This window comes from Cinclus cinclus, chromosome 5 (genome assembly GCF_963662255.1).
Source record: "Cinclus cinclus chromosome 5, bCinCin1.1, whole genome shotgun sequence".
Classification (NCBI taxonomy): domain Eukaryota; kingdom Metazoa; phylum Chordata; class Aves; order Passeriformes; family Cinclidae; genus Cinclus; species Cinclus cinclus.
The window spans coordinates 70671584-70738079 of NC_085050.1; the positions used below are offsets into that span (position 1 = coordinate 70671584).

The following is a 66496-nucleotide window of genomic DNA, read 5'->3' on the forward strand; positions in this document are numbered from 1 at the left end:
AGACATATGTTTGTCTTTTCATCCAGCAATAAAAGCAAAGCTTTCATTTCACCTACACTTTCCAGTGTCCTAGGTCTGTGGATTCTTTAAAAATGCGAACATTTCCACCCATTCCTTAGTAATGAGGAAGAGACAGAGGGAAAGGGGATATCATGATCTCTAATTTATGGGCAGCATTTTACTGCTGTACGTACCCAGATGGTCTGACTTCCTCCTTTTTCTGCATTTCATTTTCTTTTCATATCTGATGTTTTTTTCCATGTTAAAATGAACATAAGCTAGTTCCCCAATAATACCTATTTTAACAGCTTTCTAGATTTAAATGTATCATCTATGAACAATTAACTGCCCAATTTATTGTAGAATGTGATTTTAGCCAAGCAGGAGAGTCAATCAGCAGTGGGGGGGAAAAAGGAAAAAAAACAACAAAACCAGTGCTTATTTGTTTGGTGGATTCTTGGTGATTTGTTTGGCTTTGTGGAGCTTTTTTGTTTGTTTATTTTTGTTTTGTTTTGTTAATTATTTGGAGAAAATCACTCGTAAATGTACAGCTGGCTTTATGACACAAATTATAAAATCACAGCCATGCCACTGAAGAAATCGTGACATACAGTCTCTTTCAAATGAAGGGAAGATGACCTCTTCCAATATATCCCTTTAAATGATTTTTTTAAAGTGGCTTCTGCAAACTGGGAAATGTCAAGCACCTCAGCATACGTGATTTTCCAAAACATTGCCTAATAACATGCCTTGTTTCATAGTCCTCCAATTCAGTAGTTACATAAGGCAAAAACAAAATTTGAAGGCAGATCTAAACATCATTTCCCACAAACTTTACAGAAGTAGAAAAATACATTTCTGCTTAATTGCTACCCTTAAGGTTTTTTTCTCCTGACTTAAGAAGCAACAAGGAACAAAGACACATGGAAAGGATTTCATTTTCAAAAGAGGTATAAAATGACAATGTGAATTAAATATATCGATGGAAGGTCCAAATGCATGGCTCCAGCTAACATCCATTAAAGCTGATTCTCTTCATCTTTTCCCAGCAAAATTCTCTTGTCCTACAAGACAAATTAATAAAATCCAGATGTTTTGATTGCATGAGGAATCTTGGAGTGCACTGCCAGATAAGAGGATTTGCTCACTGGAAGTACAGACATTGAGTGGCAAAACCAGTAAGAAGTTCTTAGTGAAAACAAATTAAATACACAGGTCATAGATAATTCTTAGCTACCTATAAGGCTACACAGGAAAACTCTGCTCACACTCATAGGAGGCATGAACAGTTCCTCACCAGTAAAGGCAAAAGATTTTAATTTTAATCCTTAATGTGGAATATGAGGCAAGGTACTGTATGATGGGCTGGAATTTTAGAACTAATCCTGCTTTCTTGTTTTTGTTCCCCAGTTTCAAGACTGGCAAATGAAGTGTAGTGGAAGAAGCAGAGAAATGTACAGGAGGGTATTTCTCAGCATTTAGGTTACTGGGTGTCATCCTAGATTAGGAGTTTTGTATCTATTGTGAGGAAAACACAAAAAAGACAAACTGGCAAAAGAAGCCAGTTTCCTCCAAAACACAGGAGCAGTGTTTTTAGCATTGTGCATTGCTGAATTATACCAGAATAAACAGAAATTTGTGTAGAGAATGTAACTACAATCCAACACGTTAGAAGACAGATTAATGGGCAGCTCTCAAAGCATGTATGTATCACAGGCCCTCTGCAGCCAAGGACCTGCACCATTAAATGCAAGACATAAAAATGTATGGATAACTCAAAGAGGCAAGAATTTGAGGAAGAGCCCTCTCGTGTTTCTTTGGAGTTTGTCTTACCTGTTCCTACCACAATCAGTCTCGGATAATCAGGAAATACTTTCCTAAACTGGCTAAAGAGAAGTAAACATTTTTTTTTTCCCCTGGACTTCCTGAACAAAAGTCTTATGAGAAACTTTTCCTTTATGGAAGACAAGGACTTCAGGTTGTGTCCAAAAATTAGTACACAAAATATCCCCAAGAGTTTGTTGTGAGAAAAACCCATTCACTGCAAGGTTTGTGAAAATGGAAAAAAAAAAATATTGCTACACTGGAATTACTGTTTCATGTTAATCTAGAAGTAGGGTTTGGGGCTAGAATTCATGGATCCAGGTGTCATTCCACTGCTGGTTTTACTTATCCCCGTGTTTTAGCAAGCAAGAGCTAATTTACTCTTGGGACTTGGAAAGACTCTAAGGTGCCTATTTCCTTTTCATTTTTATTCCCGGGAGATGGGATGACTACAGTTTTGGCTTCAGCAGTTGGAAAAATTCTGATAAAAGCCTCTAAAGTAAAAAAGAAAACTAATTATGTGTCATTTTCTTACTGGTTTTGGCAGGGAGATGTTGCATCACACTCTTCCTAACAGACCTATGGGAATCAAAATTTATCCTCTTTGCCAAAGCTTGGAAGAGCCTTGAATGGAACATGCATGTAAGTAATGCAAGCAGACATTCCACTTTCCTCACCTCTGCCCTAGTGCTTCACCCTGCTCTTTGAATTGTCATTTAAAGGTGGCAGTTAAGTAACACAGCACCTTTTGTCCATCTGTTCATCTAAAACAGTTGGATTTTATGATATCCCCTCTTCCTATTGAATGAACATCTCCTGCCAGCTTGGGCAAAACTCTCCTCTGATGTACAACAGTGAAATTAATCAAGAGTAACCACATCATATTCAGTTATAAAACATATTTTAATCATAGCTAAGATATGGAGTAGGCACAAGTAATTTGCTAAATTTTGAAATTATGGTTTAATGTGAAATTTAGGATTGAACACAAAGATTTAAAATTAGTCTGATGAATACTCACCTTCATCAGATTTCATCTTTTAAATTTTGTTACCTGTTAGCAAGTGTAGAAGTGTTTAACTCCCGTTGACTGGTTGCTTTGAAAGAGCTCCATTACATGCATGGCTGCAGTCCAGCATAAAAATCAACTGTTTTTGCATTTCAGTTTAAAGCAGGTATTGTTTGTTACTTGGAAGGCTTCTAAGAATGAATTTTTCCATAGTGAAAACAAGAGGAGGAAAAGCAGAGAAAAATTCAGTTATAAGGCAGTATATGGGTCTTGGGAAGTTTGGGTTCTGTTTTCACATTTGAAACCTCTCACTTTTTGGCCTGGAAAATAGGAAAAAGAGCTGCTAGATGTACAGTGAAACCTTTAGAAATGTGGAAACTTCTGAAATTCTCTGCTCGTAGTTTGAAAGTTGAGTCCTACTGGAGTATCCTTTCCTTCCCTCTCTCCTCTGTATTACAAAATGAGCTGTGAGGTTTGTGAAGCAGTTTCTAACACAACTGCAGTGAAGCGTTTTGCTCAGTGTCTGCCCCAGTGGATCTGATGTTGGTGGTTCCAGCTACAGCATCTGGCTTAAGGACAGGGCACAAGAAGTTGCCTTGGCATCAGGTGCTGCCTGCAAGAGGCAGACAGCATTGCTCCCTCTGTCTCTCCATGGTTCTGGTTAGGCTTTACCAGAGAAGCAGAGGTGACACAACCAGGACCTCTCCGCATGAAATCTTACCCCCCATCCAAAAAACTGCACTAGATTAAAAAGCAATCCAGCTATCTTCATTCCAGGCAATAGGAACAAGAATTCCAACTCTTTGATAACTAATTCCTTTCCAAGTGGAGCAGATTCTATTGGAAAAATCTGCCCTTCAAAAGCACCTTGATGTTTAACCCCTGCTGATCCTGCAGCCTTGCCTGTTGCACAGCATCATCTTGCCAGGAATCAGTTTCCAGATTTCTCAGCTCCTTCTGCCTCTGGCACAGGCCTCTGCTTTTGGTGCTCATGTACTCTGGATCTGTCTGTTTTCCAGACAACTGCCCATGTCTGCAAATGCTGAACAAGTGGTTTATGTGCCTCCGCAATGCAAATTGACCACGCGTGCTGTGACACCAAGCGTGGTGTAGAATTCTCCTCCTGCCCTTAATTTTAATGCCAGATGTATCTCCTATCCCTCTTTTGCTCCTATGGTGTAAAAATATCATGATGGATTTTTTAAAAAAAATTAATTCTGATTTTTTTTTTTTTTATTGATTATGGGGAAGGCATAGATTGCTTTGTACTAAAGGTATCCCAATAGCATGAACCCAGTATTTTGAAAAATACTTTGTAATCAAGACAGATATTTTTACAAAAAACAGAGATTCTTTCCTGTCATGTAAATTTTTCCAAGCTGGTAGATTTTTTACTTTGACATGAATGCTAGTGTAAAGCAGAAGCACAGTCAGAGTAAGAACACATATAGAAATATTTGCATCTTAAGTAACTCAATTAAATCACCAGTTTGTTATGAAGAACTCACTCAGCTACTCTTTTGTATTGCTAAAAAGTTTGAGTACTGCTCTATAGCAAGATTCCACTAGCACATCAGACATTTTAAACACAAGCAGGAAACATAAAATGAAAGCCAATGTAAATAAAGCTGCTTCAGATGCTTTTGAACATACAAGTGAAATATATCAATGTTTGAGAAATTCCATACATTCAGCAAGCAGACACAGAAGGGATGGCTTAATTTTCTGCTGTTCTTTCAGACTGGTGTCTTAATGTTTATTCACAGTGCTTTATAAGTAATACATTATTAATCAGATTATACTAAGACCTCATCTTTGTTTCTATGTTACAGTTCATTATGTAGCAATTACAGCAGGATAATCAAGTCTTGGGGGGGCCTTTTTGTTAAGAACAGGTAGTGCAATCTTCCACTGTCATGCATCTTAGACAGTAGTAAATTAATTTAAAAAATCATCGGAATTCCCCAACTGAAACATCACAGCAGTTTTCTCAGAACACCACATCTATCTCCTGTAAGTGTTCCAGATCGAGTTGCCAGAATGTTGATTTCATTAGAAAACCAAAATAGCTACAGTCAGTGAGAGTAAGAAGAGGAGTCTCACAGTTTGCAGATATTGGGAAATCCAGAGGCTTGACCTAGCCAGAAAGCATTTTTGGGAGAAAGCAGCTACAGTCATTTTTCTAAAGCACATTTGCTTTTGTAATGTGTGGCTTGCAAAGAACTTACCACATGTGGACCATAAAGCGTTTTATAAAAATTTCTGTTTTACTGAGTTTCAGGGAAAGAAAGTAGTTTTAGCTAAGAGGGACCAACTTCACCAGAGATCAGGACCTTAGCTTTAAGGCAAGTGCCCCTTTCTCAAGAGCCAGAGTCTCTCCTAAGCAAGTAATAGCATTAAGTACTCTTTCACTTGCATATCGTTTTTCATGCCTGAATAGAATTCTTTGCTTTGCAGATATGCAAGCAAACTCTACCAAGAGCCTCTGAGGTAGGCAGTGAGTGCCCTCTGTGGTGGTTGATTTCTGTCCTCTGGGGGAGTTAGGGAGCTTGGAGACACCAGGGGCTGTCACTGTGGACTTTCCAGTTTCCAGTGATGTTTAAGAGGGTTGGGGCAGGGAAGGAGTGAAGCATTCCCAGTCCAGTCCTCCCATCTTCTGCAGGGTATAACAAAATGCAGCCATTTCTAGGATGAAACACTGCAGCTGTTCTAAAGTTTACCAGCGACCAACAAAACATCCCAGTTCACAGCAGGGAACAGAATATATAATCAGTCTAAATGAATTTGCAGAAGAATTCAGACAAACAGTGAGAATGCAAGTTTGTGAATTGGAATTGGATTTACATTTCTTCTCATCTGAAAATAGTTTGGAAACTTTAATGAGCACGGGGTGCCAGGATGTCTTTATGCTGGAAGCAGCCCGAGGGGTAGCACAGCTTTACCACTGGTGTGGAGCAGGAGGTCAGCACTCAGCAGAAGGAAAAAGGGAGATGCACTGGCATGATCCACGTGCTCAGCAATCCCTAATGGCCTCCCAGTGGCCTCCTCGACTGGCCAGGACCCTCTGTGGCTCTGGGTGTTTTGATCCACAATCTGAGTTTCCTTAGTGGGAAAAAAAAACAAAAAAACAACAAACCAGCAAGGAATTAATTCTTCCTTTCTTGTGGCCCCATGCCTGAGCTGAAATGAGACAGTCTATCCTGTAGGAAGTATCTATTAACATGGGGTACTTAAAATACACAGCAATGAGTGTATGTCCAGGATTTGAACGTTGCTGTTTTGCTTTCCCTGAATAACAACACCTACATCAGTCTGGTATTGTGAAAACCCTTGGCTGTTTTCATTTTCATTTCCTACAGGGCAGTGTTTAAAGGTGCACTCCAGTAATATTTTCTAATTGCCTTTGAGACTGTTTAATCAAAATGTCAGTATTCACTTCTGCTGTACCCTTTCAGGTTTCTATGTGCTTAGCTTTCTATATCAGAAATGTGGCTGAGCCACAGCACTGATGTGTTTCTTCTTACAGTAGTGTTCTGATTCCTGAAATATTACATCTTTTCTGTTTCTTCATATAGCATTTTCTGATCTGACACACTTTTTTGTTTGAGAACTTAATTCCTTCAGTTTGATATCTTTTTCTACCAAAGTCACTGCATTCATTTTAATCAAATAATATTATTTAATATAATTTCCATTTTTCTTGTAAAGCACTTTACACTAAGCTGTAAGCTGTTTTTCATAGACCTTGAGTATAAGGGTGGCAAAGCATTAAAGAAGATTTTAGTGAATATGTGTAAGCAAGACAGGAAAACAAAGTAATCTTTTTTAGTTGTAAATAGCTCTTAGGACCCTTCTGATGTGCAAAAGCAAACCTGTAGCTTTGTCTGAAAGACATACAAATGAAATAAAAGAAAAACAGTTTCAACAAAAAGAAGCACCTTTTAAAATGTATAATCCTTGGGGTTTCATGAACTATTCCTTGTGATTAAATAGTCTTTTCTTTAAAGAACATGCCAAATATTGCCCACATCTTCCCCTAGAGAAAGGTTTGTTGTCATTCTTCTGGGCCCCTTGTAGCAAGACTGTATTGTAAGGACATCCAGGAACTGAAAAGCTTAGGATGGGATTTAGGTTTCCTGGAATCACACACATGTTATCTTAATGGGATGTGCTATGAGATGGAGACAGGAGGTCCACAAGGTTTGTTCAGTGGGGGCTTTTATAGACCTGCAGTAGTAATTTCTGGGAACAGTCCAATCTCAAATTATTTGAAAAATGTTAATAACTAAAAAAAAATATTTAATAATGGTTGCTGAAAGATTTCAGCTAGCCTTCTCTAGAGTCTGTATACTACTCCAAATTAGGTCTGAAATGTATGAAATCACATTCATTTTCAGCAGCATTGCATACCTACAACTACAGGATACATTTTGCCAACTTAATTGATTCTGTTAAGAAATGTAATTTAACCTGCAAGGTCATCATTGCTGATAACAATTGAGAACAAACCAGTCTGATTCTCAGATTTTACGGTACAGTTTAATTAAGATGATTTTATAAAATTACTTATAATAGTTTAACAATCCTGCATTCTTATTTTTGTGAAATTACTTTCCAGACCAATAAACACGCTTTAATCTTTAATGATGTTTCCACGTGTCTGAAATTGAAAACCTTAAATTACTTTTAATGTTCTAGGTGAAAACGGTAGATAAATCCTACTTGTAGCTTCCAAACATCCAGACTGTGACATGCTGCATGCCTTTTGTCTCAGCGTGCCAGGCTAAAGGACAACACGAGCATCCTCGAAAAATAGAGGCATCTTGATCCATTTCCAGAGTGGGCCAGAATTAAGGGAAGAACTGCCAATGCCATGGCTTCTCCTTGCTATCTTTTGCTGATCTCATGTGTTGGTTTCACTGGAGCTGATTTCAGGGAGGAGAAATCTGATAGTAAGTATTCAGTGGCCAAGTAAGTGCACGGTTCCTCGGTGCTGAGTTATCCACAGCTGCTTGCTGTTAATAGCTCAGAGCGAGATACAGCAGGACTTATGGGACAGTGGATGCCTGACTCCCTGGCAAAACAGGGAATGTCCAAACTTAAACCTGTTATTTTCCTCAGTGGCATGATATTTCAGAAGAGTTTTGCATAACTTTAGTGTGTCTGTACAACCAGGAAAAGAGATAGGGATGGGGGGTGAAAGTATAGCACAGCAATGATGACAGGCATTGGTTTGCATCCTGCTTATGAAAGAGTCAACGATACCCTGCAGCCAGAACCACATCCAGTTTAACCGATGCTTGTCACCTCGGGGACGACATTTTCCATTCTGATTAGACAATCGGGAGAGATTTGAAAGGTTTTAGAGTTTCCCTGACATATCCATCAGTATTGGCTCCGATAACATGGAGAAAACCAGCTGGTATTACTTAGTGGTGAACCCAGCTCTGGTTAGCAAGAATAAGACAGGCCAAGTCTTGTTCTTGCCTACTTTGCTTGTTGAGGTTTCTGGTGAGCCTGTCATGTAAAGGATGCCACTGCGTATCTTCTTTTTGACATCTGTTTTGAAGGCACTGGAGGTTTTTTTCAGAATTCTTTTGTACAGTAATGAATGCTTTGGACAGTTTGTTTTGAGGTCACAGCCATTACTGAGCTATAGCTCTAGGTGAAAGAGTTGAGTACACTCAAAAGGCTTATGAAGGTTATAGAACAAGGATAAGAAAGTCTCTGGAGCCTGAATTCCAGGTGCACGTGAGTTACACATCTTGTTGCAGTGTGATTCTTGGGGCTGTCCTGCGCAGGACCAGGAGCTGGATTTTGATCTTCCTTGTGGGTCCCTTCCAATTCAGGATATTCTGTGATTCTGCGATTGAGTGATTGGGTTTTTTAATCTGCCAGTTTCCTTCTTTTTACTTTAACACAATTAATGTTTATTTGTGATTGGAAAGAAAAGTACCTTTACAAATACATCTTCCTCATGTTACTTCCAATCTCTCTCATGTTACTCCCATGTTTCTACTTCGTTAATTAGGAAAATATTACCTATCCTGTAACCAAGGCAGCATTTTTAAATGCACTTGAACAGTAATTAAAACCGGAGTAAGCAAACAGGTAAAGTACCAGCATTATATTTCATTGTCAATATTCAGGTGGCGTAATTTTACATACAGATACGCAAGATAAATACGTGTAAAATGTAGTTGTAAATATGCATATACACATCGTGGACCAGGCAGCGGGTGACAGGATGAGAGAACAGAGTCTCAAGCTGCTCCAGGGTAGGTTTAGGTTGGACACTAGGAAGAATTTCTCATAGAATGGATAATTAGACATTGGAATGGGCCGGCCGGGGAGGCGGGGGAGTCACGATCCCTGGAGGCGTTTCAGGACAGCCCGGACGTGGCACCGAGGGACTTTGTTTAGTTGACGTGGTGGCGCTCGGTCACAGGTGGGACCCGACCACCTCAGAGGTCTTTCCCAGCCCAATTCATCCCGCGATTCTGTTTATCGAGCATATAACGAGGCGTAAAAAGTATCCCTTTTGTACGGCAGCTCCGCGCTCGGAGCGGGACGCGTTCCCCGGCGCCACAGGGAGCGCGGTCCCGGCCCGAGCGGCCCGGGCCGCCCTTCGCCCCCGCCCGGCAGGGCACGGCCCGGCCGCGGGCGCGGCCTCGCCGCCCGCACTGCGCAGGCGCGGTCCGCGCGGGGCCGCCTCAGACGTGGCACTCGGACGCGTGAGGCGGCGGGCGCGCGGCCGCAGGTAACGGTCCCGGCGGGCGCCCCCGGCTGAGAGCACGGCTCGGCTCGGCTCGGCTCGGCTCGGCTCGGCTCGGCTCGGCTCGGCTGGGCTCGGCACGGCTCGGCTGGGCACGGCACGGCTCGGCGCGGGGCTCCGACCGCCCTCAGCAGCGCCGAGCCCGGGCACCATCGGGTACCGCCGCGGGGCGGGCGGCGGCTCCGAGCGCGGGGCCGGACCTGCTGAGAGCTTACGGCGGCTTAAAACTCGTAGGCGATGGGGATGGAAAAGTTAAGAGGCGCATAAAAAAGCGTAGGAAAGCTTTGCAGGCTTGGCGGTGGATGGGGGGAAATGTAGGTTTGGCTTTCGTAGCGTAGTCGACAGTGTTGGAAGAAGCAGCCTTTGGTACGTGCGTGGTGTATCGCATTCGGTGTGTGCGTGCAGCGGTGCTCCGCTCCGTGTGTCCGCGGAGGTGTCGCGCACCCCCGAGGTTGGTGGCCAGATGGACACGGCGGCGAGCCCGGGGGAGGCACAGCACCTCTGCCTCGGTGACGTGTCGGGGAGCGCGGCGTCTCCGGAGAAATACAAAGTTAGTGCTTCTCCTTCAGGGAGCCAAGGACTCGAGCCCGATTCTGTTTCTGTTGTCCTGCTTCTGAGCACGTAGCTAACTTTTGCATCTTCACAGAGACGGCAGAGCCTTGCATAGGTGCAGCGATTCCCTGAAAAAAGGTGACAGTTTATTCTGTAATAGGGGTCAGTTAAATTCTGCAGCTGTTCCTCGGTACTGGTGGTGTTCCCCAGGTTAGGGGTTCTAAGGTAAATTGGTGCTGAGACAGGGAGATAAAAGTTTTCGTGACCTTGTGTGTGAACTCTTCATGGTGTGGTGGTGCATCCACACCCTCCCCCACGGTGTCATTTCTGAAATGCTTGTATTTCTTCAGGCAGCCTTAATACACTAACTTGTGATAGTTGGTATATATACACCTATCCTGAGAAGAGATTAAATTTCCTTGGTGCTAAATAGAATTTGGAACTGTGTTCGAAAAACTTGTATTATTTTGTATGTGGTTGGAGCTCCTCTCTCACTTCAGCACAACCTCTGTGTGTTTGTACTGTCTGTGGCAAGTTTGACGTGGCAAGATTTTTTTATTTTTTTTTTTTTGTGTGAGTAAGCTGTGGAGGAAGTAATTTCCTCTGAATGCTCTTGCATCTTAAGGTGTTTGTTGTTGCAGCTGCCTCTAAGTGAAAATCTCTCCCTTTGTATAAATATTATATATATATATATATATGTCTGTGCTGGTATGTAGGTGATTTAGTGCTAATTTAGTGTCTTTTGGAGCAACTAAAGCTCTCAGTGCCACGTCTTTTCTGATGGAGGGGGGAAGAGGGAAGAAGGTACAGCTGGCAGCACCAAGCCTCTGATTAAACATTTTTCTTTCTTCTCCCTGTGTTTACCTTGTTAACTAAAAAATAGGTGGAAACTCCATAGGATTAACCCCTGGAAGCAGTTAACTACTGCAGCTGAGAAATCTTGTGCTACATTGAAGAGTGTGGGGAGGGCCAGGCCCTGTACACAGATCAGAGTGATTTCTTGTCTCATATGGATCATGTTGAGTTTTTTTTCTTCAGAGGTATCTTTTTAATTTGGGGAACCTAGGAATGGGCTTTCTGGTAGGGGTGACTTTTCTCTACTGACATGAGCCAGTGCAGCATAAATTTATGTATGTGTTCTCAGAGTTGTAATTTCAAGGTGCCTTTGTGTGTGCTTCTGGAGCACAATTTGTGTTTGATTTTTATCCTGTTTCCATGTATAAAGATGACTCCACAGCTTGATCTTAGGAATGTGAAGTACAGGTGGCTGGCAAAGCTATTTCAAATGAACATTTAATACCTGAAATGCTAATTTATGTTGTGTAATTCTTTGGAGATGCCTGGCTTATGTGCTTTGGATTCTAGGGGAGTAGTAAATGCTTGTTCAGGGTTTGGGTCCTCAGCATTTCTCATAACAGTTTAATTTGGGCCTCAATAGAGTGAAATTCTGTTACTGTTAAATTCAATCTGCTATCAAAATAGAAGTTGTCACGTGGAAAAGAGGAAGGTTGTTATCAAGGCTGCAGAGTGTAGAACTTTGGTAACTTTTCAGATCCCTTGGTGGCAGTGGCACTATATCTGACAACTAGTCTGGTGAAATACCATCATATGGTTTGGCAGTGCAAGATTCTTCAGATTTTCTTCTTCTAAAAATGATGGCAGTTACCAGGACACTCTTTCCTGAAAGTTTTCTAAAATGCTATTCCATCCTGTTAAATAAAATCTGACTACGAGAAAGAAACTCCATATCTTGTGAATGCTCCCATCATTAGAAAACTCTTTCTGAATTGCTTTCTATCAGATTCTGGGGTTTGCTTGTTTCATTTATTTAACAACAACAGGATCAGGATGTGAAACTTAGGGGAGAAGATGCCTGATAAGAGCAAGGGCAACAGAGTGCTGTTGGGGCCATGCTGCCTCAGCTCTCCCTTATGGAATATCTTGTGCTCAATTTTGGCACACTGTGGAGTTTGGGAGTAAAAAGACCTCTCAGGCCTGTGCCAGTAATACAGAAGACAACCAGAATTAGGAACTCTCTCTATCCTGTTCTTCATTCTCTGTTTCACCATCATGAAAAGCAAGCAATCTTCCATCACTTGCTTGGAGTGGGGTTGATGCAGAAGGTTTGGTGGAAAACTGGTGATGTATTCCACACCTCCTCTAAAATAAGGTGTGCTAGCACAGGAGAAGGATTTGCTAGGGGGAGTTTTCTGTTCTGGTCAGTCTGCTTTTCCTGATTTTTCAGTGTGTTTTGTGTTCTTTAAGGATGGCTGGTGTTTGGGGAAGCAGGATTCACAGCGGACTTTCCACATGTACTTGAAGTCAAGGCTCACCCAGTAAAAATAATAGTTTGGGACTTTCTTTTCAGAGTTTTTTCCATCTACACGTCCATTGCTTGCAGTTCTCTCTGTGGGCTTGGGAGAGGTGGATCCCATTTAAATGCAGTGTGTGGTAATGCTGAGGAAACTAAACTATCAAGAAAAAACAATGTTCGCCCCTGACTTTCAGGGCATTTTTTGCCTTCAAATGTGTCTTTTGTCTTTTTTTGGGAGGGAGTACAATTCACGCCCTTTTGAGTGACAAAGAGTAGCAGGTGTCATTTTCCTTTCTTCAGATTCCTGAAGAGGAAGCAATACTTGGAATGAGAAAATTGCCATCATGAGTCAACAAGGTTATGTTGCAGCTCCTCCATATTCTCAGTCACAGCCAGGAATAGGAGGTTTTGGACCACCCAGTTCTTCAGTTCATTATGGGCATTATGGGGACCCTAACTCCTCATATTCAGCACCTCAACCAGGTATTATTTTGTCTTAAAATTTATTTTCAGAGTCTGCTTTTCTGTAGTGGTGTTTTATGTCTCTTTCTACCTTTTGTGAGTTTTACACTGATACTGTGACAGGAAATAGAAAAAAGTTTTACCCAGTTTCTCTAAAACTTGTTGAAGACAGCAGGAGTTGTGTTACTCTAATCAAATGCTGAATATAGTCAGAATTCTGCTAGAAGTGCTTCTGGTAATTGACTTGCTAGAATACTTGGGGAAAACACTGGTTTCCATACCAGATAATTTTTTTATGTTAGAGTACTGTAAAGAGAAAATAGTTCAAGAAATACAGTTTGAAATGCTGTTCATTCAGTGTAAATCACAGTTTCTTCATGGTCACGATAGTAGATCTGAATCATGAACCATTTCCAGTACAGGAGAGTGGGTTCTACATATGGAAGCTCTTTTTGCTTATATTTTAAAAAGTAATTTTAAGTTTTCATTCTTACCTTGGTCTCTGAAATCAAAGGGACCTCTTGTTTCTGCCTTGAAATATAGCTGGGTGATAGGGAATTATCACTGCCCCAAACTGGAAATTGCAATGTCTGTTTGTTCATTGCTTTTTCTTACTGTCCCTCTTGGGTTCTTTGCTGGAAAGTTATGAACTGTTATTTGTTTCCTTTTTGTTCTCTCTTAGTTTTTCATATCTGCTCTTATAACTGACCAGAAATGCGTGCTTTCCAGCAGAATCACCGAGATTGGAAGGGACCTGTGGTCCAGCACCTCTGCTTAAGCAGGGTGACTCAGAGCTGTTACTCTTAATGCTAGAGCAGAGCTGCACACCTGCTGTTCTTGTCCATCTTGTTCTTTCTTACAGGGTTTTACACTGAAGTGCTTAATCCTTTGCAGGTGTGTCAAAATCAAGTGTGCCTTTTGGATCTCCAGCTCCTGTCGGGCCTCCACCACCTGGTGCACAGCAATTCAGCCAGAGCAGTTTCCAGAATGGGTCTGGTACACCAGGACAGCAACCACACAGGTGACTGGAAAGGTTTAATACCTGACATCTGAGCTGTTTGACTTCTGTTACCTCTCTGTGGAGGAGACAGGAATTGGAAGGGGAGAAAACAGGGACAGGTGAAAGCTATAGAAAGAAGTCTTTGAAAAAAGATTGTGTGAGGGGATAGCCAAGCTTTTATTACACAGTATTTGTGTTGCAGGTGAAGTGAGTCAATAATCAGCTCTTTTATTTAATTCTGTTAAATTGTAGTTATTTTCCACACCTCCCAGGAGTGGCAAAATTAGTTTGTGTACCCATAGCTTCTTCAGTTTTAGTGAACCTGACACCAGTTAGCAACATTCTTCTGTGGTTGCATGTAATCTTAATCTGCTTCTGTGCTCCTTAGTTTTTGTGTAGTTATTTCATGTCAAAATAGAGAAGCTTTTACTGTGGGAAGGAGGACCCAAAAAGAGTGGTCATTAATTGTTCAAGATGATTTACTCACGGGTAGTGAGAAGTGGTGGTTGTCCTGAAGATGAAAAAACAAAGTGAATAGAGTCGGGTAGACATGACCTAGCAAAATATGGATTCTCTTCCATGGCTTCCAATAACTTCCCTGAGAGCTGCACATCTCCTGTTCTTCACCTGGTCTTGATTTTTTTTTTTTTTCCCTCCAAATTTGATCAGGGCTGTTGTTCTAGGCCAGGAAGTATCCAGATGAACATTTCAATTAAAGTGAATTCTACTTCTCCTGAAATAGCTGAGCCCATCCTCAGTTTTACAAGATGTCACAGGAGAATTGGTATTGATTGTCTCTGGGACATAGCCTGAGATCTTATTTTACCAGAGTGAGATAGCTGAGTAGAAAATACCTTTGTAAGCCATGTGTGTGTTACTGCTTTCTTTTCTTTAGCTATTTTTCTTGTATTCATGTTTTCCATATCTGATAATCATGAAGTTTTTCTCTACCTGCATCTTCTTTTATCCTGAACTACAGAGAACTCCTCAACAGTGTCTCACTTCCTTTTCTTCTCTTCACAGATTTTTCTCATATTCTTCACCCATCCCTGGTAGGGAATCTTCCTTTATAAGCTTGGAAAGGGGATGGAGTGCTGTGAAATATTCAGAAGCTTATGTTTCTTAATCTCCAGGCTTACAGTTCTTGCTGCTCTCACTTTGCCATGGCACTCTGCTTCATTTCTAACAAGTGTGCAAACAAACACGGACTGCCTGTTTTTATGAAATGGGTGTGAAAACTCTGTCCTTTGTGTATTTTAATACGAGTATACATTTTCTGAGCAGAATGTGGGCATACTCCATTAGGGTTTTGTCCTAATTAATTGTTTCAGCATCACCTTGAGGAGGTATGAGATCTTTGAGAGTTATGGTTGGTTGATGTAGTTTTTTTGCATAACTCCACTGTTTTGTTTTTTTTTCCTTTAGGTTTCAAGGCCCTCCACCTCCAGGTAACACAGGACCTTCCTATCCTCCCTACAGTCATCAGTCCCAAGCAGCTTTCCCAAATACTGCACCTGCTTCCTCTACAGCACAACTTGCTGACCAGCTCAACAGCATGCAGATAAATAGCTATGGTAATGGGGTTTATCAGAGTATATTATTGACTTTTTCTCTGTTAAAGCATCAGGGTTATGATAATTAGAAACTTAGTGAACTTCAGTATAAACAGAAAATGAGACCTTTGACTGCCATCATTGGCTTAAGTTCTTCAGAGTTTTTTCTCATGCAGTTCCTTAAATCAGTAGTGTTGGGTTAATGCTGAATTGATGTTTGACAAACCTTCCATAAAATTTGGATATCCCATCAGTCATTTGTCAAATTACTTGGTGAATGTGTCAGTAATAGCCAAGGCATGACCAATAATACGGAGACAGGGATTAATTTTTCTCAGCTTTTTACCATTTCCCTTGTAACAAGTCTGTTTTCTTTTTTTTTGTTTAAACATTTTTGGGTTTTAATCTTAATTCATCTGTGTTTATTTTGTTGTTACACCGTCTCAAACCTAAGCCATAAAAATGCGATTGTGTGATGCTTCCATATAAATTACTTCTAGCCACAAAAGCTGATACATATTTTAATTATGCAAAATATATTATATAAAGGATTTTAAGACAGGTATGTAAAATAAAATGTTCTCATTCAGTGCTGGGAGCCTTGTGTTTTGCATGTAAAGACTTCTTTCACTTAACATATGTGACAGAAAATGTATTTCAGTGTTTGTATACGAACACATTGCTTCTTTAGCTTCAAACCTAATATTGGTTGTTCTTGTAGCTCTCTTTAAAAGTACTTTGTCTTTGGGGGAAAATCTGACAAATATAAGTTTTGTAAAGCAACAAGTGTTTACAGATTTTAAGTCTCAAAAAACCTCTGTTCTCAGGGTCCTCTTAATTCGAATTGGAATCTGGATCTTATAAACAACAAACAGTTCTTTGCCAGTGTGTACAAAATAATTCCCACATTTCATCTTCTAGTATCAAGTGGATTTATTTTCCATCAAACCTGTAATGGTGAAATACAGATAGCAGATGAACAAAAACATGCTACATAAGAGAAATTGATTCTTGAGCAAAAAGCATGTTGCTTCACATTCTGAAATGAAGTAGTATTTTGAAAGCAGGGTGATGTACATGTGTTCTAGTGAAGTACTGTCAAACTCTGGCTCCTCTCACTCTTTGCTCATCTACCCCAGCTGCAGGGTTTTCTTGAAAATAGAGCCAAAAGAAATAAACTGACTGAATCAACTGAGACTTAAACACTATTTGTCATATGAACAGACACATGGAGTCCCATAAGGCAGCACTGTCAGTATGGGATCCAGTGTTGCCTCTATGTTATAGACATGTCTTGAGCAGAACCAGAGCACCTTTGACACAGGTTTGGTAGGTTATCATTTCTCACTCACCTGACATGGTTTCTTGCTCAGGTCCTGGCACTGCTCCGAGCTCCTGCGTGCCTCCCGGGCATCCGGCAGCTTTCCAGGGCCCACGACTGCTGCCCCCAACCCAGCAGCAGATGGGTTTGCCTCCTGCACCACAGCTGCCTCCTCCACCAGCAAATAATGCTAATGGCCTTTGTGCTCAGCCTGCATTGCCTCCTATGGCCAGGCAGGGTGGAATCCCTGGACCTGCCTCTCCAAATCCTAACTTGCAACACCTTCCGGGACAGCCTCCGGGGCCTGGATATCCTCCTCAGCAAGGTAGGGAAGGATGTTTGTTACGTGATTGGAAAGAAAGTGTGCAGGCACTGTGGAACTGTGTCCGTTCTTTGCTGAATCTTCAGCTGGCTGGGGAAAGTAAAATGTTAATTCCCTTTCCGTAGGAGGGAAAGATGTGCACTGTCAGTCAGTACACTTGAGACAGGCTCTGCTTTTGCTCACAAGTTTAGCACTCTGTTGAGACTGTAGCAAGAAAAATGGAGATTAATTTGGATCAGAAACAGAAGTAATGGTTAGTAATTGGTCAAGGCACAACATATGGGAAAGAGTTTTTCTTACACTCTGTAAAAGTATAGGCTGCTTTCTGTCATGTAGTACTGTCATAAGCAGCTTTAAAAAATGTCTTTCTGTAGCAATAATGGATTGCAACTGGATACAAAAATCCAGCTAATGGTATCAGTTTGCACTGACTGATGTTAGTGGAGAGATTCTCACTGAGGTAATGGCCTGGCATGAGCAGCTGTGGTAATCTCTACTAACTGTCCTACTTGATATAAACCTGAAAACTTTGGAGCCAAAGTTGTCACATCTGGTGTTCTTAGTTTTTAAAAACACAAACCAAAGCCAAACTGAACGACAGAAACCCATTTCTTTTAGTTGCTGAAAACAGAGGGGAAGGAGGAGTTGTGCTTAGCCAAGTAAAAATTAATTGCGTGGCAGAAGTGGATGCTAAGCATTGATACTGGAACTTAAATACTTTAAATGAGCTGTCATTTGTAACTCTGCAGCAAACTATGGTCCTCAGATGGCAGCATCCCAACTGTCGTATCCTGGTGCTTTGCCTGGTGGCCCAGCACAGCTCTCAGGCCCACCACAGAAGAAGCTTGATCCTGACTCTATTCCAAGCCCAGTAAGTAATGTGGCTCTAATTTTTTATGAACATAACTTCCTGCTGCATTTGAGATAAAGGAATGACAGTGCTAACATTGTGTTCGTTTTAGCTGGCGAGGTTTTTCATAACATCCATGGGCACTTAGATGGTTTGGCTTTCAACATATGTTCTAGTTCTTGCAGTTTCTAATTAATGCAGTTTTGGACTCCGTGCTGTCAGTTTTGGATCAATTAGTGTATGAAATTAGTTTGATTACTGAAGATCAATTAACTTATGAAATTAGTTTGATTACTGAAGATGCTTTATAACTCTGTGTAACATGGGACGCTCATACTTGAGTGTGTCCCAAGTACTTTATAGGAAATACTTCACTAGCAATTCTCAGCAGGATTCTTAATGAGATAGTGACCAGTACAGAAGAACTACTTGTGTTCACTGCAGCTTATCACATTTCCTTTTCACCTGGAAAGTTTGAAGCTTGAACTTAGTAACAGATAACCAGAAGTAGGATTTGCACACAATACAGGTACATGAACTCTGAAGTGCAGTCCTAGCAACTCTTAGAAGTCACAGAGAACTCAGAAGCCACTTCACATTTTGATTTCAAGAGTTTCTCAGGCAACCAGAATTATTTCCTTGAGCCATCCTTCCAGTTGCTGCAGCCTTGTAAAGATTTCAGTAGCCTGGAATATACCTGATGCTTAAGCTTCATGCTGGCTGAAGAGGCTCAGCTGTTGAACGTGCACTGGTGGGAAAGTGTCTCTTCCTTGGATGGTGCTAGAGAAAACAAGGTTTGAAAACTACTTTCTGGTCAGGGCTGGTCAGGCACAGGCAGCATTTAGCTTCTTTACTGGAAACAGCTGGAAATAAAAAGCAATAGTGTGCTAAACTCATGGAGAAGTTGTTCTGGTGCCCACACTTAGAGTGGTTTTGGTAATCATCTGGACAGACCAGAAGGTCCTCAGAGAGACAGAATTCTTGAAGCAGCTTCAACCTAGAACTTTGTACTTTAAAAAAAATGTTTTCACCACCACACAGCAGGCTAGTCTGGGTGAAGGAATCTTACGCTTCTTGCTGAGGCAGGTTTGCTGTACAGGAAAAACTTTTGCAAAAGTCTCACACTGTCTTCTTTAAATTAGGGTATTCTTGTGTCCTTCTAGGAAAGATTTTTTTTTTTACCCAGTGACAAATTTGATACACCCCCCCCAAACTTTGGAAATACACTTGTTGATAATCCCTTAGGGGTTAATGTAACAACTGCAATTGCCTCGTTAAAGGCAATTTTTAACTGAAAAGCATTGTGTAAAAAAACCTCCCGAATCAAGTGTCTGTATAAATAACAGATGCCCTTAAGTCAGTCATTCCTAGTGTTTCAGTGCAGTGCTTTTTACATTAGAGGGATAAAATGATCTTGTATAATTTTAAAAAAAAGGGCAGGGTGAGAAGAAGGTCTGGCATGGAAACATGGGCTGATGTCTTGTTTCAATTATGCACACAGCATAAACAGCCTTGACTACAACAGCCATGTTAAAATAGGTTAAAAGGTTTGTTTAAGCCTTACAGAGAGGATCAGAATGAATGTGGAAAGGAACATGATCTGGGTCAATGTCTGTAGAGGACAAAAAGCTAATTCAGAATGAGGAATAAGTATGACCATGTGTGTTGCTGTTGTTATATTTACCTTATATAATTATAGTAGTGTTGCCAGATAAATTGATTTCTTATCTGTAGCCATTGCTGATTTATATTTCTCTTACATATGTTAGAGGTTGATACGTACTCTGACAACATCTATGAAAACGCATCTGGATTTTGTCAACAATTATTCTCAAGAAAAATGATAAATTTAAGTCAGTCAGCTGCGGAGTCCTGTAGCACATTGACCCTTTGCAGAGCTAAGTCTCAGAGTGGTTTGCTTTCTTCAGCCAATGAACCTTTTAAACCCTTTTCCTTCTAATGCAGGAGTTAGCTGCAGGTATACAAGCCAAGGAGGCAGGGAAAAGTAATCAAGCAGAAGATCTAACAAGCTCTCTGAAGGATGTCTTGTGTATTTAAATTGCAGTACAAAAAGTTATAGGCCCCAGACTGTTTTCAGTGTATTATGAAATACCACTTGGACATTGATCAGTAAACTCTATGCAAGTAATTTAGTTTTTCTTCTGTTTGCTTTCCAACAGAGGCTTCTGAAGTTCCCTAGCAATTATTAGAAGTTGATGTGCAATGTAAAGGCACAATTCCATGAGCTATCAGCAGCAGTGGCAAAGCCAGTTTCAGAAATTCCCTGTCTGGTTCCTCTTGCTTCCCACAACTGTTTGGCCACACTCTAAACCAGATTGCTGAGGGAACAGGAGGAATGATGGTATCAGTGATTCAAGTTCTGGTGTGGAACAAAATACAGCTTTATCGAGCTTTGGTTTTATCCTGAAAAGTGCCAGACTTAAACCAGTATGAGTGATTGTGCAGAAGTAACGGGGAGCAGTGTATGGGAAAGGAATCTGGATAGCAAAGTCAGCTGCATGAACATTTCATGACATTATATTGTAAATTGCTATAAATTAGGCTTCATCAGAGTTTTATTTAGTGTAGGTCTTAGCCTGTTCATGAGTGTAGCTGAATGCTTGACTTACCTTCCTCATACTGTTCTTGCTTCTTATTCATTAGATTCAAGTAATTGAAAATGATAAAGCTGCCAGGGGAGGCCAAGTCTATGCCACAAACACAAGAGGACAGGTTCCTCCCCTTGTCACCACCAACTGTGTGATCCAGGACCAAGGTAACTGTCCTTGTCACTGCTTTGGGAGTCTTTCAAGGGAAAATCTAATATCATTACATAAAACAGAGACTCAATTGTCAAATTTCTCATCTGAAAATGATGGTATTTGTTCTAAATTGGACGTGAAATTGCAAACTTCTTGGAACAGGACAAAAAGGGGGGAGGAGGGAAGTGGAAGTTTAGTTCTTACACCTTGGCTTAACACCTTCTCTACTCTTCCTGGCCTTTCAAAGAATATGGGTAGTTGAGACAACTTTGCTTTTTCACTGGAAATTCTTGAAGGTGTTACATTTCAAGTTGAAAATCCTTTTTGGATTACTCTGGAAATTTAAAAGGTGGACAGTAGAAGAGGCAGTAAGACTAGACTAGCACTGTTAGCATTTAAGATAGGAATTTCTATTCAAGAGATAGGGGCAGTGTGCAAGCTGTCTAGTTGATGTACGCTGGCCAAAGGAAAAATTTAGCTGCCTTTGCTTCTGCCTGGAGCTTGGAAGTACAATCTTACACATGCTGCTCTTGACAACAGGCTCAGTATTTTAGTACAGGTTAAACTGATGGTGTTATTCAGCCCAACAGTAATTTATCAGTGCTGAGATAAACTGTATAAAATGTACAGACACACCAAGATTTTTTGGCATTATCTAAGAATGGGATAAATCTGTTCTGGTGATCCAGTCAATTCCTTTCAAGAAACTGAGCAGAGCTGCAGTTTGTTGGTTACCAAGGGAGCATCAGGAAGCTGATTCCTGAACTCCTTTCAGTGCTCTTGTCTGCAACACACAGCAATTTCTGTTTGAGGGAATTGAGCTGGGTGTCCTCTTGGTGGTGACTTCTACACCCTGTATTTTGCAGTATAGGTTTTCAAAATCAGAGGTAGCTCATTAGAGCGGTCTTAAAGTAGATGCCAGTCTGCTTCATTCCTTTTCATACAGTGTTGACATGTCCACTGGGATATCATCCATATTTTCTTCTAAGATCCTAGATATGGGATGTTTGAAAGTAATCTCTACTGAGCTTCTTCTTGCAAGTAATTGTTGGTTTATTCTTATTGTGTTTAAATCTCTGCTTTATACTCAGAAAGCAAAGATGTAACCAGAGGGAGGGGCAGTGGGCTGGGTTATAAAGAGGAAAGACGGGCAGAAGCCTGCATGGGAGGAGAAGGAAGCGTGTATTAAATGTGGCACGTGCACTTGTTGCTTTGTGGTGTTGTGATTTTTCTGCTCTGTGCTGGGTGGGCAGGTTCCATCTGGCAGCCTTTGACTGTGCTCTGTTGCTTCGCAGGCCACGCCAGCCCCCGCTACATCCGCTGCACGACCTACTGCTTCCCAGTGACTTCCGACATGGCCAAGCAGGCCCGCGTGCCCCTGGCAGCTGTCATCCAGCCCTTTGCTGCTGTGCCACCTGACGAGGTAGGGCACACTGAGTATCAGTGCTCTGCCTCCAAGTTATTGCAGACTGCTTCTTCTGTGATCAGCTTGGTGGGGAGGGTGCTTCAGCTCAGACCCTGAATTGGTACGACTGTGAAGAAGAGGCAGAAGCCCACTGAGGTGGGCTTGGGTCATGGTGTAACTTCAGAGGACGCAAGTTTTCATTTGGAAAAGGTACAGGAGTGATGACTCCTTTGGATTCCTGGTGTTTCCCAACTGCCTCTAGTTCATGCCAGCTTTGTCAGTTGCTTTCTCTGCTGGAACTGTGTAGTTTTAGGCAAAGGTATTAAAATAGGATGACCACAAACTGTATGAAGATAATTTTAAGATGTGGGGAGTTAGATTTGAAGAGGGACATTTTTCCATTGGGGTCTTTACAATATAATTTAATTTCACAACAGACCAAGAAGATAATTGGGTTTTCTACATGCATGAGCTGAGCCATAGAAAGAAAAGAAACTTAACCAACCATTTTTAGCACTCATTTGAAGGCACTAGCCTTTTGTCACATAGCCATCTCTAATGACTCTCCGTACTCACAACATATCCTTAGTTCTTTTGCATATTTTTTCTGCAGTATTCTCTGGTCTTAAAACAATTACCCAGGTTTTCCAGAACTCTCAGAGGATTCTGTCAGTGGCAGGGATAAATCCATTTTTCAAGCTATATCATCTTTGGGATTATCTTGCTTGGTCTTCATCTTCATTGCTCCAGAATCCTTCAGCTTCTAAATCCTGCGAGATCTGCAGAATGCGTTTCCTTTTCATATCCTACGTTGATTTACTCCAGAGTGCTGTGTCACGGGAAAAAAACCAGGGATTTCATGAAAGTTGTAGTATGTGATTGTGTCTTCAAAAACTCCTCATAAACTGCCTGCACAGGAAAGCCTAATTAAAATTGCCAAGACATTCAGTGCTTGGTTGTGCAGTCTGATTTTTCTTTCACTTTGTTTTATTGCTTATAAATTCTTGGTAGTTTTTTTTTTTTTTAATATATGGTGGAAAAAAGCAGATGTTGCTCTTTATCAGGATGGATAACTTCCAATCCAGCAGACCTCTGTAGTTTGAATTGAGAATATTATTTTAGCAGGGTAGATTGTAGTTATCTTCTCTGTGGTCCACAGGGAGATGGGATGTATTACTGATGGCTCTGTAGATACAAGGTCTCGCTATTTGTCTGCTAGACAGCAACTTCGGGTTTCATTCCAGTTCTTGAGGGAAATGCGCACACTTGGCTTGTTGCCTCCCCCTGTATTTTCTCCTTGATGAATCTCTTGTTTTGCTTCTCCACCCCTTAACTTTATCAGCCAACCTTTGCTCTTTACCACCCTTGATCCCAGTTTCTGTGCCCAGGTGCCACTTAGATGTTGGCTGTTCATTTGTGCATCTTGCACCCAGATTCTGCCTCTAGTCCTTTATGTTTCCCACACGTGGCTTCCCTGTCTCCTGCATTGTGTTTGGACAGGTTGAACAATGAGTTGCTAAAATCTAAATCTCTTCTGCTTACATAAATTTGCACTATGTCCAAACATTTGTGCTTGGCCAAGTTCAGGGGGGTTTTCCTGGGGCTGGCAAGAAGATGTGCTCGATGACCCACTCGTTGTGAAGTGTTGGTACTCTCGAGCTGTTGCAAAGGTCAGTGGGGCACATTAATCTATAAAGAGCAGTGTGTTTTTCCCTAACCTCTCTTTTGGAGGAGCCTGAAAAATGTCTCTCAAAGTTGGCAAAAGCCCAGTGTGGAAAATTTTAGTCAGAACAATTACAGCTTGGTAAAATTGTAAGAACTAAGGAGATAGTGTTAGAGTGGGAAGAGCTGGGCAGTTTTGCTGAGGCAGTTTTTCCATGTCTTGCCTGTGCCCTTTGTCTTCACTGCTGCAGCCAAAAATAAGATCTTACTCTTAAGATATCCTAATAAAAATGGTCTTCCATATGGGATTTATAACTACTTTAATTTTGAAAAGCCGCTTAATTTGAAAGAACTGGGCTTTTTATAGAGATAAAATACATTCAGGGGCTTATTCGTGTTTCTGAACTTCCTAGTATGGTATGTTCTGCCTGAAACTGGTGACTGCAAGGCACACAAGGTTCTTTGTTTCAGAATATCCACCCTACTTTAGACAGAGTACCTTTTAACAGTGTCTGCAAGTGATGTTCATCACATGCTATTGCGTTACAAGGTGAAAATCTGTCTTAATTTCTTTATTTCTTGATAAACAGAAATGTAAAATGTTGTACACAATAACTGCATAAAAAATTCAGTTAAGAAACAAGAGAAATAGCTAAGTCTTCTGGGAGTGGCAGAATTAAGGACATGTATGAAAGGGAGAGCCCAGTTGTACAGACCTTGCTCTCTTTCTTAATTGAATATTGTCACCCTTTGGGTGGATGACTTGTAAATGTAATAGAATTTTTTTTTTAGAAAATAAACTGTCTGATGCCTTCATGGAGACAGTAACTCAACTGGAAATTGAGTTTTGGAGATTTGCTTCCTTGGACTAAGGATACAAGAGGAGATGGAGATAAAAGATCCTGGGGACTTTCAACTAAAAGGTTTTGATCTGGTAACTTGACATTATTCTCACACTTGCAGTTGCCAAGTTTTTCAAAGGGGAAAAGGTAATTTGGGCATTCAGAAAGTGTGAAAGGCAGATTTAAGTTCATTAGTCACTGTGGGTTCTTTTTGGCCAAGTGGAATGTCTGCATAGAGGGACTGGTGTCCTGCCTCCAAAAGTGAAGTGGGAATATTAACATACAAAGTGAATTTTTTTATTTATTTATTTTAGCTAATATCTGAGAAAAAATTGTCAGGAACAAAAAAAATTTCAAAAAATTGAACAGGGATGTCTTTTGAAGAGGTGTACAGCAAACACCTCCACTTTGAGTAAAGAATAGGGTACAGATTATCTCTGTAGGAGAAAATAACAGAAAGTGAAATCATGATGTTGGTAAATAAAAGGATGATAAATGAAAGGATCTCATGCATTTCTTTGAGTAAGTATAATGTGTTACAAGTGAACCCCCAAACAAACAGGGTTTGCCCCTGCGGTGAGAAAGAAGAAAAATGTAACTTGGTAAAGCTGCACAATGAAAGCATTGTAGAGAAGCCATAATTAAAACTGAGATAGTCACTGGTCACACTGAGAATAGGGTCACAAATGAGACTTTACTTCAGAAAAGTTGAATTACACATGAGAGCAAATTTAAGGCATAAGCAGAGTGGGTACCACTCTGCTGGACAAAGATGGTTGTAGGGTTGTGTTTGATGCCCCAAGAACAGGTGAGGTAGCAGCACTTGGCACTGAGGCTCAGAAAGGCAAGTGAAATGGATTTATTCAGAAAAGCCCTCAAGCTGAAAGTTAGCAGGGGGAAATCTGTAGAGGGCAAAAGGTCTTTCAGAGGTTGCTGCAAAAAACCTGCAGCCCATCTAGAAAATCATAAACTAGTGAGCATTGCCTGTGCACTATTTATCATTGGAAACAAAGACTGTTGAAACATTCATGCCTTCCCTCCTCTGCCAGTGTCTTAAAAGCACTAAAAAATTCACAATCTTATCTTTCCAAGTCCCTATTTATTATTTCTCAAAAATAACAGTTCATTTTCACTCTCCTGATTTGGATGATCTATGGAAAGTATTTGTTTGTTATAGATTGAGAGTATGGTATCATTGTTTGACAGAACTTATTTTTAGTCCACCAGTGCTTTAGCAACAGTCTATAAAAATAAACTAGCTCTCACAGTTATCATCCCAGACCAAGCCCTACATGAATTTGTTTTGGAGATGGATGAATGTTTCCAGAGCCTGAGTAAACCATATGATCTTGATTTAGCATTAATACTACTTGCTATCAAAAGTTAGTTAAAAGAGCATTTCATGTTTTAAAATCCAATATAAACAATTCAAAATAATTATCTCTAGCTTTAGATATTTAAAATACCTAAATTGTTGCCTTCTTTGCTCCTTAGTAGTTTTGTGTCATTGTTCTCTGCCATGTTCTTTGCTATTTGTTTAAATTTATTGGCTTTTAGAAATATTTATTGGTGGGAATCTAATACTTTACTTTGATTTTCTCCTCAGTTAATTAACTGAGGTTAAGAGAGCATCTCAGAAATGCTGGTTCATGAGCTAAAAGCCATTTTACCTTTTCAGAATAGTGAAATTTGATGAGCCTGAGCTGTTTGAAAAGCCATGATTTTTACAGAGATGATAGTAAGAATTCCTAGATGGAGTTGCAAGGTTGGCAGCAGTTAAAAATCAAGGGAGGTGGGTAACTAAAAATGTGATCCAGTGTTATCAGTGTAGTTTTTGTTTTAGGGAAGTCCTCATGCCCTTCCCATCTGCTTAGGACTCCATGGGCCCCAGGTTCTGTTGTCCCTGATTTTACAGCTAGTGAGCAGGGCAGGCAGACTGTGGCTGTAGTTTGAAGCACATGTTTGGATGGACACGCACATTCATTAGCAGTTTTGTGGTTGTGCAAAACTTTGGTTTGAGGAGAGTGAGGAATGCTTAGTCTGCAAGATGAAGTTATTCCAACTGAACATCCTGCTGAGGGCTCCTTTGTATTAGGAATGTGTTAATAAGATGGCTCTGAAGAACAGAGGTGCTTGCTGATAATGCTTAACCGCTGTAAAAAGCCATCATTTGGGGCTTTCCTTTTTTTTTTTCTTTAAATTTGGTTACTTATTTACAGGAGGCTGTTACTGCACAGAAGGTGGGAGCAGAGCATGAAGGATTATTCCTTCAAAAGGGCTACATTATATCAATAAGGTCATGCTTATCTGCATGGTGGCTGACTTGGCAGAAATCAGGACATGTCTCTGTCAGGACAGGTGTCCCTGCACAAGAACAGACTTAGACAGTAAAATTGTCCATAATGCTAGTAAGATGACAGTTTTAAGGAACTGGTTTGAGGAAAAGGTTCTGGAAGAGCTGCTGTTGACACTGCCTTGCTGCTGTCTGGATTATTTTGTGTGTTCTGATGTCTGTATTGTCCAAGATCCAGCAAGGAATAATTTTGTAAATGTCTTTGGGTTGTTGTGTTTTGTTCTAAAACATGGTGGGAGTAGAATCCCAGCATATGTGGTGTATCTTAATACATGTTGCTGTATATCATGCTGGTGTGAGCCTAAACACACACTTTCCAGGTATTAAAATCGTTTCCAATGCATCCTTGTTGGTGCTCTCATTTGGGAGAGAACTGAGGCTTTAGGCTTATAGTTTTGAGTCTGCTTGGAGCAGGGCAATCATTGTTGCTCTGTCAAAGCTGTTTTATCTTAATTTATTCAGCTACCTGGTGGCGGAATGATGTCTGGGGATTTTGCTAAACTCCTCTGAGGTGCCAGACTCTGCCATTCATTGTGTGGAGGGCCCAGAACTCCAAAGCATCTGTAGGCGCTTCACTCAGAAAGTATTATACTACTCTGGAGGCCAGTGCCTATAAGCTTGCTTTCACAATGCCTAATTTAGAGGTGAATAAATCCTGTATTAGATGAGACCTTTTTGATGGAGCATGCCCTGTGCTAGCCTGCACTTGGTAGTAAATCTGGAATTGGATTGCTTCCCAAGGCTTCCTCATCAAGGAGAAAGTTGTTTGTTAGCCTGTAACTGCACTCTGTACTTAGAATGAGCATTCAGAGGCAGGTTTAGCAATGGCTTTAGCAGCACAGCTTCTTCTAATTGAAGCACATTTTCTCATTTTCTTTCTTCTGTCTTTTGGTTTTTAGTGTACATCAACAAATAATCCTAATATGTACCCTTTAAAGTACTTCTGTATTTGGTCCCTGCACCACTGTTGTTATGGTAAGGATGTAATTCTGATAGAGATGAGGACAGTGACTTGAACACATGATGTTTATATAATCTTGTATTGTAATCAGAGTTCCTGAAAGTCAGAGGCTGGACTGTCCTTCAGAATTGTAATAGCAGAAGAAAAATTAAACTAAGCAGCAGTACGTATAAAAGGGGAATAAATAATAGTTATATCCATTTAATTAGCTGGCCAGTAATACTGATAATTTGTTTTGCCAACAAAAATGACACTCAGGTTAAACATCACTTGGCCTATTGATCTGTCACTTGGAAATTTCAGAGTCAGAACACACTGGTATTGAGTAAGTTCCAGAGGAAAGGTTTGTATTTTGCTTTTTAAACTGGAGTTTTTGTCGCATTTCGAGTTTACGCATACTTTATTTATCTGTGCATAGTATGCAGTGTATTTGGGATGCCATCATGTAAAGTGTGTTACTACATGGACGTTGTGTGCTTGCTTAGTAGAGGCACAGGTCTGACAGGTCAGAGCAGGTCTGAGTCCTTCACAGGATTGCTTTCCTCATGTCATGGTTTTACCACAGGCAGCTGCTCACCCATTGCCCCAGCAGTGGCACTGGGGAGAGAGTGGGAAGCGTAAAAGCTGAAAAACTCATGCCTTGAGACAAAGATTAATAGGGAAAGCAAAAGCCATGCACACCAGCAAAGCAAAACAAGGAATTAGTTCACACTTCCCATGGGCAGCCATGTGTTCAGCCATCCCCAGGAGAGCAGGGCCCCATCACAGCAACGGTGCCTTGGTAAGACAAACATCATCATTCCAGGTGTCCCCCATTCCTTGTTCTTCCCCCCAGTGTATATACTGACCATGAGGCCATAGGTCTGGAATATTCCTTTGGCCAGTTGGGGTCAGCTCTGCTGGCTGGGTCTCCTCTCAGTCTCCTCACAGCGTGGCAGTGTGGAAAGCAGGAAAGGCCTTGGCCTTGGGTGAGCCCAGCTCAGCATGAACAGAAACATCTCTCTGTCATCATCCTTGTGTTCAGCACATATCCAAAACACAGCCCCGTTCCAGGCACTGTGAGGAAAACTAACTGTACCCCAGCCCAAAGCAGCACACCGCCCTATCTCAATTCCACACAGCTGTGACACTCAGCTGTGCTGATAGAAGAGAGGAGAGTGGTTGTAAGTCACATAGAAATATTATTAATGTTTGAAAGTTCTCGAGTCTGTTTGAAGCATCCCAGCTATTGTAGTAGCATAAGTGTTGATGGAAGAGAGGCTCAGAGTGGGAACATTCTGACCTGATGTGGTATTTGTGAAGTAACAGTTAGTTTTACTACTGACCTTCAAAACTACTGAAAGGACATGACTTTTTTATAAAGGGTATTAAACCCATCCTAAATGTCCTTGCTACAGAGGTGAAGCTGTTCAGAGCTGCTTTTTGTTCACATAGCAAAAATTCTCCTTGTGCTTTCTAAGTTCTCCTGTGGCAATTGGCTAGCTCTAGTTGGCTTGGGAATGCAGCATGATGCTTTGACTGTGCCCAGCTCTTTGTGATTTCAGTGGAAATAAATTAAGTAGCCTTAGAGGTATGTTCACATAATAAATATTGTCCAGGAAAGAATAATAAGCAGAACTTTTCTTTCCATCTCTAATTAAGATACTCCTAAACATTTCTATGCTTTTTTTCTAACTAAAGTTTTATTTCTTTAGTATGTTTGGCAACAAAAGTAGCAAACAGACGGTTCCTGTTGTGGAAGTTCTCAGGAATGCAAACATGAACAGTCTGTCAAAGAAATGCCTTCTAACAAAAGAGAAAGCTCTGGTTTTGAGAAGGAATAAAACCTTCCACTCATTAGATTTTCATGCATGATATCAGGTCAGCAATTGCTTTTTTGTTTTTCTCTCATATGCTCATAAGATACATTATGTATATGGACACACATCTGTCTATCCACCTATATATGTGTGTGTGTATAAAAAGAAAAATTCCCAACAGCTAGTTGGTCCCTAAAGTTGCTGATAGCCCAGCAGGCCAAAATGGATCTGAAATCCAGTGTGGGGTTTTGGTTTTTTGGTTTTTTGTTTTGGAACAGAATTTGATCTAGGAGAGTGTTGCTTCAGAGATCACTATAGCACACGTAGATTGATGTGTAGACTGAAATAGTTGTTCTCTAAACCCAGAGCTGCTTGTTCCATGGACACTCTTTGGAGTGTTGCTTTATTGCCTGTCCTGAGGATATAGAAATGGTCACAGCTTTGTTTGCATTGAATGGTCTTGGACTTGTTAAAACAGAATTCATGTGCCAAGTAATCCATTATGTTTGTATTTTACAGGCTGTGCGTGTTTTAAACTGTGGTGTTTGGTTTATCATTTATTTACTTATCTTAAAAAAATTATGAGAGAATAAACTTACCCTGGTAAATCAAACAGCACCATACAGTAAGAGACTGGGCCTGTCCAGAAATCAGTATTTCATGCCTAAATTCAGTCTGCCCTTTTGAAGATCCTCTAGAACTCTCCTGCGGTGATTTGCACAAAAACAGAAATCATACCTGAGTGAGGTGTCTTTAAAAAGAGTTCTGTTTGGTTTTGTAAAATAAGCCAGACTGAGATCCTGTCACTGAAAATCCAACTTTAATTTCAATGTGAAAATCTTTCTACCAGTAAATGGGAAGCCTTCTAATTACTACTTACCATTTTTCTAAGGAAGCTTTTTAAACCTTGCCTGTCTCACTTTTCAGTGGTTTTACAGCTAGTGTAACAATCCTGCCTAAGAATCTCAGACAAGGCCTGCAGTGCTGGACCACCTGTGATACCGATAAGGTGGGAAATGGTTCTGTGGATAGGTACAGCCCTCAACCTCAGCCCTGCCTTGTGATTTAACACGTGCTTATCACCCTCGGGGGTGCTAACAGCAATAACAGAGCTGTCCTGGGGCAGTTTTGTCTGGCCCTTGTTCTTCCCTTGGCTTTGTGCCTCTGCAGCAGTTCTCGCTCCTTTTGGGTTGAGGGTGGACTGAGCTGAGAGCTGATGGGTTTTAAGTGCTAACATTGTGGAAGTGTGTTGTACAGCACCATTTCTTGATTAGCCAGTTTCCCGCTCCCGCTTCTGTCATCAGTTAATCCCGGCTGCTGGCCTTGTCTCCAGATACAGCCTGTCCCTGCATGCAGAGAGCACTCAGCACTGCAGAGCTGAGAGGTGCTGCAGAGCACTGCCCTGCTAAGGCTTGGGACTCCCACCCAGCATCACCCAGCAGAACTTGGGATGCCTCTCTCGACCATGGATAATGAACTTTTGTCCTTTTTTTTTCCCCTCTCCTTCTCTCACCTGCATGATACAGAAGCTCTAGAGAAGTAAGCTGACTAATTTTGGAATTTTTCTACATCAACATGCTGTTGTTATTACATGTATTCCCCCCTTTCCCCCAGTCCTCAGACTTTTACAAATCCTTCTTCTCATGTTGAGTAGAGTGCAGTGTGTATTTATACTCTTCGTGCTGCCAACTCTGTTCAGTTAATTGCAATATTCTCCTTAAAAAGGGAATGCTGAGTAAGGATTTCAGGGTTAGGCTGAAGTATGATACACAGAAGCTGATAAATAGTTTTCTGGGTTTTTTTCCTACACACTGGATCATATCCCACATGCATTGTCCTCTTGAAATTCAGCTACCATGCCATGGTGTGTTTTGCAGTGCTGGGTATGCAGGGGAGTGTGCATCCTGGGCCTGGAGGACTGGGACTTTGAACAAGGAGGTTTGAACATGTTTTTGGCCTTTTTATGTGGTCTGTGAAAACCAGGCTAGAGCCAGGAGACTCTGCATCACATGGGTGATGCTTTAGCCTTGCAAGCAAGCAAGGAAATCAATGGGAAAGAAGCGTGGTACAGAAAATAGTTGAACCTGTTGTGAACCTTGCAGAGGAGATAATCCAAACTGGCCCAAGTCATCAGCTGAGGAGCCTGAGCATGCTGAACATCTGAAAATCAAGGATAGGCAAAATAACTCATGCCTTCAGAGAGAATGGCTTCTTACAAAATGCAGTGGGAAGATCAGAAAGGGAAATGCTTTCTTGACGTTTTAATGTGACTCAGTAAAGCAACTCAAAGCCAAGGGATTATTTGTAGACTGGTTAATCTTTCTCAAAAGCAATCTATGATGGTAGAAAAAAAGGAAAACAAACCCCTTAAACAGTGCTAGGAAACAGAGACACTTTGGTTCATGACCTAATTTTTTTTCCAAAAACATCAGTCTTGTATTTCAGAATTCTCTTTGATTATAGTGGAGTTTTTTGTCATCTTTTTACTGTACTAATTAAACACAACATTTTCCTGGGGCAGTGGTGCCACGCTTGGACAAAGCCTTCTCCTTTGTTCATTAGAAAGTTATGTTTTATAGTCTATCTTGAAATTTTCATAGCAGTATTTTAGTGACTAGATTTGCATCAATGTAGCTGTCAGTAACAACTCTAGAGGAACTGCTTACACTGTAAGGGTGTCACAGAGACACTGATCTGTTTATTTTGTTGTCTGAGAAATGGCTCATTTTCTTCAGAATCTGTATGTGCCTCTCGTGCTCTCCAGAGGATCTCTCACTTACAATTCTTGTCTTTACATGCTTTCCCAGAGATGTGCCATGATGATCTGGAGCTTTAGCACAGTTCTTACTCCTACACTTAAAAATTGCAGCTGTGGTCCAGATCCTACAATATGAATATGGTGATAGTTTGCAGGCATCACCCTCAGGAGTGTGTCAGAACTTCATTCTTATTGCAAGCAGTAGAAATTCAGCTTTCTCAGACTTAAAAGTGCAGGTTACAGTCCCTTTGGAATTTTTTATGGATGTGTTTTATCTTGGAGCTGTTCCATCAATGTCTGTCTGCTGCTTTGTGATATTTTTCTGACTCCTGAGAGATGATCTTGCTGAAATATTTCCAAAATAAAACTCCTCTTATTGCAGCTATATTTGGGGTTAAGTTATGGTTTATCAGATCAACTCTCAAGGCTTCTACTTCAGTGGGGCCTCAAGGTTCCTGAGATTTAAAGCTTGTGCGGGTCCCTTGCAGCATTTTCCATCTCCTGCCCAATCCTCCTTTGCTTTAACCTGAAATTACAGTGTTGTGCCTTCCCAGCAAAACTGATTCTTTCTGAGACAAGAGAGAAAGAAAATGTTAATACTTTGTAGGTGAAAAGGCAAAAGAAACAGGAGTATTGTCTTTACTTACAAACAATGCAAAACCCTCCAAAATTAAAAACTCTTTTTAAATTTGACCCCATTCCTCTGCTGATATGAGAGTTTGTCACTGATTTCAGTGAAGAGAGATCTCTGCTTTTCCTTCTGGTGTACAGTGACATCTACAGAGAGTGGAGCACACCAAACAAGACTTTGCCATTCAGTATCACTTTTTTTTTTTTTCCCCAAACTGTTCTGCTTTTATGTATCCTTAATTTAAATTCAGGACTTTTTGCATGCACAGTATTACTTACCTTTGTACATTGCCACAGAAATTTGCTTTTTTTAGAAGTTATTTTACCCTGACAGAAATGACTTTGATGTTTGGAAGTGCAATAGCAGTTTACACACAGAAATAGAAATTCCTTTCTCATGATGGGGTGGTGGGATATCTGGTTCTACAGTGCAATGCACTGCAAGATTTGCAGCTTTTTGGAGATGAAGTTTCTTTCACAACTGTGGTGTTCTCATCAAGAAGTGGATTTTGGATGCTTTTGGTTTGAGTTTTTCTGCTGTTATCATGCAGGTAGCTTTTTCATTAAATGTTTTAATTACTGATATGATATTCTGAAGTGTCAAAGAAAACACCAAGATGTAAATTCCATTTATTTTTTTTTTAAATTCCAAATAATAAATCGGTAAGGAGACAAATAGGGCTGCTTTAAAAAAATTTCTTTGTTGGACAAACTTCTTAGTTCTGTCACATAAATTTTTAGTTGGCTTATTTCTTGGCTTTTTCTTTTTTTCCCCCCCCCTCTTTATTTTTTTGTCTTCAAGAAGGTAATTTATTACGTGTATGTAAGAATGTAGATTGGGCTCTGAACTTCATGGCATTTATTTTTTAATTGTTCTTGTTTATGCCTTTCATGTAAAAGTCGTAATTTTGATATACCAAAATGTGAACGTTTTGGAGAGTCATTTTTCTTGGATATTAAATATTAAATATATCAAACCAAGGTTGAAGTTACAGAATCAGTGTGTATAAATGTATCAGGAGTTGATTTAGTCTTGTTTTTTTCCCCTGTCAGGTCAGATGTTATGATAATATTAACTGTAAACCAGATCCAGGTCTCATTAAACTAATACAGAAGAATGATAATCAGAAAATTGCCAAGTAATGAACAAAACCCAGAACTTTTAAACCTTATTAAGCCTTTGTGGCTGATGAGCAAGTTTCATGGCCAAAGCTTTCATGTCTGCAAAATGCCCCTGATATTTGCCAGCTGGCATTATTGGTTAATTTGGGCTAAACTCAATTTGTGTAGAGGAAAGAACACAAAGTAAAAGAATATCTCAGTGGAGCAGGAGGGAGCACTTAAAACCCATGTAGTAAAAATCTACTTTTATGTAGAAAATCCTTGGCAAAATGCATCCTAAAACAGCAGTAAAAAATGAAGTGTATAATAGATGAAATACACCCATTCCTTAAGAAGAGAGAGAATAATTATTTAAAAAAAAAAAAGTGTTAATGTGATGTGTCAGCACTGAAAGGCATTGTCAGCATTTTTATTGTAGGGATCTGCTGTGTCCAAATTCTGAACATTTCTTATTCCCACCTTTGGAGATTTTAACAGGGAATTGAGTAAGAAAAAATAATTTAAAATCAGTTTTTCACAAATAATTGAGCAAGCTTCCATTTCTGTAGTGGTTTCAAGTATGACTTTTCTAAGAAAAATCACAGGAATCTTTCAATAGCTGCAGTTTTTATGGAAAGAGGCATCTGGAAAATGTCTTCCCTTAGCCATGGGTTTTGGCAGGGGCTGTAAGCAAGCGTGGTCCGTGTAGTTAAACTGACAAGTGCTTGAGGTACTGTACTTGTTTGCTGTATGTACTTTCCTTCAATAAATATTAGTGTTTCTCCTAAATCTCCCCCTCTAGCTGGTGACCCTGACATCATTTAAACTGGAGCATGGCATGTAACAAGGCAGCACGGGAGGCAGCATTTAGGACAAAATATTTAGGGTTTTCTCAGCAAATACACTTCTGCAGCTGACAAGCAGCAGTAGATTTCTTCAGGGAAAGCTCCATCTGACAGAGAAGCCAAAAGACCTGACTCCAGCAGATTTTTCTTAGTGAGCTGTAAAAATTACCCTTTGCTGGAGAAAATCAGCCTGGAGCCCTAAACTTCCAGTGCTTGCAAAACGTTGTGGGATTTTGGTCTGACTCCTTATTCTTTTTCTGATAAACATCAGAACACAGCTCTGAACTTGTGAATTTAACCCCCGAGGGGATCTCTGGGGCTCGACAGCTTTTGTGTGAGTGCTGAGCAATAAATGATCTCTAATAAATAAATGGTCTCTAACGAGTTAAATCTGCATTACCTCTTTGCAGCTCTCCTTGGTTTCATGTTTACATTGCTCTCTCTCTGTACCTCTTGCTCCACAGACCCCTCTTTATCTTGTAAACCACGGGGAGACCGGCCCCATCCGGTGCAACCGCTGCAAAGCTTACATGTGTCCCTTCATGCAGTTCATTGAGGGTGGCAGGAGGTACCAGTGTGCATTTTGTAACTGTATAAATGATGGTAAGTGATGTTTGTCTGATCTAGGATTCCTATCAGTTCTGTAAGACTAAAAAGAAACTGTATCCCTAAAATTATTTTCTTGACTTGCTGAGTCAATAAAAAGAATAGTTTAGGGAGATGCAGTAGCTAGGTTTATTTCACAAATGAAAAGAAAAAGTCGGTTCCAAAGAGTAGTAGAGGGAAACATTTGTTCAGTAGAGTTTAAAAAAAATAGACAAAATATAATGCTGACTCATGAAGTCCAGTCTGGTATGATCAAAACTTAATCTTAAAATTTTTGTGACAACATAGGATACGGAACTGCTTGTGTTGTTAATTGAAAGCAATTTTTGTGCTGAAAGAAGACATTAATTTCTTTAAGAAATTATAGTATCTAGAGCCATGTTAGCTTTATCCTGTGCATTGACTGTGGGTGCAATGGTTAAATAAGCTATTAATCTTCCTGTGACAAGTGCTGGTTTTCACAGAAGATACCATGCCATATTTGTTCAAGTGTGCTGCATGTGACTCATAACTGTTCTTGTGCTCTTGGCGAAATCCCAAATCTTTGCCAGAAGTAGCCTTTCTAGACATTTGTATCAAGCTGGATTTCCTCAGCTGGATCACAGGGGTATGGTGCTTTCCCTAATACAGTCATCTTTTCAACTCTGAAACGTGAACCTTGTCAGACTCAGTCCAACTGCTCTGCTGCCTGGAGCTCTAGTGTTGGTGCAGGCATAGCAGATAATAAATGTCATGGTTTGTTAACAGTTTAAACTCTCATAAAGGGAAATTTACATGCCCTGGGAGCACTTTAAGAAAGACGTTTAAGTTGCAGTATCATTTTAAATCATGCTGGTATTATTACAGTGTCAGAAAGCAGATACAAAAATAAAATCTTTGATAAGGACTAAAAATGGCTAAGAAACTAGGTTGATATTCCCCTCACTCACCCACACGTGTGCTTCTACATGCAAAAATGTGAAAAATAAGCATTCTGAGTATCTATTCATTGAGGAAACAGAAGACTGGCTCTGTCTAAATCATTGGTGCAAACCTACCTGATTTCTTACTGCTTTGGTGTATATCACATCTGCTAAAAGAATTTGTAGCTTTGTTCCTCTCTTTGCCCAGTTACGAATGTTTTTCTCCTGTTGTTGTGCTGGCTCACAGTCCCCCCGTTCTTCTTTCAACACCTGGACCACATGGGCCGACGGATAGACCACTATGAAAGGCCCGAGCTGTCCCTGGGATCTTACGAATACGCGGCTACTTCGGATTATTGCCGAGTGAGTATCGTATAGCCAGTGTACAAACCACTCTACTGTATCACAAACTAGCTTCTCAGAGTAAATGCACTTGCAAGCTGCACATCAGTTTCCAGGACCGTTCTAGGAAATAGGGATAAGCGTGGAGAACACGATGCTTTGTTCTTTTGTGCTGCAGAACATGATGCAAGCAAGTAAGAATAACAAGCAGTGCAGCAAAATCAGCAATCACCAGTCTTCAAGCGAGACATGTGTTTGGTCCTACCCAGCGTGTTGCACTGTTCAGGGGATATCTCTGAAATTCTGGTGCCTTGTTGCATTTTAGATGTATGCCTTCTACTGATTTAGAAGACCGATACATGCCTAAATTGCCTTCCTAATACCCAAAACCTTAGCAAGGGAATTTGACCTTGGAATCTATTCCTGGCAAGAGTCTTCTTAGTGTTCAGACCAATAAGTTACAGTGGAAATGGTTTTTTCTTCTAGTATCAACTCACTGAAGGACTCAATCCGGAGTGCACTCATGTTACTCTAAATATTTGTAGTTGATTTTATTACAAAACTATCTGATACTTCTGAAAGCATAAATTACTTTTATCTTTTCAAACTGCAGCAAATTTTACAAAATTGCAAGTGAGACTTTATCTGACTGCAGCACAGACATATTTTTCCGTTCTTGCTAGAATCAGGCAGAATTTTCTTCTTGTGAGTGGAGCTGAGGCCATGATAAGGTTAGAAAAGGCAAATGGGTCCTACAAAATCTTGAAGTAGCTACAAGTGTCTTCTTCAGACCATCAAATTATTGCCGATATGAAGAAAAGGAAAAGGTTAGGTTCTGCTTGCTCACTAGAGCACTGCTCCGAAATCCAGTGAGATCTCTGAGATAACTTAGAAGATTTGGTTGATACCTGGGTTAAACCCCAGATTAGGAGAGAACTGTGGTGAGATGTTGCAGAAATAGAATGTGAGATACTCAGTGTACATCCGGTGAAGCTCCATCAAATTCTGAAGCCTCAACTTCTTCCATTTAACTTAAATCAGGGAGTTTCCTTGACAGGTCATCCAGTCTGGTTTGCCTGCTTGCTACAGAGATGCATCCTCAGACTTACTGCGATGTTACAGAAAAGAAATCTCTTAGAAAATGGCACTTTGCACTGGATATGCTGTCATTAAGCTGGGCATTATTTTGTAATTCACTTTTCATTTAGCTCCGAGTTGCAGAGGTTCACTTCTTTTATAAATCCAGTTCAAGACCAGAATTGAGAAGTCATTTCCTTTTGTGCTTATCAAATGACAACGATGAACAGCTACAAAGAATGTTAACAAATCCCAGCTGGTTTGCATTGTTGCACTCCTGCTAGGCGGATGTGGTGAGAGCAGAAGTCCTCCTTTCTGCCATATATTTGTCAGAATTTAGGCAGAGATTCTTTCTAAGTGCTGATCTGATACAAGAGTTTAGAAGCAGTTTTTGGTGCATTTTCTCAAATAAGCATCCAAGTACAGTAAACAGAACAGCTTTGAAAAATACTGCCTGGTTTTGGTTCGCTGGAATTAATCCTGATTTGCATGAGTCAAATGAGTGAGATCAAGGGTATAACGTTCAGTTTACTTTAAAGTTTGCCAGGGACTAAGTATAAGTCATAATTCACGGGTTAGATGAATTTTTCTTAACTGGAATTTTTTCTAGGGTTTAGTTTAACAAGTATAATTTGAGAGGTCAGAACTCAGTATGAAGGAAGTGAAACTGTCATGAAAAAGCTGTCCTGAATTTGACACCAAATAATGACTTCTACTTATTTAATGGGCATTAAGAAAACTCATTTCAGGGAGTGTGATGTTTACTCTTTCTCTGTTCATTTTGTATTAACTCCCTAGGTACATCCCTTGGCATGACTTTTTTTTAAACATTTTCTTACTTACTTGTGTCGGTAGTGTACGCACAATTTGTGTGCCATTACACTGTGGATAAGAGGAACTCCCAGAGGAAAGCAGGGGTACAGAAAAATTCCAAAATGCAAATTTGTTTAAACACTTGAGTTCCAGTAGAAAAGTTTGTGCTTCATCTTATCTAATGAATTGTTACCCTTTAGATATTTTATTCCATTAGGATGCTGTTTTCCACTGATAATGTTCTTTTCCAGGACTGGACTTTACCCAGTACGTGCCAGCTCTCTGCAATAGTTACTATTTGCAATTCACAGCATTTCTCAAACAACTGAACACTGTATTTGTATTGCCTTATGGTACCACCTGTACATTTTTTCCTCATAACAGGACATGTCCAATTTTCCCTGTCATTAGTTGTTTTGGGGTTTTTTTTTCTGTGTAGGACAAGAAGCCTCCTAATCCACCAGCTTTTATCTTCATGATTGATGTATCATACAGAAACATCAAGAGTGGCCTAGTGAAACTCATATGTGATGAACTGAAGACTCTGCTAGATAAACTTCCAAGGTAAAGTGACTTTGGTGTGCTTGGCTTAACTCACTACACTGCACTTCTCATGAAGCTGTGCATGTTGAAAGGCAAAACCATGCTATGGAAAATGTCAGAATATGCAGTATTGGAGTTTTTGGAGTGATAGTGACCAAATGTTAATTTTTAACACTGCTGGCAATTCTTACACTTGGATGTCTGGGCTGATGATGAACAGAAGGAGTCTGCCACGCTACTGCATGTGGAGCTTGCATTCTTTTCCTTTCTTGCAGTGAACTCTAGTGGTGCTATCAGCTCAGTCACAGCTCGTAGCTTCCACTTCACTTGCTGCAGTTGTGTTCTCTGCAGTCCTGCTTTTCTCATTGAATTAAACAGGAAAATACCCCAAACCAGGATACTCAGGAGTAGCCAGTCTCTCTAAAGCCATAGTGCTGGTGGCTTGTATCTTTAGCTCTTACTGTTAATTAGCAAAACCTTTAAAGCTTCTTGCAGTTCTATGAGACTTCTCTGTCCTGGTCTATGTCTGAGAGAGCAACCATTTTATGAAACAGAGCACATGTGCTTTGTGAGCATGAAACACAGAGCATTAGGGATACTACTACTGTGGTCAGTATTATTGATAGTGTATTATTTTAGTGTAGTAGTGTAGTTTTCAACAGAATTTAAATAACGCAGGCACGTAGGGAGATGAGAGCAGTGAAAGACTGGAAAATGAAGTAGACAAGGTGCTTTTTGCCTACATATAAAGGTATATGAGAAAAAAGAACAGCCAAAAAAGAAAATGCTTTCTAAATAATAATGCTTGCAGTGGGAGAACAGACTTAAGAAATGGAGAGAGCAGTGTGTGGAAGGGTGGGAGATGACATCCTGGGGACAGTCTGGGATATGTTAAAAATCTTTTTTCTTGCGGCCTTCTGGGACCTCTGTGCCGGAAAGAAATTCCAGTCTAGGGTGGGGGTTTAGTTCATCAGATGCCCGTGTAAGGCCATCTCTCTAGTAGTTTTTCACTGAAAATTACACTGGAGACACAAGTGTTTGATATTATCCTGAACATATCTCAGAATTTTCCATCAGGATTGGTCATGACTGAAGAAAATAAGAGGCATGAGTGGAGTAAGAAAAAGCATTTGGCAGTTTGGAAACTTGAATAGGGCAAACAGATGAGGAATGAAAGCAAGTGTATCCATATCACAAAAGAGACTTATTCATTCTTCTCACCAGCACTCGATCTCTTGTGAAATACTTTGGGACAAAGTTTTCATGTGCACTGAAAAAAGCAATTAAAAAACTAAAGAAAGCCGGGTCCTTCAGTTTCCTCAGGTTTGTCTGTTGACTTAAAGAATACTAATTTAAAAGAAGACAAATGCAAGGCATTCCACTTAAATCTGTGGTGAAAATTTTACCATGTTGCTTAGACTCAGAAGTCAATATGTGTTCATTTTCTGTTGCTGGACAAAGATGCCTGCAGAAATATCCTGCTGTTCCCACAAGAGGGAAAAGCCCTCCGCAGGGAATTCACCCTGAGCCTGTATCTTTGAGAGGAAGGACTTGGGGTATCAGAGAAATCTGTGCAGAAAAAGAAGTGCTGAAATTTTAGAGCAGATATTTTCAAACCTGTGTTCCAAACAGGAACCTCCTCCCTGACTGTATTTTGAGAAATACTGAAGAAATGTGCTTGTAGGAATGTGCTTATGAGTTCAGAAAATCAGAGTAATGAGTTGTGCAATTATGATTTTTAGGTACATAATTAAAAATAAAAGCCAAAATATATTTGAAGGCATTTCTGTGCATATAGGTCAGGTTTCTCCTTGTGAGTTTTAAAAAATAACTAAGTAGTGTGTAAACTGCAAAGACAATTGGCTGCTTAAAGGTAATCTTTAAAACAATGATGGAACTTGGTTGAAGTGGGGCAGTGCAGACTGACACTGCTGAAAGCAGTATCTGCAATAAAGGTCCCAAACACCTGGTGTGTAGCACCTTTGGGAGACTGGGATGATGTGGATGCTTCTCTTTGAAGTAGCAAAGTGCTGTATGTATAATAATTGAATGGAAATTTGTCCTCATCAAGCTCCCTAAGTAATTGTGCTGTTCTCTCTTTCCCATGTTATGTCAAGATGGCTTATTCTTTATCTTTGGGGTTTTTGACTGTTTGAATGGGATGCACCATTGATAGGGTAGATGTAACTTCATAACTTTTTTCTAAAAAGTAAACAATAGAGCACTTGATTTTATCGGGGTGTTTGAATTTGACCTAAGGCAAAGATTGAGGCCATTGCATTTGCTTGGTTGTTGTTTGCTTTGTTGTTCCCAGTGCAGATAATGATCAGAGAGCAGCCTTGCATGTCAAAGGAATACTTTCATTGCAAGGTCATGATTTCAGAATTAAAACCAGTTGGGTTTTGTTTTTCTTACAGAGAAGAGCAAGAAGAATCCTCAGCAATTCGAGTTGGTTTTGTCACTTACCACAAGGTCCTTCACTTCTTCAATGTAAAGAGCACCTTAGCTCAGCCTCAGATGATGGTGGTCACGGATATGGCAGAAGTTTTTGTTCCTTTGCTGGATGGTTTCCTTGTTGACTTTGAGGAATCCCGATCAGTTGTTACCAAGTAAAGTACAGTTAAACGTCATGAGTGTGAGATGTGAATGCCTATGATGTGCGTTGTGCTTTTTGGTCAGTTGGGTTTTGGGGCATTCAGGTATCTATTGAAAGACTTCAGAGGGCAGCAGATGCTTCAAGACCTGTGTTTCAAAGAAAAAGCAATAGCCACAGCCTTCCAGTGCTGACTTGGGAAATTTATGTAGGTCAGGTATAAACCACCTTTCAGCTGTGCTGCCTCAGAACTGGGAGGGGGCTGAGGCTCTGAGCCACATTGTGTTTTCCCTCTTGCAGTGCATATGATGTGCACCTAGATATGATCTTAGGACTCTGAAGTCCTCACAGCACATCAGAACTGCTTAATGGTTAGCTATTTTTTATTTATTGCATAATCCTTTAGGTTACAAGCTTCGAAACAATGCATCTCATAGAATTAAAAAAAACATATTTTCTTTTTTTCTGGTATGGGATCCTAAGGAATTGAGCAAGGAAGATGTGTATTACTTCTTGCACTATAAATTTTCACGATAAACATCTTCCTGTGTGTGGACCTGGTATGTTACAAGGTGTGTTGTTTGGGGATTACCCTGCACTGACCAGTAGAGACACTGATCCTTTCTCCTTCATAGCTTGTTGGACCAGATTCCAGAGTTGTTTGCAGACACTAATGAGAGTGAGACCGTCTTCGCTCCCGTTATCCAGGCTGGCGTGGAGGCACTAAAGGTTAGAACATTCCCTAGAACATTCCCCTCTGTCAGGGAAGCAGCTTGAAATCAGGTTTGCTAAAAGCCAGTCCCATCAGCATGGGAAATAAGGGGGAAAAAAGTCGTTGATTGTTTCCAGCACTAATGTTCTGTTATTCTAACAGTACCTTCCAACCGCTGTAGTCAGAACAAGAACTGACAAGCGTAACATCTATTCCCAGATGTTCTTGTTGAGGGAAACCAGTCCCCGGAGTCTGCTCCATGTAGGAGGGATGTGTAGGAGAAGATGAGGAGCAGGAGTCAGTTTCTTGTTCAGCGTTTAAGAGAAATAAGGAAATGTGTAATTACCACAGCAAAACAAATCAATACTCGTGTTTGCACAGATAGCCAGCCAGTCCTTGCACGTGTGAAGGGGAGCAGAGTCAGTATAATGATAATAATAACATCACGCTTTGCTCTGGTTATTCTCTTGCTTCTGCAAAACTTGTTGTGCAAAACAGAATATTTATTACTATCTGTCTGTGACCAAATCAGGCCACGGCTAGCGGGTTTCCGTTTAACTGACAAATTGCCAGCTGGGATACAGCTGGCAGGGAATCCACAGGCCAAGGTGCTGCTCAGTTGCTTTCTGTATGTCCAGGACATCCCCTGAAGTGCTGACATTCCCATGGAGCATTGCCGGTTAAATGCGCACCACCCTGGTTCACCACAAGATGTGTAGGGACAGAGTGGTGCTTTAAAATGGTTGGTTTATCTGTGAGCTTTGTGTGAATAAAGCATGAACTTGGAGTACATAAATTTCTCAAAACAAAAATGAACATTTCTCAAATGTGGTTTTTATATATTGATTTAAAACCTGCTTTCTTATTTATTCATACTGCGAGCAGCTAAGTGTGCTGAATTTAGCATTCATCTGAATGCTTTTTCCTAATACTTGACTTCTACAAAACAGGTTTAAGGGCCATAATTGTAGATTTGCTTTGATGATGGCTATGAAAGAAAGCGGCTCTGAATTAAACTTTTTATTTAGCTCAGTAGTTTTAAGTTGTAATTGGTAAGGATTTTCACTCTTAATTATTCATCTGCAAATAACTTTGCTCCAGAAAACAGTTCTTGTCTAAAAAGAATAAATGGATTGTGTTAAAAATATGTATATATAGAAATTAGTATCACTAATTCCTGATGCATATCAGGACCAACAGGTGTTTGGCAAGTCTTTCAGCCTTCAGCAGAAGGGTTCTTCAAAGGAATTGAGGAAATTGTCCATGGCGATCAAAAGTAACAGTTCTTGAAATATCAGGGGTGAAATTTCAGCCATTTTCCAACTCAGGTGCTGCCTTCAGTTGTGTTTCTGCCGTAGCAGAGACACTTCTGGTTTTCCCAGACTGCCACAGCTTGTTTTGAAAGGTGGAATGTTTTGTGAACTTTGTGATTTCTGATGTGTGTCTGCATCTTGGCAGTGTAGATTCCAGTGTGCAGTCTGCTACAGGGATGGAGCTGTCACCCATTTGCAACAAGGCATGGAGCACCGGTGTGCCCGAACTGAATTTTTCTGCTAAACTGCATTTCCTTTTAATCTGATCCCATTTATTTCTATTTTGATGCCTGTTGCCATAATGCCTGTGTCCAGTTGGAAAGTCTCCAAGAGAGGAATTCTTCCTTTTGCCTCAGGAGAAAGTGCTGTCGAAATGCCTCAGCCAGCAAACCTGTGTGCTGGACTGCTACTTCCTGACAGGAAAATTTGTCTGGGGGCTCGTTCTGTCAGGTCCTGAGCCTGGAAATGAATTCTTGACCTCTGAGGAGCTTGCAGAGAGTGCCTGCTGTTCTCTGAAGTCTCCCAGTGAGAACAGGGGCTTGTTGAGCCTGCAGTAGTAAATGTGCCATTGCGGTGTCTTTGGAACAGGCTGCAGAATGTGCTGGGAAATTGTTCATCTTCCACTCTTCTCTGCCAACTGCGGAAGCACCGGGGAAGCTGAAGAACAGAGATGACAAAAAACTGCTCAATACAGATAAGGAAAAGGTATTTTCTGCTCTGAGCTCAGAGTATCCATGTTCCCTGTATCCATGGGCAGGGGAAGCATGTTTTTGATGATAGCCATGCCTTACTTCATCCTCTTCTCTTCATCTGGCCCTTTGAGTTGTGATTCATCCCTAATATGACGGCACATGTATTTTTTATTCCTGTGCAGACCCTCTTCCAGCCACAGGGAAATTATGAGGCCTTAGCCAAGGATTGTGTAGCCAATGGCTGCTGTGTGAATTTGTTCCTCTTCCCAAATCAGTATGTGGATGTAGCCTCCATGGGCCTTGTCACGATGTACACTGGTGGAACACTATACAAGTACAACAATTTCCAGGTAAGTGGTGTGGGTTTCTTGCCTTTCAGATAGTTACAGCTGAGGGGTTGCTGTTATTTTTTAATCTCATTTCAGTGTGTGCTTGGACATTTAACTTAAAAGCAGAGCAAGTCTGGAAAACCTGGTTATCAGTTCTAGGGGATAAAATTTGAACTCTAACAATGGCAGGTCAGTCTCAAGTTTGGATCTTGAAGTAGTAATAAGCTGGTTGGCATCCTAAAATTTTGCTGAAAGGTTAAGTGCAGGAATGTCCAGGTAATATCCAGGCCTAGTGATGAGTAGTGGACAGTTGCATATACCTGACTCTGATAACAGCAATCCACATTTGAAATCCTTTCTGAAGGACTCAAGAGCTGTGAGTAGATGTGCTGGGGGGAGATGGGGATCCTGGGAGGGGAAGTTGGGTCACTGTGGTGCTGCTGCCCTTGGGTGTTGAATCTTCTGCTTTGTGTTTGCAGCTCAATACTGACAGCCCCCAGTTCTTAAGTGACCTTAGGAAGGACATCCAAAAAAAGATGGGATTTGATGCAACCATGAGGGTTCGGACAAGTACAGGTAATAGGACCCATGGGAATGATTTTTAAATAATGTAGTGCCATGCAAATCACTCGTGAGATCAGGCTGGTTTAATTTCATTATGTACCTCTTGAAAATGAATTGAATAGACTGATAAAATCCACGGCTTTGTGTGTGTTTGTGTGTATATATATAAAATATATATAATGTCTGCATGTGCCTCCTTAATAACTTATTTTCATGTCTGGGAAAGGCTTCTGCTCACTCTGCACATGGACTGCAAGGAAGTTGTATAAAAAGGTGTTGCTGCTGGACGCTGACCCATGCCTTCATTTTCATACTCAAATGACATTCCTGTGTCTATCCAGCTTCTTTCATTTATTCTTAGCTCAAATGCAACTCTCAGAGGAAGGGACACACCCAAAGAGGCCAAGTCAGCAGTGCAGAAGCTCTGGGTTTCCAAGTCACAGCTGTTCCCTTTCTCCAGCTCTCAGAAATGCCATCAGCAAGGACAGTTGTTGGGAGTCCTGAGGCTGTAAAGCCTTGAGGGAGAATGGCTCCTGCTTTAGTAAGTGATGTCAATTTAATCTGCCTTTTTTAAATGAAATCTGGCTGCAGGCTTCAGGGCTACAGACTTCTTTGGAGCCGTTTACATGAACAACACCACGGATGTGGAGATGGCAGCGGTTGATTGTGACAAAGCAGTGACAGTGGAGTTCAAACATGATGACAAACTGAATGAAGATGCTGGGGCCTTAATTCAGGTAAAAAGCCCTAATTCATGTATACCATAAAATGGTGAGCAAGGCCTTCTGCAGCCAGAGCAGAGAAGCAATGGTGTGCAAGTGATGGGAGCAAGGCACAAATTGCACTGACTCTTGTGCCATAACACCACTAGTAAAAGGTGTGTTCCCCTACCTCAGTGCTGCACATTCTGTTCAGGGGTACCGAGATCCTTTCTAAGCACTCACTGAGACCTCATCAGCTGTTGATTTTTTTTCCATATCACTGTTAATGAGTTTATGCGGAGTAAGAGATGAATTGCTACTTATATAGTAATGGTTATTGCTGTGGCATTCCTTGTGAACTCTATTCAAGAGCAGTTCTCCATTGCTGAACCTCACTCCCCGCCCTACAGACTGCAGGTCTTTTTATGATGCTAAGATGAATAACTTACTCTGTAATGATGGATTACTCTGATAGATGTCCCTAAGAAGCACAGGTATGCTGGTGCTACAGCTGCCAGCAGCACTGCCAGGCTGCACTGGCTGCAGAAGGTGTCATCTGCCTTTTGTGCACCGAGGGGAGGCTCCAGTGGTGACACCTTGTGCCTCTGTTGCAGTGTGCTGTCCTGTACACATCGATGAGCGGGCAGAGGCGAATCCGCATACACAACATAGGCTTGAACTGCAGCTCCCAGTTAGCTGATATCTACAGGGCTTGTGAGACAGATGCACTTATCAACTTCTTTGCTAAGTCAGGTACAGTTGCAACAGACCAGTTCTGTTTCCTTTTTTGCTTCAGCCTGGAAAGAGGACTTAAGTGATTACTTAGTGGGAAATCATATTTTATAACTTACTGCTCCCCACCTGAGCACTATCTGAAGTATTATGAAATTGAAAAGGCAAATAATTAGCTATTTTAGACAAACTGCCACAAAAGTAATACTTGTGTGTAGGTAATGCATGGAACTGGGCAGGCACAGTAAGTGGCAGTGGACATTGTACCACAGTGCTGGGGGTTTGGTGGGGTTTTTGGATGTCTGTAGAAGAGACTGAAAAACAGCCTTGGCCCTCAGGTCTGTAAAATCAGAAACTAGCAAAAGACAAAGATACTTTGAGAGGGTGTGTTTTTTAACATATACACTTTGATTCTGTGCTTGTAGCTTTTAAAGCCATTCTGAGCCAGCCTCTGAAGACAGTCAGGGACATCCTGATGAATCAGACTGCTCACATGCTGGCCTGCTACAAGAAGAACTGTGCCAGCCCAGCTGCTGTCAGCCAGGTAAAACCCACACCCAGTCTTACCCACCCAGGTTTTACTACAAGTGCACAACCACCCTGCAACATCAGCAGAGCAAGAAAGCAAAATTGCAGGATGGAGTGGTCCTTTTCTTTCAAATACAGTTAATGACAGGTGTTATTCAGTGGTGGCACTTGAGCGCACAGAAACTGTTGTTTGGGAACAAAAGGCAATGCCCTTGGGGACACTAGCACCTATACTCACAAAAAGGAACTCAGCCAGCCCTTTTCTTCCTGCTGGAATTACACACTAACTCACAAAGCTTTCATTTTTAATTGCTATGTTGTTATGGATGGTTGTAGTATTCTAATTTTTGACTAAGCAGAGTGACTGATTTATTTCCATTTAATTCATTCAGTCACATCTTAGTGATTCAGCTCAAAGACTCGGGCTTTTCCATCCCAGAGGTGCTGCCAGGAACCACAAGCCTGGGCAGTGAATTGTTCATTGTTGATGAGGACCAAATATGTCAAGCAAAACCAGAGCCACTTATTGTGGACTATTATTTCTCTCCTTAATTCTCCAGCAAGTACCCTAAAAATGAACAGGGTTGCAGGGCGTGACAGCCGCCAAGTCAGCGACTACATCTTAGAGAGCCAATACTTTGTGTTGGATTCTTATGAAATGTGTTGTTTTCTCAGCTGATCCTGCCAGACACGATGAAGGTGCTGCCCGTGTACATGAACTGCCTGTTGAAGAGCTGCGTGCTGGCCGGCAGGCCCGAAATCTCGACTGACGAGAGAGCTTTCCACCGCCAGCTGGTCATGGCCATGGGGGTGGCTGACACACAGCTCTTCTTCTACCCCCTGCTGCTGCCAATTGTGAGTCAGTGGTGCATTTTTCACTTTAATTTCTAACCCCTCTTACCTGGAAAGGAACCGCTAAGATGTACCAAGCCTTTCAGTAGTTACTTTTCAAGCCAGTTGCACAGCTCTTGTGTCTTTTGCCCCACAGCACAGCCTGGATCTGAAGAGTGACGCTGTCCCAGCTGCTGTCCGCTGCTCCGAGGAGCGCCTCTCCGAGGGAGGGGCCTTCCTGCTGGCCAATGGGCTGAGCATGTTCCTGTGGCTGGGAGCCGGCGTGTCCCCGGAGCTCATCCAGGGGCTGTTCAATGTGCCGTCCTTCGCGCACATCAGCGCCGAGACCGTGAGTACAGGCAGACTAAGAATTGAGGATTTAGCAAGACCAGATGCTAGTCAGAGAAACAAATGAGGTCTTTTAAGAAGCAAGAACAGGTAACCACCAGAAGGTGTTTAGACACCAGAATTGCTTTAAATTAGATAACACTTAGACACTCTGAACACTAAGAGGACAGAAGTTTTCACAACTTTTTTAAGTCTTCTTAAACTTCATTGCGGGCATTCAAGTCCTTTAATCTGTATATTGCTAAAATTACAACAAAACTCTTCACAGTGGTTTTCTTCATGATGCATTTCCATATAGTGATTATTTTAAATGGAAAAATTAGTCCTTGAGATGAGACCTTTTAGTGAAAGAGATGGATTTTCCTGGTTTAGCATGACATCCACAGTACCTTGTAACTCTCAGCAGCTGGTCGTGGTTAGAGGTGTGACTGGACTATAAAAATCTGCTTTCCTTCTGACAGACATCCCTGCCTGACCTGGACAATCCATTTTCTAAGAAGCTAAAGCATATCCTGGAGCAAATCCAGAGCCAAAAGCCCCACACTATGAAGGTAACCGCTTATTGTCTCAACTCATGCCTCATACTTGTTCAAAGGCACACTCCAGGCTTTGCCAAAACTTACCAGTGGCTGTAAAAGGTTTTTTAGGTACTGGGAGTCTTCCTGCACATGGGTGAGTTCCAGCATGATTTGTAGGCACAGGCATCTCAAATGTGTTTAATTCACAATCAAAACCTATTTTCAAAGGTAGTCAAGTTGAAAATGTAACCGTTGTATTCTGCACTCAATTCACATTAGTCTCTCCAGCTTCTGCAATGTGGAGATATATTTATTAGTTTTGGGGGTTTTCCCCACCTCAAGAGCATCCACTAGGAGACATAGGCAAGTTGTGCTGCCCTCTAGTCTGACTGCAACCTAAAACTATCTGTCTGTGTCTCTCATCTTTCCAGCTGATGATAGTGAAGCAACGGGAGCAGCCAGAGATGCTTTTCCGCCAGTTCCTGGTAGAAGACAAGAGTATTTATGGAGGAGCCTCATATGTGGATTTCCTCGTGTGCATTCACAAAGAGATCAGCCAGCTGCTCAGTTAAGGCAACTCAAGTAAAATGTTCAGTTCCTTTAGGAATAGCAGGAGGGACAGTTTTTGGTGCCTGAAGGCTGGCCCACAGCTCCACCAGACCCAGGCCTTCTGCTGTGCTTTACTGACCCTTTTCTGTGCTCTTTTTGTACAGTTTCATTTGATCCCACCTCTCCCTGAGTATTTTGCTTACTTCTTAAGTTGTAGGATAGTAAGTTTTGCACTCAGGTATTAATCTTCTGGGAGTCCCGACTCTTTCTCTACATGAACTGCTGGATTTCAGACTGCCAATGCTTAAGGGCATGTATGGTATACATTTCTTACAATTTAGAAAACTCTCGGTTATTCCTTTTGCTAGTCGTAAGTTGTACCAGAGCTGGGAAAGATGCTCGGAATCTGTACAGAGGAAGAAAAAAGACAAAACACTTTTTTTTCCAAGTGAAAACATGGAGTTGAATCAGATTGGCAGCAAACATATAGTTCAGTTTGAAGGATTTCAAAGTCTTTCCTGTGAAGCAAAATCTCAGTAAAGTGAATCCCTTTTTCTCTGGAAGGGAAAAGTATTACTGTCTACAGAAGCAGAGCTCTAGGGACCCCTTCCATAGCCAGGGTTATGCAGGAGACAGAAATGTCTCAGTTTTGTAACTGGACTTGAGTAAGTGTAACAACAACAGGGATCACAGGAAGAACAGGAATCAAACAGTCCCTTTGCCACCTTTGGCAGATGGTGTCACACTATTATGGTACAATTCTGTCCACTTGGGGGCAGCAATTAGTTTAGCATACTATTTAATTACATTTTCAAAATTGCACAGGTTAGGCTTTATTTAGTACATTTGCTAACTGGAATATTATTCCCAACACAACTCAGAAAAACCTGTCCCTCAAAATTTCTGTGGCAGATGAACTGTGAGACAGTTGACGGATTAACCAAAGGTTATTTGTGGTGCTGTAAAGCCTCTTGATTATTACCAGTTCTTTTACAGTGGCTGATTTAATCAATGGTCACTGCTTTGAAAAATAAGTCTTTGCTAGTAAATTGCTACCAATATTGAAGGTAGAATTTGGAAAGCCAGAGCCTTTGGAACAGCTGTTTACCTCAGATACTTCATCAGTCTCTTTGACTCCTTAGGACCAATGCCTCTGAATGTGAGGTTTGAACTTTGCCAAACTTGAAAAGCTGTTATTAAAAAAATTAGTATTTTAAAGAAAGTGAAAAACACTCAAAAGTAAGGTTAAGCCTCAGTGAAGAAAAAAGTGCCTTTAAACATGTTAGTGTTGCTACTTATATTAATTATTTAATAATCACAGTAGGCAGTCAAAATTCATAATATTTTGGTACAGCAGCTTATCTGTACAGTCCTATTCTTGTCATTGACCAAGAGCTCTTGAAATAAGTGGCTATATTACAGAAGGGTCCTCGGCCTGAATTCAGCTGCCAAGACAAGCACTTTTTTAGCTGTAGACATTACCCTGTAAAAAGTATTTGTTTCCATTTCATTTGTTAAATGACACCAGCAACATTTATGTAAAGAAACAAGCAATTATTAAATGTGATCTCTGTGTGTGTTTATTCTTTCATATATCCCAAGTTCTCCAAGATGTTATGGCCATGGCATCCATCACTGTAGGTTACCTTCACCTACTGCATCTCAAGACAGGCAGCTTATATGGCCTCAGCATTTTCAGTGTGTTTCTGCTGTTGTCATCACCCATGGCTATGGTAAGAAGACAGGGTCCAGGTGAAGGAAAGTGTTGCAAAGAGGGGATGTTCAGAACCAAGCTTAGGTAAGCCAAAGCTGTTCATACTGGCAGAGCTGCTGCAGCAGAGCTCTGGCCTGCCTGAGCAGTGTTAGCTACAGTGAGGCATCGTGGTGGAGAAAACAGCACATGACAGCAGTCATGGCAGTGACAAGTATCACACAGATGTACTAGAAGTGCAGTGCTTGGTGTCACCATAAACTGCAGCACTGTAGTGTTTTGCTCAGATTTACAGTAATTAGGCCTTTTTTTCTTCCTTTTTCATTGCTGCAGTAATGGTACTCAAAATTACTTGCTGTTTCACAGACCTTGCCCACTGCTTTCTTCTCAGCTCATGACAATGACCCTGTTAGGAAAAGGGTTAGTGCAGCTCTCTTCCACATTAAGTTGAGGTTGAGCCTGTTGCACAGTTGCCAATTCTGTTAAAGCAGTCATTTTGCAAGGCCAAAACACCTGTTCTCCTGTATACAGGAAGAGTGGGTTGATTTATCTGTCACTTTGGGAATATATGTATCTTTCAGTCACTTTCAGATTCAATGTATCTTTATAAAGCCACGCCACTCAAGGTGTTTTTTTTCAATGTAAGAGGCTTGAAATGTTCATGTATCATTTTTTAGAGTGCTCTATGGATATTAAAATCTACAGCAGGACAGAGAAAACCAGATGAATATTCTAAAATTAATTCTGTGACTTAATGCCAGTTAACTTCCATGATGACCTGAAAACTGCTCGTTGTTTTGGAGCCTGAATTCCACTCCTCTGAACAAAGCCTTCAGCACCTATGAACACCCACAGCGAACTGGTGCGGGGGAAGAACCTCAACCCCCTGAGAGCATTGTCTGCCAACCCACAGAGCGCGCCCAGCGTTGCAGGCAGCTCCCTTCTTGTCACCAGCACTGTCAGAGGGTGCACAGAGCTCTGCAGCTGATGGCTGGTTTATGCACAGCGATCCACACAGGACCCGGGTCTTCAATTCCCTCCGAAGCCAAATGCTGAGACAAGAGTCCCTTATCAGTGCAGGGGTTGAATCCTTCACTGAGTTCACAGGGTGCATGATAATCCAAGGACTCTAAGGCTCCTCCAGAAGGGCAAGACCTGACAAGGTGTAGGCAGGCACCTCCGATCAGACTGCAGGCACGATGCATTGAATAAAAGGGGAAAGGAAGAAACTCCATCAGGCTTTTCATCTTCCAGGAAGGCTTCATTTACTTGTGCTAAGTGAAATACTCTTCATCAGCTCAGTGATTCTGAACCTTCTCCTCCCCTTCCTCTGGAGTTGTTACAAGTGAGAAATTAGCGGACAACCACTAATGCAATGAAAAGCTTTTTATCTCTAGTCACCATTTCTATATGGTCCAAATCCCAGGGAGTGAGAAAATGACCTGATCTTTTTACTCTGTAGTGGGGCATGTGGTGAGTTGCTCGTCAACAACATGGACATGAGAGTTTGCTGGGAAAGGTTGCCCATCCAGACAGCTGTAATCTAACTTAAACTCATTTCAGGGACATAAAAGCTGGCTCTGCTGTTTGAGGGCTTGGGCATCGCTGGGGGCAGTAGGTGTAGAGGTAGAGATGGATCTGTGACACTGCTCATAATCCCATGTTTTCCACCTGAAACGTGAAGGAATTTTCCAAATCAACCACCGTATTTCAGTGCTGATTGCTGAGAGTCTGGATCCTGAGGCTGTGGGAGCCGGCGCGGCTGCCAAGAGCCGAACCCTGGGGCCGGGTCGGAGCCGCCTCGGCCTCGAGGCCAAAAGCGCCTCCCGGTGTCCGTGTGGGAACGGGATCCACCGGCGGGAGCCGCCGGCCCTGGCAGCTCTGCCCCGGGCTGCCTCCCTGGAAACCCTCACTGCTGTGGGCCCGGGGAACCCCGGCATCCTGGGGGAGCCCTGGCTGCCGTTTACACCGCGGCTGAGCCCGTCCGGCCCTGCCTCGGGACTGCCGCCGTTGGAAATGAGCCTGGTCTGCTGCGGGCAGCCTTACGGTCCCGGCTCCGGAGCGGAAATTGCCTCGCGAAGCGTGGAGAAAAAACACGGATAAGTGACTTTACAGCTCGAAAAGTGGTGGAAGTGCCCCTGAAGAAGTCATCAAATGTGAATGGACTCAGTGCTGTCTGCCTGAAGCATCAGCGAGCACTGAACACGCGCGAGGTGTGTGCGAGGGGGAAGGCAGGAGCCGCGGCCGAGGACCGCTCCTGAAATCCCGCTGCCTTCGTAGTTCTTGTTCTGCTGTTTCGTTTGTGTTTGTCACTGAAACGTGACCGGGAAACTGATCAAAATGCTTCGGCTAGACCCAAGGGGTGAAGGTGCCAAGGAGCAATGGTGTCCCCGCAGGCTCCCTCGGGACGTGTCCCACAGCAGCATTCCTCACCCGGTGCCTCTTCTTCTGCCGGAGCTGTGCCTGGGGCAGCGGGACCGGGTACGTGCTCCGTGCTTTAAAGATGCTTCATTTCTGTAGCTCTTAATGATCCGTGGGCAACGCTGAGAAAGGAAGCAATTGTAAAAATGCACAGACTTCGAAAGTTGGCTGCAGTTTTTCTGATCTGCAGTAATTCTGATGTTTTCGTGTGATCTGTATCGTGACTAGGGGAAAAGCTTTTATGCAAGTGTTCCATTATTATAAATATCTCACATTCGGTATGGGAGGGTCTGAGGGGGGCTGGAGCTGCTGGTAACTTGCAGCCGTCAGGTCCTCTCAGCAACTGTTCCTCTCAGGCTTTTTCTAATTCATGAAGTGTGAACTTCAGGTAGCTAGAAAATGTCTCGGGCTTTAATTGCCAAATTGTCTCCCAGCCCTAAACCTCCAGCAAACAGCCAGTGTAAACTACAATTTAAACTAGCCTGAGAAATGACATTGTCCTTTCAAAAATATCAAGACAACTCTTTTCCCCCTAGAAGTGATGTTAATCTTTAAACCAACTGTTTCCAGATAGCATTTAGATTTTGAGAAGGGAAGGTTTTAAATTGGGCTTTATTGTGTAAATTCTTGCTCAACCCTTAGTACGTCACTGTTTTGCAAACAGCGGTCCCTGCTGAGAGCCAGTGCTTGTGAACCCCCATCTCTCCTGGCAAGGCTGAGAATCACAGGCTGGAAAAATAGGTCACTCACTGATCAGAATGATTGGTACTTAGGTGTTGTTCTGAGAACATGACAAGAAGGTAGAAAAAAATTTACCTAAAGAAATTTCACTCACAGAGTGAAATCTTACCCTTTGGGATTTAAGGTTATATACAGTGGGACCAGCTAAGAGCTGGCAAAAAGAGGTGAACACAGGTAAGGAGTTATATTTAAAATTAACTGGAAACCTGTCAAAGAATCCAAGTATCAGGGAGGACGTTGAAAAGGAGGAAGGCACCTGATTTGTGACTCTGCACGTCTTTTAGGTAAGAAATCCAATGTTTTTCGTTCATTCACTCAGATTCATGCTTAGTTAGTTGCTGTAAATTTCTCTCAATGGAATAAATTATTGAAAGAAATCCCTTCTCAAATATTGTATTTAGTTAGGCAAAGCAGCAGATCTAAAAAAAAAAAAAAAAATAAACGGTACATTCTTGTGTAAAGGATCATCCGTGTTTTTTCCAACAGGTAAATAGTTGTGTAACAAGAAAAAAAAAAAAAAAAAAAAAAAAAAAACCAAAGCAGAGCTCCAAGAAAAAGCAGCTGCTTTTCACGTTTAAAATCAGTATTTAAGTGAGGATGTGGCAGGGCATCGTGTGCTTCTGAAGGTGGCACAGTAAACTTTGTGTTATCTGCTTCTCCTGAAGAGAAGCCTTGGAGCTAGACCTTGGCATGTGCTCAGTTAATGTCCTTTTCCACAGCATACAGGAGTGAGAAGGAGAAAGATTCCCAAGCACAACTCCAACCTGCACAGAGAATTAACTGAAGTGCTGGGCAGGCTTTAAGCTGTGTCCTTGAGGGTGGAAGTTTGGTTTGCTGGGACAGGTGAAATTATCCCTGGATCAGGCTCCATGAGTTGTGCTGGGACTGTCATCACTTATCACTGAAAAATGAACAATTGTATTTAGCCAACAACATCCCTGTCCAAATGCTTTACTGCCACCCATTTCAGGAACTGTGGCAATCCCCAAACCCTGCTTTTTGCTGCAAGGGATGGTCTTTGTAATCAGTGAAAATGCTGTTGTGTGCCTGAGAGTGTGGGGCTGGGAGCAGGTAGGGTTTGTAAAGAGACAAAACTTTTTTTAGAGTAAAATACATAAGTGGGAAAAGCACAATCCTATTTGTACACTAATATATTTCTAGTCTGAAACAGAAATAGCAAGCTTTATTCTGAAGATAGTACTTAAATATTTTAATTCCATAATAGAAGAGAGGAAACAAATTCCCATTTTTCCTTTCTGGTAAAACGATTGTAAAATCTTGGTATGTTTATTTTTGTTTGTGCTAGTTTAAAAAAAAAATTAAAGACATCTCTTGTTTAATATTCTATGAAATTCTAACAAAAAGTTGCATATAACTGTCCTTGGTCAACAAAGGTCAAGGTGAATAAATTTTAATTTGTTATAAGGGAATTCATCGATGTCCATCAGTATTTCTGCTAATGGCATTGTGTGGCTGGATTCCTCAGTGTCCTCTCAGAATTTTTCCCCTGCATCTTAAATACTGAGCACTGTATATGAAGCTGTCCCTAATTCAAACCCATCATTGTGGGTAACTGCTGTTCTGGGAGAGAAAAACCTTCCCTGTAGAAAAGCAAGTAGCCCAATTCTACAAAGAGAATATAGTAAAAGCTGGAAAATTAGAAAGTATTTTTCAGCAGTGATAGCCACAAACTTCTCAGAGGAAGGTGCTCATGGCTTTGCTGTGTTTGAAAGACGTCTGGGTGAAACATTCTGGGGGATGAGGTTGGTGGCTTTTTCCTCTTTATTTCAAGATGTGGCATTTGAGTAATGGCAGGTAGGAGGCCTTGCTGTGTGCTTGCTGTGGGTGCCAGCTGGTGTCTGTTCCAGGAGAGGGAAGGCGTTTCCTCGGTCTGGCATCGCAGGCGCTGCCCTGAGCTGGGAGCAGTCGTGGCTGCCTCTGGCAGGGAGTGGGAGCAGACAGGGACTGACCTGTGAGGGGTGGGGGCCCTCACCAGCAGAAACAAGTGAAACTGCTTCAGAAACTGCTTCACAGTTGCCTCATCTTCTCTGCAAGTGCTTCCCTGGGAAAGGCAGAGGGAAAAGCAGCCCAGGCTGATGCATCTTGTGCATTTACAAGAGAAAATACAAGTCCTGCACTTCAGTCTTGCTGAATGATTACTATTGGCCTGGCAACCCTCTCACTGCAGCGATTTCCCCTTAGTTTGCTCAAGGTGCTCCAATCCCGGGAATTGATTGGGACTGGGATGCCTCAGGCACTGAATTTACATCCCATAACTTTTCCTGAGAAGGACCAGAGGCAGTTCAGGGGCTGTGGGCACCTCAGTGGTGCAGCCCCTTCCATCCTCTCCTCTGCTCCCTCCTGAGCCACAGCAGCAGCACTGTCAGTGCTGACAGACAGAGGGGCAGGGCTGCGAGGGTCAGTGATGGGCAAGGAAATGCTGCTTTTCCCCTTCCAGGAGAGAACATTTCCCAGACAGAGACAGGAATTCTCACCTGCTCCCCAGGGGCTGTTGAGGGCCGGAGATGCAATGGCCACGTGCTGTGGCTTGGGCCTGCAGGAATATTCACCACTCTGGGCAGGATTATTGTTTAGCAGGGCACTGCTGGGCTCAGGGAGGTGGGGGTGTTCGGAAAGGGGCTCATTAAGCACCAGCACTAATTGGGCTCCCTCAGCCTGCACACATTCCACCCGCACACATTCCACCTTTCCACCTGCTCACTGGAGGGGATGCTCCAGGGAATACCTGCAGCAGCACTGGCACCGAGTAGGGAGCAGTGCTGAGCTGAGCCCAGAGAGAAATCTTAATAGGATGTGGCATCAGCGAGCGGGGTTTGTTCTCTTGGAACAACAGGCTTTGATTTCTTTTCCCTTCAAATTCGCTTTTCTCGGTCTCCCCATTTTCGGGTTTGTGTTGGACAGTGCCAGCCAGTTTGTGCAGCACCTGTACCTCATCCTCCTCTGGACTCCTGCTCTCTGCCATCCCAAATCTCCACTGCTTCCCAGCTCTGCCATCCCAAATCTCCACTGTTCCACCCTCCCAGCCCGCTCGGTGTCAGTGCACTGGGGCCGGGGAGGGCAGTGGGTTATGGGATCCCCAGGGATCCCACAGGAGCCCCTGTGGAATGGCTGCTCCCAGCGGCACATCCCGACATCCCAGCGTGCTCCCAGTGCCCCAGCAGGGCGGTTTGCCTGCAGAAGCTGTCAGGCAGGATTTGCTGGGATTTTCACAGCTCTGATTTCTCCATCCCCAGAGTGTCCTTGCTAAGAGGAAGCGCTGATTGCTGCCAGCCAGCACGCACACGTGGGAATGTGATTCATTCCAGCCCCGTCCTCAGAATAACTTCTGTGAGCTGTTTCCCTGCTAAAATGAGCCTTTTCACAGTTCTGAATTTCCACCTAGCACACACACAGTAAAATTACCAGGGGGGAAATAAACTTCCCTTGGCTTGGGAAGAGATTTTATGTTGTTGTAGGGAACTCTTTCTGAAGAAATAACAATTATCTTTGTACTACGTTAATTTAGACGTAAACCCAGCACTGTATTTATTTGGTGTCGCTGTAGAATGAAGAGAAGCCAGCACAGGCAGCTGGAAACAAAGGTCCTCTCACCCCATTGCACAATATTAGTGTTAAAAAATCTATTGAAGGCCAGATTGCACCACGGTAATCTGGCTAAGAAAATAAGGGCTTCTTCAGCAGTAAAATGCTACGTTCGAAATGTTTCTTTGCGTTAGGATTTCCCCAAGTGTCTCATTTAGCTTTGGTTAATAGATTAAAGAAAGGGCACATTTTGGTAACCCTTTTTAAAGTGTACATATTTTCTGTGTTAAATGGGTGAACAGGAGTGCAAATCCCTATGGACGAGGGCTGCTGGAGAAATCCTAAAAATTGATCATGTCCTAGAGACCTGAGTCATCCTTTTGTCCTATTGCAATGTCTCTTATTCTTGCAGTTCAGTTAAACCTGAAAACAATTCAACCTTTAAAGCTTTAATATTTTTAAAGAGCCGTTCATGTCCAGAAGGTGTCTTAAGGTGTTTGTTCTGACAGGCTGGGTTTGATATCCCTATTAAAAATATATATATGGTTCACTTGATGAGAAAATCTTTCAAAGAGAGAGGGATTTTTCTTCAGCTTAAAATCTGAAATATAAAATTGAGTATAATAAAGTGAAGAGGCAAGTCATGAAACAAGGGATAGAAAAGAAAAATGACTGTGAACATATTCCACTGAAACTGTTTGGATTTATGTGGGAAAGTACAGCTAAATCCTCTGCTAGTAAACCAATTAGAATTATTTATTGTATTGAGGGGGTTTGTGCCAGATCTGAAAAAAAGAACTTGAAAACTGCAATCATAAAGGTTTTTTGTTTGTTTGTTTGTTTTATTATTAAGTAATGAGGAGGTGAGGTGAACAGAAAGGGGTGTTGATGACTTTGGGCCTTGCAACAAAGCCAGGCTGGAACATCCCTCACTCTGCACTCTGCGTTGCTCTGAACACATCCCCGTCACCAGCACTGGATGTAAGATAAAGGGGAAATGTCGCAGCTCCCGCTGGAGGTGAGGGAGCCGCGCCCGGGCTGCCAGAGGAGCTGATCCTCAGCGCCACAGGAGCCAGCTGGAGCTCCACAGCCAGGCAGGAGTGGGCTCCTGGTCCCAGTCAGGCACACTCAGAGCCTCCCCCTGACTTCACAAGGCTCGGGGCAGGCGCCCAGCAGGTTTTTGTTGGACTGAGGGAATATTCAGGGTTCAAAGTAGCTCCAGTGCTGCTGGACAGTCGGAGCCTGGCACAGCTGAGCCACGGCAAGGCCCAAGCCGAGTATCCAGGGTATGATCCCAAGGCTCTCACTGCAAGTTTATCAGTCAGGGGATGGCTTTGTGCAGCAGGAGTGCAGCTTCCCAGGAGTAGCTGTGCCTGCTGCCAGAGATTCCAGCAGGCTCTGTGGCTGCAGGCTGGGCCTTATTCCTGCCTGGAAATCAGGATGGAAACCAGCCTTTTTCTCCTTCCAGGTCTGCTCAGCTCAGTATCTTTCTAAGGAAATCTTACAGTTCTTACCTCACACATGGCAAAGCGTTGTCTGGATGAGCTGTCTAAATTGTTCCACCAATCTTTAAATATTTTGATAATACAATGTTACAGTGTTAGCATAATAATATAATGTATTTAGGCACCGTTTTATGGCTTCATTCCAGGGGAGGCTTCCTACCTTTTTATCCCACCTCTGTTTTTCCCTAGTCCAAAGCAGTTCTCAGAACAGAATCAGTTGTGTGAGAGGTCCATTCCCTGTCACCATCTCTGGGGATGTCCACAGTCAATTCCACGACCCTGTGAACTGACACTGATAAATTGGGCATTTTTCTGGTCTCAGAATCGGAGTCCTAAGTCCTGTGGGGGGCTTTTGGTGGGGGTGAAGGTGTGGAGGGCCCAGGGACCAAGTCCTGCGCTGCTGGCACTCGGACCCAGTCCCGCCGGGCCAGGGCTAGGGCTGCGACACGGTGACTTCGGTGCTGCCTTTGGGGAGCGCAAAACGAGGCTCGCCCCGGCCTCGGGCACAGAGCCCAAATCCTGCGTTTTGGGGCCCAGGGACAGAGCCCAAAGCCCGCGTGCGAGTGCCCGGAGCACGGAGCCCCGGGCCAGCGCTGTCCGGGCTCGGCCCCAGCTCACGGGCGGGGTCAGGGCCGGGAGCAGCGGCCAAGCGCTCCCCCGTGGGGCTGCGCGGCGGAGCCCGAGCTGCGGCCGAGGCTCTTCCCAGAGCCGGGACACTCGCGGGGCCGCTCCCGGGGCCGATGCGGAGCCGGGGCCGAACCGGCAGCGCAGCCTTGCGGGGCTCGGGGGGCCGGGGTTGGGGGGCTCGGGCCCAGCCCCCGCCGCGGTTCGGGTGTCGGAGGCGCCGGGGCCGCTCCCGGGAAGGGCGGGGAGGTGCCGGGGCAGGAGGCGGTGCGGGAGCCGCGGTGTCTGTTCCGGGCCGGGCGGTTCCCCGGTCCCGGTGCTCGGGGACCCCGGTGCGGGCACACGGGGAGGGGCGGGGCGGCCCCGGCCGGGGCTTCCCAGCCTTTCTTCGGTGCCTGCTCGGAGCCGCCGCGCCCGTCCAGCGACGCCGGGACCGACAGAGCGGGACGGGAACGCGGGAACGGGGCCGCCGCTTCCCGCTCCCTGCCCGCTCCTCCTGCCCGCGGAGCCGGGACAGGGACAGAGACAGCGGGACTGGGAATGGGATACCGGGATAGAGAGAGTGACACCGGGACGGGGCACGACAGAGCCCCGGGACCACGGGGAGAAGCGGCACCGGCCCCGCCCGCAACCGGGAGCGGCCCCGGCGGGGCGGGGCTCCGGTGCTGGGGATGGGACAAGGGAGGGGCAGGGAAGGGGCGGGACGGGACAGAGACACCGGGACAGGGAAGGGGCGGGACGGGACAGAGACACCGGGACAGGGAAGGGGCGGGCCCGGCTCAGGTGCGCGCGGCGGGGCCGGGCAGGTGCGCGGGGCCCCAGGGCGGCTGCGCGGGGCGGGGCCGAGGGCATTTAGGACCCGGAAGTGGCGCCCGGCGCCATTTGCTCCCCGGCGCTCGGTGGGGTCGGCGGCGGCCGCTCCGGGCTCCCTCGGCGGGGCCAGGTGAGGTCTCCCCCTCTGTCCCTCCTTCTCTTTCGCCCTCCTGTCTCTTACCCCGCTCCCTCTGCCCTCCTGAATCTCTCCTTCTCTCCCCTCACTGTTTTTTTCACTTCTCTTTTCTCCCTTCACGCCCCGACCCTGCACTCTACCCCTTCTTCTTCCTCCTTACCCATCTTCTGCCCCGACCTACGCTCCCCGACCCCGCTTCCATTCCTCCTCCTCCTCCCTCCACACTCTCTCCCCTCGTGACCTCCATTCTTTCTCTCCTCTGCTCTTTCTCTATTCCTTCCCCCATTCTCTCTCTGTCCCTCTTTCCCTTCTGAGCTCCCCTCTGCCTCCCTCTACCCTCTGTCTTCCCCCATTGCCTCTCTCCATTCCTGACCTTTCCTCTTGCTCCTCTCCTTTCTCCCTCTACTCTCTCTATTCCCCCATTCCCTCTCTGTCCCTCTTTCCCCTTCTGAGCTCCCCTCTGCTCTCTCCCTACCCTCTGTCTCTCCCCATTCCCTCTTTCCCCTCCTGACCTTTCCCTCTTGTTCCCCTCTGCCTCCCTCTGTTCTCTCTATTCCCCCATTCCCTCTCTGTCCCTCTTTCCCCTCCTGACCTCTCTCTACGCTCAGTCTATTTCTCCACTCCCTCTCTCCTCTCCTGACCTTTCTTTCTTGTTCCCCTCTGCCTCCCTCTACTCTGTCTGTTTCCCCATTCCCTCTGTGTCCCCCTGTCCCTTCTCCCCGTCCCTGTCCCCCCGCAGCCGCGGGGTTCGGGGTGCCGGATAATAAAGCCCAGAGGGCCGGAGCCGGCGCCCCTCCCTGGAGTCCCCCAAAAGGGGCCGGAGCCGCAGAGAGCGGCTCCCCCCAGCAGATTCCAACACTGCCCTACACTGCCGGGGTTCCGGCTTTCCCTACATCACACTGGGGGGGGCTGGGGGTCGGGGTGGGTCCCCTCCTCAGGAGGGGGTGCTGGGGTGGATGGGGGGGGTTGGGATGGACCCCCTCGATAGGAGGGGGTCCTGGGGGAGGGGATATAGGTAGGGGGGGTCCCCCTCATTAGGAGGGGGACCGGGGGGGGTGGGGGTTTGGTGGGGGTGGGAGGGGTCCCCTCCGGAGGAGGGGCCCCTGGGGAGGGGCGGGGGGCGGGCCCCCTCCGGAGGGGGGGGGGGTCCGGGCTGGGAGGGGCTGGGGGGGTTCTTCCCCCCTGGCTCTTCCCACCCGGGACCCTCCCCTCCGGAAGGGATCCGCCCCCCGGGCCCTCCCCAGGACCCCCTCCTCCGGACGGGACCCCGGAGGGGAGGGAGGGGCGGGTGGGGGTTAGGAAGGGGGGAGAGTGCTGGTGTTTGTCATAAATGTGGAATTACGGTGCAGAGCGACGTGACCCCCTCTGCTTCCCCCCCACCCACCCCTCCCTCCCCTCACCCCCGGGGTCCCGTCCGGAGGAGGGGGTCCTGGGGAGGGCCCGGGGGGCGGATCCCTTCCGGAGGGGAGGGTCCCGGGTGGGAAGAGCCAGGGGGGAAGAACCCCCCCAGCCCCTCCCACCCCGGACCCCCCCCATCCGGAGGGGGCCCGCCCCCCGCCCCTCCCCAGGGGCCCCTCCTCCGGAGGGGACCCCTCCCACCCCCCCACCCCCCGGTCCCCCTCCTAATGAGGGGGACCCCCCTACCTATCCCCCCCTCCCCCAGGACCCCCTCCTATCGAGGGGGTCCATCCCAAACCCCCCCACCCACCCCAGCACCCCCTCCTGAGGAGGGGGCCCACCCCGACCCCCAGCCCCCCCCAGTGTGATGTAGGGAAAGCCGGAACCCCGGCAGTGTAGGGCAGTGTTGGAATCTGCTGGGGGGAGCCGCTCTCTGCGGCTCCGGCCCCTTCTGGGGGACTCCAGGGAGGGGCGCCGGCTCCGGCCCTCTGGGCTTTATTATCCGGCACCCCGAACCCCGCGGCTGCGGGGGGACAGGGACGGGGAGAAGGGACAGGGGGACACAGAGGGAATGGGGAAACAGACAGAGTAGAGGGAGGCAGAGGGGAACAAGAAAGAAAGGTCAGGAGAGGAGAGAGGGAGTGGAGAAATAGACTGAGCGTAGAGAGAGGTCAGGAGGGGAAAGAGGGACAGAGAGGGAATGGGGGAATAGAGAGAACAGAGGGAGGCAGAGGGGAACAAGAGGGAAAGGTCAGGAGGGGAAAGAGGGAATGGGGAGAGACAGAGGGTAGGGAGAGAGCAGAGGGGAGCTCAGAAGGGGAAAGAGGGACAGAGAGGGAATGGGGGAATAGAGAGAGTAGAGGGAGAAAGGAGAGGAGCAAGAGGAAAGGTCAGGAATGGAGAGAGGCAATGGGGGAAGACAGAGGGTAGAGGGAGGCAGAGGGGAGCTCAGAAGGGGAAAGAGGGACAGAGAGAGAATGGGGGAAGGAATAGAGAAAGAGCAGAGGAGAGAAAGAATGGAGGTCACGAGGGGAGAGAGTGTGGAGGGAGGAGGAGGAGGAATGGAAGCGGGGTAGGGGAGCGTAGGACGGGGCAGAAGATGGGTAAGGAGGAAGAAGAAGGGGTAGAGTGCAGGGTCGGGGCGTGAAGGGAGAAAAGAGAAGTGAAAAAAAACAGTGAAGGGAGAGAAGGAGAGATTCGGGAGGGCAGAGGGAGCGGGGTAAGAGACAGGAGGGCGAAAGAGAAGGAGGGACAGAGGGGGAGACCTCACCTGGCCCCGCCGAGGGAGCCCGGAGCGGCCGCCGCCGACCCCACCGAGCGCCGGGGAGCAAATGGCGCCGGGCGCCACTTCCGGGTCCTAAATGCCCTCGGCCCCGCCCCGCGCAGCCGCCCTGGGGCCCCGCGCACCTGCCCGGCCCCGCCGCGCGCACCTGAGCCGGGCCCGCCCCTTCCCTGTCCCGGTGTCTCTGTCCCGTCCCGCCCCTTCCCTGTCCCGGTGTCTCTGTCCCGTCCCGCCCCTTCCCTGTCCCGGTGTCTCTGTCCCGTCCCGCCCCTTCCCTGTCCCGGTGTCTCTATCCCGTCCCGCCCCTTCCCTGTCCCGGTGTCTCTGTCCCGTCCCGCCCCTTCCCTGTCCCGGTGTCTCTGTCCCGTCCCGCCCCTTCCCTGTCCCGGTGTCTCTATCCCGTCCCGCCCCTTCCCTGTCCCGGTGTCTCTGTCCCGTCCCGCTCCTTCCCTGTCCCGGTGTCTCTGTCCCATCCCATCCCATCCCATCCCATCCCATCCCATCCCATCCCATCCCATCCCATCCCATCCCATCCCATCCCATCCCATCCCATCCCATCCCCATTCCCATCCCGTCCCGGTCCCTCGCTCTGCGCTGTCGGGTCCCGGCCCGAGGGGGGCGCTCCCGGCGGGGCCGGGCCGTGCCCGGGGATTCCCGCCCGGTTCTTGCCGGTCCCGGCTGCGGTCCCGAGCGGTGCCGCCTCTCCCCGGGGCCGGGAGCGGCTCCGGGACCGGAGGACCGGGACGAGACCGGGGTTGGGATCGGCGCCGGGAGCGCCGCGTGCAGGAGGAGCCGCGTCCGGCGCTGCCGCTCCCGCCGCGGGTCCCGGGGCTCTGCCGGTGCCGGGGCAGCCCCCGGGGTCCCCGCCGAGCCCGACGCGCGGGGCCGGGCTCTGCCCGTGGCCCCAGACGCGGGGTTCGGGCTCTGCCCGAGCCCTGACACCGTCCCGGGCCGAGCCCCGAACACCGAGGGCACCGGGGCTCCGCCGCCGGCCCCAAAGGCAGGTCCGAGCCGCTGGTTCCGAGCGAGCCCGGGACTGGGCTGTGCCAAAGGCAGCCCCTGGAGCTGAGCGGCTGCGACTGACGCTGGGCCGGATGAGCCCGGTTTGAACTCCGAAGCCGGGACCTGGGCTTTACTTCAAGAGCTCCACACGCTGCCCTCTGCCTCTCTTTGAGAAGCCCAAAACCTGACCTCGTGAGCTCGGTTCTGAGCTCCCAAAATGCAGCCGAGGGTCTCTGAGCCCGAAGTTGCAGGAGTCGGTCTCAGCTCCGAGCCCCCAAACGCAGCGCGGTGTCTCTGTGAGCCCCAGAGGTGACCGAACCCCAGCCGGCAGCAGCCGCTCGTTCACTTCCCACCCTCGCAGGGGGATCGGGAGGGGAACCAGAAACCAAATTGAGGCCAGGCTCTGTGATCACAATAGTTTAGTGAGGGAAACCAAGAACTGTAATAATGGAACATGAATGACAGTACATGCTCCTAATGGTAGCAACAGGGGTAACAACAGTGACCAAGACATTATGGAACAAATTTTCTTCAGATATACACACTTCCTAAATTTTATTCAAAACCATTTCAGTAATTCCTGATGCATATCAGGACCAACAGGTGTTTGGCAAGTCTTTCAGCCTTCAGCAGAAGGGTTCTTCAAAGGAATTGAGGAAATTGTCCATGGCGATCAAAAGTAACAGTTCTTGAAATATCAGGGGTGAAATTTCAGCCATTTTCCAACTCAGGTGCTGCCTTCAGTTGTGTTTCTGCCGTAGCAGAGACACTTCTGGTTTTCCCAGACTGCCACAGCTTGTTTTGAAAGGTGGAATGTTTTGTGAACTTTGTGATTTCTGATGTGTGTCTGCATCTTGGCAGTGTAGATTCCAGTGTGCAGTCTGCTACAGGGATGGAGCTGTTACCCATTTGCAACAAGGCATGGAGCACCGGTGTGCCCGAACTGAATTTTTCTGCTAAACTGCATTTCCTTTTAATCTGATCCCATTTATTTCTATTTTGATGCCTGTTGCCATAATGCCTGTGTCCAGTTGGAAAGTCTCCAAGAGAGGAATTCTTCCTTTTGCCTCAGGAGAAAGTGCTGTCGAAATGCCTCAGCCAGCAAACCTGTGTGCTGGACTGCTACTTCCTGACAGGAAAATTTGTCTGGGGGCTCGTTCTGTCAGGTCCTGAGCCTGGAAATGAATTCTTGACCTCTGAGGAGCTTGCAGAGAGTGCCTGCTGTTCTCTGAAGTCTCCCAGTGAGAACAGGGGCTTGTTGAGCCCCTGTAGTAAATGTGCCATTGCAGTGTCTTTGGAACAGGCTGCAGAATGTGCTGGGAAATTGTTCATCTTCCACTCTTCTCTGCCAACTGCGGAAGCACCGGGGAAGCTGAGGAACAGAGATGACAAAAAACTGCTCAATACAGATAAGGAAAAGGTATTTTCTGCTCCGAGTTCAGAGGGGACTGCTATTACACTGCTTGTGTCTAATAGGGCGCAGATCTTCTAATTTACTTTTACCCAGCATGGATTGCAAGGAAGTTG

The 66496-nt window shown here is 44.1% G+C and overlaps 1 protein-coding gene across 2 annotated transcripts; it reads left to right on the plus strand.

Moving 5' to 3' along the window:
- The first annotated feature begins 12797 nt into the window (after positions 1-12797).
- Positions 12798-49816, plus strand: SEC24D (SEC24 homolog D, COPII coat complex component). 2 transcript variants are annotated; one of them, XM_062494018.1, is made up of 22 exons: positions 12798-12957; positions 13831-13957; positions 15362-15510; positions 16863-17135; positions 17882-18003; positions 20647-20758; positions 22040-22167; positions 35565-35703; positions 36856-36971; positions 39280-39404; positions 41801-41992; positions 42612-42705; positions 44590-44706; positions 44876-45043; positions 45502-45598; positions 46178-46323; positions 46902-47040; positions 47445-47563; positions 48223-48402; positions 48536-48727; positions 49188-49277; positions 49676-49816. In XM_062494018.1, the coding sequence occupies exons 1-22, from the start codon at positions 12819-12821 to the stop codon at positions 49814-49816; spliced, it is 3105 nt and encodes a 1034-aa protein (XP_062350002.1). In that variant the 5' UTR covers positions 12798-12818. The 2 variants fall into 2 exon arrangements, with proteins under 2 accessions (XP_062350002.1, XP_062350001.1); XM_062494017.1 differs by having other exon boundaries at positions 12819-12957; positions 15362-15509; positions 16850-17135.
- Positions 49817-66496: the final 16680 nt, after the last annotated feature.

Bases quoted from the DNA above. Each gene is read 5' to 3' on its own strand.
- SEC24D (XM_062494017.1), top strand. From the start codon at position 12,819: ATGAGTCAACAAGGTTATGTTGCAGCTCCTCCATATTCTCAGTCACAG. The intron at 12,958-13,830 runs GTATTATTTTGT...AATCCTTTGCAG, and splicing joins ATATTCAGCACCTCAACCAG to GTGTGTCAAAATCAAGTGTG. The intron at 45,599-46,177 runs GTAATAGGACCC...ATCTGGCTGCAG, and splicing joins GAGGGTTCGGACAAGTACAG to GCTTCAGGGCTACAGACTTC.